We start from the raw sequence: 72,089 nt of genomic DNA on the forward strand, positions 1-72,089 counted from the left end.
GTTGGAGATTACATATATAAGGTGGTCATGTTCAAGTCTTACAAAGAAAGTAAATTGGAGATTCCAAACAGTGGATGAATGTGATTCCCTACATGTATAGGACTTGAAAATTCTGCTTTGGCAAACAATAATCTCGGTAACAAACATACATAGATGTTGCTGTATGATTTCTTAAATATATAATTTTGTTTTTGCTGCAAGCAACTTACTGATATATTTTCACAACTCATAACAGTTGTTTCATGACAGAACCAATGTCATCCAGCCTAGAGTTTTGACCACAGGAACTTCCTCCATTACTACAAGTTTTCGTATTTATAGAAAATTCTTCAGAAAATATAAAAAAATTGTATCAGTAATCCCTGGACGTTTGTATAAAATTGCATGGGTGTAGGTTTTTGTGGCTGAGCAATGACGATTGATACCACTGAAAACATTAGTAATTTGACCAGAGATTCTCACCCCATGTGAACTAAATTTAAAAGGGCGAGTAAGAAGACAGTGTATGAAGTGTTGTATGGAATTGATTATCTATATTATGATGTGAAAGGCACTTGATGAATTGTCAAGTAAGCTTGAAAGTTACATTTACTTTGACATTAAATTTATATATACATATATAATTGAAAATTAGATAGGAATTGTTATATATGAACTAAGTAGGATGGTCCACCCACTAAAGCTTATTTGGCGGGTGTGATTGAGATAATCTATGATCATGAAACATGTGGTGTCCCCTCACATAATTTTGAAATAATGTTTCTTAGTTGTTTTCCTTTTCACAAGGGCATACATTTTTGCATTTGAAGGATATATAAGAATATGTACGTAAGTAATAAAAGAAAATTTGTGAGTGCACTGTCGTGATGGGAACAAGAGAAGGAAGAAGAACCAATACAATATTCAATACAACTATTTTATATAAATAACTCTCATAAAATTGTGTGGAAGGCAACAAAACAGTCTAAGATCCTACTACCGATTTTGTCATCAAGAATTAAAAAAATAATTCAAGACAAAAAATTCCCTCTCAATATGGAATATTTAATTGCCCCACTTGTCCTCCCAAAACAAAACCATTTGCTCAATTAAACAAGATGAACTGTGATGCATGCAAATAAATCAGAGTAAAAATACCATAAGCAACTTCAACAAACATATCTGAAATATCTTGAGGATGCCATTACATAAGGCAAAAATTAAACATTTTATAAAAGAAAAATTATAAATACATCATTTTTAAGTTTAGAATTGAAAGTAATATCAAAAATTTTATTTGGATTGGATCCAATTTTCATTAATATTGAGTCTGTTTTAGTAACCTTTTTTTCGAAAGATCATATGATAATGATTTGAAACTATTTCACTCGTTTCAATATAAATGTTAACAACGTATACAATAAGAGTACTCTTTCATGTGTACTGATTTTTTAGACTAGTGTTGATTAATTTTTTTTAGTGAATGTAATATGTTTTTATAAATAAAAAAAACTGTTAAATAATGATAAATTTTAGTAACAAAAATAATTAATCATTATAATAATCAATTTAGATATTAATTTATAAACTAAAAATCATTAATAATTAAAATAATTTTAAAATTATAATTGTTCTTTAAATTGGTAACTAAAATAATTTTTATTATAAATTTGTTTTTAAATTAATCACTAACGTTAGATTTTGACTATTAAAAAATTAATTTCTAATTAGGAATTAATCTCTAAACATATCATTGATTACTATTTAAGAGTTTTATTATTACAAGTTTAGGGTATTGACTGAATAGTAAGAGAGGTGACGGTGATTGAACAAACAGTAAACAAAGTGATGAATATAAATCTGTAACAGTAACAGTTCGAGCTCATAGCAAGGATAATTCAATACACTATACTGGCTTTAGTTCGACTTTTTCTGTTTCCTTTTGAATAAGAAATCAATTTGCCAAGGATGGTTGAATTTTTAATATATAAAATACTCCTTCCAGAAAGGATATATGATAGTTTGTTTTTTTTTTTTTTTCAGAAAACTATTGCAGTAAAATGTTATTTACATTATATATATTTTTAAAATTAATTAAGTAAAAGAGAAGAATATATAATAATAAGGTACACACGGATTCTCATATCCTTAGGTAGATATCTTCTATATAAAACCCTCAAGCACAGCACATTGTTAGCCATAGTGGTTAACGATGTCTATAATCTAAATTTGATAAATCAATCACAAACTTAAAGATAACAAAGAATAGAGTTTCAATTAATAAGACACTTATATTCTTTATTTACGTACCTACATTTGAAAAAAGAACGCACAACTTTCCTTAATTAAGTGAAGAGTTCTTAGACAAAAGTATCAATGAAAATTTTATTTAATATAATTATTATTCTAATTGACTTTCCACACATAAAAAATAAAAAAATCATTAATTTTATCTTCTCTTTTTTATCATGATCAGAGCATGTCTGTAACAACTCAAATAATAAGTTTTGTTTGGAATAGTAGTTTTAATTTGTAAAATATCGTTCTTTTTAATTAAATAGTAGCTTATTTAATTAAACAATAAGCTATTTTCTTGAGTCGATAAATCTGTGGTTTATATTCGTAAAAACTTGTAGTCTGTGATAAAACTAGTATTATTACAAGTCCAATTATGAGTTGCTTTAAACCTCAACAACTATCACTTTTAGGATGTGACTTCATCGTGTAACTTCCACTTTTAAAGGTAAAGTATGTGTCCACGCTTAATTTTGTTCCGACAATTATAAATTATAATAATAAAAAATTAAAAAAGATAAAAAAAAATAAATATAAAATAAAAACAATAAGATCAGATCAAACATAAATGAGATATGTGGACACTCTTGAAAAATAATAGAAGAAAAAGAAGAAGGAAATCGGAGGATTTATTTAAAGAGAAAATAGTTTGTTTGGAATTGAAAATCATGAAAAGACAAAGTTGTATATTGAACTATAATTGTTTATTTAAGGTGTATTATATACCATTAAAATATTTGATAAAAAAATTCAGAACTCCTCTTTCTTATTTCAAAATCTAAAATAAACTTGTGTTGATATGAAATCAAAATTATTAAACCATGTCATTTGATCGTTATAGAAATATTTTTGTGTTTTAAATATCTTACAAAGATAATGGAGTAACTTAAACAACACTTATCTATTTGAAATGATTTTTACAATGTTCAAAATCTTCAAATAAAATTTAAAACTCATTCTTAGATTAAGAAAAAAAAGAAAATATATATACATATATATATATATATATATATAATAAATTGATTTTATCTCTAATATGAAATTTTTAATATTTTACCTAAAACATGCAAATTATAACTGTTTTTCAATATTTAAAAATTATTACTGCGTTTTCTATCCATTGATTAAGCTACAATCCATTTAATATGTTGTTAATACATATCCATTTTCTTATGGTAATCTCATCTTCTTTTTACGTAAAATGTCCCACATTGATAAGATAATCTCATAGATCCTCACCTTTCTTTGAAAAGAGGAGACTAAAAACATGCATAGAGGGGTAAATATAGGCCCCTGCGGTGAATCGCTGCACGAAAAATAGTGTAGTTTTATTTAATTTTATTTTAAAAGATACCTTTTGAGAAACATGAAAAGTTTTGACCTATTTGTTTGTGTCATGCTCACTAAAGCTTGTCTTTTAGAGGTAAACTTATCACTTTTTATTGTTTATTTTTAAACAAGTATATCTTATAAGGAATGCTAATAGTACTGACATTTGCTTCTTCTCATCTATTTAGTTATGGCTAACACTTAAAGCTTTAATAGTGTCATTTGATTTTTTTTTCTATGAAAACATTGCTAAATATGAATTTTTAAAAATACATTTAGCTATCTAAAAAAATCAACCTAGAAACATTTTTATTATATTGAACTAAATGGTAGACAAGAATGGCAATGTTTGTTTTTCTAAGAGTAATACATTTAGTTCAACTGATATTTAAAAGCTAACATTTGTTAAAATGTAAATTAACATAGTTTTATTTTTTCGAAGTAATAAGAAAATAAAATGAAAGTAGTTTGCATTTTTAGTTAAATAATAGTAATTTTAAAATAGCTTTCTTAAACTGTTTTATTAGGTTTTTATTAATTAAAAATTATAGTTTTTAAATACTGTTAAGGGTAAACGTATTTCTTAACCTGCTATTTTTATTTAGTTTCAAAGTTAGATTTTTTTTTTCGTTGCTTTATCTATTAATTTGGTTTTGTATAATAATTATGGATTAGTTGACATAATTTTGAGATTGTAGTTTGACCCACACAAATTTAGAAAAATTAGAACAAGGAATAATATAACTTTTTCTCATCCCACTTTTGAGTTTTAAGAACTAAGGATTTAATACAAGTATAAAAATTTAAAACAAACCTAAAGATTGATTGATGATTTAGTAAGTTCAACTAAATAAAAAGCATACTATAAAAAAATTAAGTTGAAATAAGAAATAAAATTTCACTAGTGTGGGAAGAGGTTTTGAGACCAGTTATTTCAGATATTAGATTTTAATTCCAAACCGAAACATATTCTAATGATATTTTAATTTTGATTATCAACTAAAGCATAAAGTCATCATTATATTTTAGTTTATTAAAATTAAACATGAAATCATAAATAAAAAATAAAAAAAAAATGTAGATTGAGTTTCAGTTTAAATAGTAATTGAAATCTAAACTCTTTTTGATTTGGTGTAGATTGCATCAAAACTTGTGCACAACATATATATGGTTTCAATTATTACAAAACCAAAGTTAAATCTTATCGCTCAAATAAAATAATAAAAAAGAGAGTGACAATTTTTATAAACCTTTCCATCTTTATTTTAAAAAAACCGAGACGAAATATATTTATGGCTTTGATTATTAAAAAATCAAAGTCAAATCCTCTTGTTTAAATAAAAAATTAAAAAAACAAAAGTGACAATTTTAAAATTCACATCTGGTTTCTTAAAAATCGAAGTAGAAAATATATATAATTTTAATTATTATACAAACGAAGTCAAACACTCTTGTTTAAATAAAATAATTAAAATAATAACAAAAAATTTTGTGTAGCTTTCTGTCTCATTCTTTAAAAATAAAAGGAGAACGTAATTATAGCTTCAGTTGTTCAATAACCAAAACCAAATCCCCTTACCTAAATAAAATAATTAAAAAGAATAATAAAATTTTTAAAAGTTTGGTATACCATTCTATCTTAATTGTTAAAGTATTGAAACAAAATATATATACATATATATATATAACTTCATTTCTTTTCCAATTGAAATTTATAAATTCGCAAGATTTTTAAAATTATCATTATGTCTTTATATATTTTGTTTTCTTAAAAATCGACAATTATATTATATACAATAAAATAGAAAAAAAAAAACTGATTCAAGTTTTGCAGAAGGATGAATATGTTGACACTTTAACATCTATGGGTGATAAACTTATGCTAGATGGATGCATGTTGACATATAAATAATACCAACTTGACATTTTATTCACTGTGAATCAAACCATAACCTATTTCCATTTTGTCATTCATCCTCAACTTCTACTATTACTAGTATGTATGATCAAACTTTATAATGATTGTGTCACTTGATAATAATTGTGACAGTGAATTTTTTGGTAATAAAAAATAATAGTTATGAAGAAGTAATGATAATAATAATAATAATAAATAATGAAAATAAAATTTAAGACAATAATAAAAATAATGTCATTTAAAGAAAACTATTTGGATGAATTAGAATTAATTATAAAAAAATAAAATATACAATGTAGAGCTATACAATATATTATCTAATAAATTTGTGTTACTGCAGTAACATTTTCAAAAGGTTTATATATATATATATATATATATATATATATATAATGTTTTTTATTTTTGTAAATTAAATCTATTTATAAAATCGTAAAACAAGTATGTTTAAGTTCATTAAAATAACAAATTAAATAAGCTAGATTATAAAATATTTTATGTCAGAATATTTTGTTTGAATTTTTCAAGCGAAACCCATCAAGGCCCATTTTGTAAGAGTGGTCTAAGTCTTACAGTTATAGGATGACTAACTAAATCTAGCATTTATTGAACCAACAAATACCATACGAGTAACCTTTTTCTTCTATATTTTTTCCAAAGTCCTTATTAGTTATTCAGACACTTGATCAATTAAGTTAAAATAAAATAAAATCTAAAACAACAAAAGGAAAATATGGAAATTGTTTTTATATTTTAAAGACACAAAAAATTACATTATTAATATATATATATATATATATATATATATATATATATATATTACCAGCAAAAATTTAATTAATTAATATAGTAGAACACTTGTGGAATATTTTAATTTTTTACAAAAAACCATGATAGCCTGTAAATAAGATATGCAAAAATATTAATATATATTGTTTGTCCAGCAACATAACATATAAGTTCATATTAACTCCCAACCTATAGAGATAGTCTTTCAGATACATTAACACACTTCATTTAATAAGAAATAGGCGTATGTTTGTGGATTAGAAAATAATAGCCATGCCACAATTTTAAATTTTGAATTTAATTGATTAAGATTTAAAATAATTATTTATATACAAAATCATGTGAAAATATTACTACTTATATGATTTTTTTAGAGAAAATTATCATACATATATGTATGTATGTGTATACTTTGAATTTAAAATATTTATAAGAATTAAAAAGAATGAGAAGACTACACATATTTATATGATTTGAAGGAATTCAATGAAGTTTTAATAAACACTCAAAATTAATAAGTTCGTTATGCTAAATAATGTATCAAAATTTGTATGTCTTTTATCATTATAAGATTTAACATTATATGATATATCCTTCTTACATAAACTTCTCACAAGAAATAATTTTCTTTTCAACGACTGTGATGCATATTAATTTTTACTTATGAAAACGTGATTGCATAGAAATAATTATTAAAAGTTTCAATTATTTTAATTTAAATATAAGCATGTGTATAATATAATAAGTACATGTTTTCTAATGTTCTTCACCCAGCTAACAACTAAAAGTTGGAATCTATTTTATTCTTGACATTAAAGTTATCTAAAATTAAGGGTGTTACATATGTCTAAATAAGAAAACAAAATAGAACCATTAAATACATTAAATCTTAAAATAAGTAATACATTTTGTTTTATTGTTAACTGGGACACATTTTTGCATAAATTACAAAAAAAAATGCAACCTAAGACATTATAGAAATGACTAAGTTGACTTACCACTATATTTTCTAAAACATTCTATAGATCGAGTTCTTATATTTATAATTTTGTAGTAACTGTATATAGTAAGTTGCTTAAGTGTTTCATCAAGTATATATGAAACTCAACCACCCTACAATATCCAATATTACTTTGTATATCAATGGATGAATCTTCAAAAATGTGATTTTTTTTTTACTTCATTAAACATTTCCTATGGTTAAGATTTATACCTCCAATAACATGTAAATCATATAAGAAAGATATTGTAAAAGTAGGAGTTAATTTTTTTTATAAAGAGAAATAGGATTTGTTTGATTGAGGTGTAAAATAAATAGAGAGTAAATTAAAAAGATTTATAATTTTATATAAAAGAAAGGATTTTGTGTTTAAAAATTGTAAGAAAATGAGGGTGAGAAGTGGACAAAGGTGGTGTCAGAAATTAAAGTATGATCTTTGTAGAGAGAAAGAAAAGGTTAAAAGGGGTAAACGGGTAGGGGTATTTAGGTAAATTGAGAAGGAACTGTCATTCAAGGCTACAGGGTCAAGAAACAGAATCATGTTATTCCCTAATTTTTACCCCTTCAAACTTTTTCCTGTCTCCATCCAAACCTACTGTCCAACCTTTCTTTCCTATTTCCTCCAAAGCCCTAATAACTCTCTTCTCCTTCATCATCTTCTTCATCATCTTCTTCTTTCTTTCTTTCTTTCTTTCTCTCTCTCTACCTAACACACAACACAAGAAAGAATATTAATAAAACCATTAACAAGAAACGATGAAAATTTGAGTTTGCTCCACCCTTTAAAGGAAAAAAACCCAATCCCTCAGCAATATCAGAAATCAAAGCTACTAAAAAAACCACAAACACCTACCCTTGTGACCTTTCTAGTATTGCTCAACACACACTAACAACAACGGGCCACTCACTCCCATCAATCTCATCACATTCTCAACATCAATAAATCTTCTTTTGCTTCACCATTTGCAGGTACATGTCTGTCACCTCTCTCTCTCTCTCTTCTCTTCTCTTTCTCACCCATCGAATAAAAAAATACAAAAAACCCCATCAAGTCTGTAACACCAATCAACAATTAATCAGACTTTGTTCCCTTTCCTTTTTTTTTTTTCTTTTCTTTTTTAATAATTTTCCCCTTTAAGGTTGTTGTTTTCATTTACAGTAACTTCTAAAAGGAAAAAAACATTAAAAAAGAAATTATTCAAACAAAAGGACATTTCCTCAACTGTTATCCAAACTATAAGTATAGTAATTGTTTATCTCAATTAACCTTCATCTCTCTCACACTCCTCACTCTGGTCACTGTCTTGGGAACCCTAGAACAGCAACCCAGATACACTATTCCCAGACACACACACAGAAAATCGAAACAATTAACCTTGGATCTGCAAAGCCAGCACCAGGGGCCATGGATTCAAATATTCAAGACTTTATAGACACATGTAACTCCGACAACACCTGCAACCTCATCACCAATACCACCACCACCAACTTAACCACAAGTGCTACCTCTTCCTCCGCTGCTTCCACCTCCATCGCCAGCAGCAGCCGCTACGAGAACCAGAAACGCCGTGACTGGAACACCTTCGGTCAATACCTCAAGAATCACCGACCCCCTCTCTCCCTCTCAAGGTGTAGCGGTGCACACGTCCTTGAATTCCTAAGGTACCCACATACAATACACACCCTTTTTAACTAGTTTTACACACCATGCACCTCTTCTTTCTCTTTTCTTTCTTTTTTCTGATATATGTATCTTCCCTGAGAATCAATCTTGCTAGAACCAGATAGCATAAGAGATTACCAACATGACAAAGTTCTTCATCTGATACATGGAAAGGATACTTTTGTCATTCGTGGTAATTTCATCTGAGTTATACCAAGATTGTTTTCCTTTCATTATACATGTGCCTGTTTGTTATGAATGCAAACTTTTTTTTTTTCGTTTTTTTTTGGTAATTACTGCTGTGAGTGTAGGTACCTGGATCAATTTGGGAAGACGAAAGTGCACACACCGATCTGCCCCTTTTACGGGCACCCGAACCCTCCAGCACCTTGTCCATGTCCTCTTAGGCAAGCTTGGGGGAGCCTTGACGCTCTGATTGGACGTTTGCGTGCAGCTTTTGAGGAAAATGGTGGAAAGCCCGAGGCAAACCCATTTGGAGCTCGAGCTGTGAGACTCTACCTTCGCGAGGTTCGTGATCTGCAATCCAAAGCAAGAGGAATTAGTTACGAGAAGAAGAAAAGGAAGCGTCCACCACCTCAGCAACAACCCATGCCACTGCCTCATCATTCTCTCCCTCCTCCAGGTGCAAGTGCAACTCATTAGAGGAATTCAATTCTCACTCCATGCCAAATTCTACTCTTTTTCTCCCTGTCAAAACTTCTTCCTCCTCAACTGGGGTCTCTTCTTTTCATCCAAATAAGCTTTTAGAGTTATGGTCTAATTTAGTATCACAACATTTAGGGTTTTTTTTTTTCTTTCTTCTTTGTCATTTTTTTTTTTTTGTGAAAGCTGCTATATCTGGTCTATATAGACTGTTTGTCTTTGGATCCTGTTTGTTCAGGGAGAAGAAAAAGTTTAAAATTAAATTCTGGGATATCATGCATCTCTGCTTAAAAAGCAGACAGTGCGGTACTGGTAGTAGACTGATAGTGCGTGGGAAGTACTGAAAAGTGGAAGTGAGACTGTGAGAGTGAATGGATATACATGGAAGCCATGATCCTTGTGATGAGAAACCAAAAGTATGGTATTATTATTCATAGTTCTACATATTTGTACTTTTCGATGTTGTCAAGCTTAGACTTGTTTATTAATTATGCGTCTTAATTTTATCATGCTTAGCTTTTGGGATAAATATTATTTCAATTTTCTATTTTCCAAGGATTCGATTCTCCTACATACAAAGTTGCTAACAATTTCATTCCACAAATAGATGATTGTTTTTGAACCAGAAAACTACAGGTAGGAAGTCACTTCCATACGTGGTGATGTTCGATAACATTTTTTTACATTTGGGACATTGATGATCATCATTTTCTCTTATCTATAAATGAGTGTTCTTTCTCAACCTCCTTTTTTCCTCACACTCGCCACTTATATATATGCTTTACTGTCTCCCCCAAACATATTTTTGTGTGAAAAAACAATGATAGTGCCTCTCTAAAACTTAATCATAGCAATAGCAACTTCTGTTTCAAACTGACAAGATTTATTCCCTCTCAATCCCTTCTAACGGCTGCTGTTAAATAGATCAAGTTGATTGATGATACTGATTCATATTATATGCTGTAGTGCTGTCATTTCGAATGAAGTGAAATTATAAAAGCCACGCAAAATTAATGGCAGACAATGTAACAAAAAACTTGTATATGCTTTCTTTTATACATATAGTACCTTATACCTTACATAATGCTTAAAGGATTCATATCATTAATTCACGTTTTCATTTGAATTTGGTTATGTCTGTCAAATGGCGAAGTGAGAGCTACATTGAAAAGAAATAACATTTTCTAAAAAGTCTTGAATTTGAATGGTGATACAAACTTATATTACCAGTTAAAAGACTACAAATAGGTCAGCAAAAGAAAAGGAGAAGAAATTTACTTTGGTAATTTATGTACTTTGAAAGGAACTGGTTTTATGGTTGACGAGACAGTATTTTTGGGAGAATATTTGAAAGATACATAAAGAGCCTACTGATTAGTGCATTCTGTATTCAATATGAAATTTGTTAAATCATTATATGTATAAATTATACTGCAAGTTGTTCAAAGGAAACGCAGAAATAGAATCAGTAAAAAAGAAAAAGAACTTGATGATAACGAATTTGGCCGACAAATCTGTGTAATTTTATTTTTTTTTTGTATTATGCAATTATTTGTTGAAAATGAAGAAATTTGCGCAATCCCTCTGATGACGAAGAGGCACCTATATTATAGCTCCATTTGCACAAGCAAATACCAATAAGACAGTGGGTATATGGTGGAAAGATAAGCTAAGCTTCTTATTTTCCTTTTTGAAGTGATTCTAGTGGGGCATATATGAGACTACCACTTCAGACATAGAGGATCTATTCTTTCATATAATGATTTAGGTATAAATTTCATAAGTACTTTTGCCTGTATATGAGGGCCATACAATTAAAGCAATTTTTACCTTTATCATGCAATTTTTTTCTTTCAATAACCACTGCATAATGCAGTTAACATCCTACTAAATTAACTAAACATTTCATGTTTTATTATTAGTTTTTTGAACTTCATAAAATATTTTATCATGTAATAATACTAAAGATTTGAAAAGCATTGTAAAAAATAAACTGCATTGTTTTCTTTTGTAGGAATGAGAGAAAAATAGTTCTGTTAGTTTTCTTCTCCAATTTGGTTAACTTTCTTTTGTCCGTTTAATTTAAGATCATAGGACTTTAAAAATTATTTTTAATCATTCATACCTTTTAAAAATATCGAAATTCTACTTAAAAGGAAAGATAACACAGATTAAACAAAGAGGTATAAGATGATGAGACAATTTTCAAATAACAATTATTTCAAACGGATCATCCTTTCTTTAAATAGTTCTTTTAAGCATATGAGAAGATAATACAAAAATTTAATTAGTAGTAAATTTCAGTTACTTATATTAGAAAACTAATTACAAAATTGACACTTCATATTGTTTTTTTTTTTAAATAACTTTTAATATATTTTATTACTTCTTTTTGTGTTGGCAATTAATATCCTAATATGATGAGTTGATGATATTAAATAATTAGAGGAAAATATAATGATAAAATATAAATAATACTGGAATGAATGAGACAATCCAAATTGTAGTAGCTAAAGTTGTTTTTTATTAAAGATAGAAAAGACAGGAGAAACGTCTAATTACAGTAATTAACCGATAGTAGCTTACGAACTTGAATGACTAGAGCTATAAAATCACAAGGTTTTCTTTCATCAATTCCCAAATGGAACAAACTTCATTATGATCAGAAGCCACAAGGTCCCAAGCAATTCCATCCACTACTTTTTGCCATGCAAATTTTGTCCTTTTTCATTTTATTTTCGGAACACAGCCCAAGATGTTGAAGATAATGCTCTAAATACTTGCAAGAAGAATTGCATAAATAATAATAACCTTATCAACCACAAAAGTCAAACCAAACATCTCTACAGTCCAGCAGCAAATCAGCAGAGAGTCTCAGTTTATCAAAACAGAAAAGCACAAGACTCATTATAATAAGATGATACATATCATAGTGCTTTTGAGTAAGTTCTGCTTAATCAGATTTGTGTTAATAAAGGAAAAGTTCCATGCATTTAATGTAGACTGATATTATGTGTTTTTATGATTGCATGTGAGTGCCTATCAGATTTTAGTGTTTGAAAAAAAAATGTATTAAAGAGTAATGAAATGCATGCATAACTAAGCATAGGTAATTTTTAATAGGCTCTTCTAATTCAAGTTTAAGCTATATTAGAATGATGATATTATTACTTACTTCCATTAAGTCTTCATTTGAAAAATTAAATTGGTTATGGACAGCATTATAATTTTTTGGTAGAAAAATTTCATGGAGTGCATCTAAAATTTCCCTTTGATATAATGAGAGTGAATAATTGCTATAACTATAATTATAAGACAATTTCTTCTCAATAAATTAAGCTCTTTCAACCTTTGTGAATGACACAAAAACTGGAATTTATTGTTATGAAATATGAACTTAACTTGAATTTTATTATTTATTAATAAAATTTATTTCACTAAGTTAGTGGAAAAAATGTTAAAAATTGAAATATGGTTTGAAAATTTTAACATTAAGCAAAACTAAAAAAAGTTTAATAATATATAAAAGAGAAATTTTACTTTTCAGCATAGTAAAAAGATACATCACTTTTCAGTCTTTGTTTGCTGTGTTGTTTTATTTGTGTGATCTTTTCTCTTAAAGGGATTTAGTATTTAAAAGTTTTATACTTAGATATCTTATATGTATTTATTGATTTTTTTTAATGGGAAAAAATATATTAATAAAAAAACACTCGAAGTGCTTTATATACAAAAATTTATTAATTCTAATCTAAATAGCCTTTTAAATTCACAAACAAACTTGATATAAGTATCAACAAATTGCTGGAAGCATGTTTATAAAGACTAATTATTTTTGAAATTAAAAAATGTTTTCAATCCCATTGTCCCTGTTTACATTTTTCAAACCAGCTTTCTTAATGTGTGACCTAGCTTCTCTATTGATATTTTTGTATAAGATCCCCTACACCTTATTCTTTTGTGTATTAGTTATTGCTAATAAAGAAAAATTACTCCCATGTAATGGTATCAAGTCTTACATTAACCAACATATAATCATTATGATATCACTTGTATTAAATCTTCATTTGAAAATTTAAATTGACACAGTAGAAAAATTCTCATGAACCAAAAGATAATTTAAGATTCATTTAAGGAAAGTGAATCATTGCTATAATTCTTATTATCCGAGGAAAAAAAATATATAGTGACTTACTTTTTTTACATGGAAAATTTAATCCTTTCAATTTTATCCAATGAGAGAATTGGAATTTGTTATTGTGAAGATAAAGTTAAGTTTTGTTATTCATTAATAAAATTCATTTCACATAGTTGGTGAAAGTTTTATTACTTAAATATTTAATATTAAATAAAAATAAAAATTTGGATGACAAATGAAAAAAATAAAACATATATACTTAATCTTAAGATTAAGTTGAAAGTGATTTAGTCACTTTTATATGATTTACTCTAATATTAGAGTGAAAGTAAGCACTTAGTGAACTATTTTCTCAAATAAATAATAATGGCTTAAGCTAAAAGTTATGAATAAAATAAAATAAAATAAAAAATTTAAATAAAGAGCATACAAGATAAACATATTACTTCTTTAAAATTTTTGTAACAACATTTTTATAAAACTATCATTATTTAGAATTTTAACATTTTTTGGGTAACTTTATTTTAAAATACAAAAAATAAAAACACTTTTCTAAATTTTTTTTGGAAGGAACTTGAAATTATTATAACGAGAAAGCCAGACATGGTACAAGAAAGAGAATTTATGGAAAACATGGATATGTGTAAAGAATTTTTATTGAATAAAATTATCCTACAAATTTCTTAAGGAGCACAACATTTGTTACTAAGGAATCTTCTTTTTTCTTTTAATTTATTTTATTTTATATTATAGTTAATGAGTATATATAATTTTCTGTTTAAATAGAAGTACTTTAAAAATAAATATTTTTTATCAAATAAGTTTTCTTAAATACTCATAACAAATAACAGCACAAACAAAAATATGAAGAAAGTAAATAATTATATAATCAAATATATATATATATATATATATATATATATATACACACACATATATATATATATAATTGATTATATTTTCACTATTAAATATAATTAAATAACAGTTTTGAATTTTGCATTCTTTTTATGTTATTTTTCTGTTTTTATGATTATTAGATGATAAATGTATTTTTTAAATAAAAATGTAGACAAAATTTTAGAATACTTTTCTGTCAAATTAATTTTATCATGCCTTAACTTTTCTAGAATATTTGTATTTATAATAACTATTGATCTTAAAATGATATTAAATTACTTGATAAATTTTATTTTGTCAAATGGCTACAATCCTTGAATTTTTTTCATTTGTATGCCTAAAACAAACAAATTATATTTTTTCTATTTTTTTTTCTAACTAGTTTTAATATCTTTGGGGTGTATGGCTCATTTAATTCCTAATTCTATTAGTTAATTGTCAACAAATTTCCATAATTATTATTGATTATTTAAAATATATGGATAACTAAAAAATATTTATAATTTGTCTCTAAGTATTTTTACTATTTATCTTATTACACATATTTTTAGAATGTAACATTCAGTTAACTGTTAATCAAACGTTAATATAAATAAAATATAATTAAATTATATTTTCAATAACTTATTACATAACAAATTTATTTTAATCTAATTATTAAATTTCATACTTTTATTTAGTACGATAAATTTTTTTATACTATTTTAAAAATTCGATTAATATTACAAAATTCAGAATTATTAAACATGCATCATGTAAAAAATAAGAATGGATAATCTTACTAACATCATCTGTCTCTTGATTTATTCCTTTGTCGTTTTGTCACATATATAACACTTTGGAAGTCCTTCGGTAATTGTGTATTCGATCTTTATAGCCAACCGAATACAAATACAGCTTTGTGTATTACCATTCTCTTTCATTCCTTATCATTTATTTTGAATTCTTCTTAACATCAAAATAGTTTTATATATAATATTGATTTTGGATTGTAATGTTTATTGATTAGATAATACATTATTTATATTTTTATTAGGTTGTGAGAATGTTATTTAGTAATTTCAATATAGGTAGTTAAATTTTATTTATCCAATTTGAGTTATGTTGGACATTTTAAAATTTTAACAAACGGATTAAGGTATGATTTTAGTATATGAATTTTGATACAAAATTAAGATTTTTTTTTTTATAGAAATTTGGATGTAATTTGATGTTTAAATTTTAAAAATGAGTTAGATATAGTTTTTTAATTTAATTATATCAATCTTTTTACGTGTCAAAATAAGAATGACAATAAGCAAAGTGAATTTGATTTTTTCATCTCTCTATAATGAAAATTCATTTTCATTTTTATTCTCCAATACACCGAATCTATAATTTTTATATCATTTTTATTGAGTAACAGGTATATTGATATATTTATATTCATATATATTTTTTATTATTCCAAATATTAATTAAATTATTTTTGTAAAAAAATCTCACTAAATAAATAATGATAATATCAAAATATTCAATATTAAAAAAGAACATATATTTTTCTTCAATAAATCAAATATAAAGAAAAATATTATAGTTTGAGGTACTTTTTATATTATTAAAAATTTATAATATATCACATGAACAAAATTGTACAAATAATAAAATTAAATTAATAATAATTTAAATTTTAACATAGATTCTTTATTAAGTTTGAAATAAAATTAATGATTTATGTAATAAAAATTGAAAGTCAAATATTCGTATAAAATTAAAATAAATAAATAAATATATTGTATAAAGAAAAAGATAATCAAATGTATAGCCTAGAAATAATTTGATGAAACTAAGAGTATTTATTTGGGCATACCACAGGAAAACTGTTAATTATCGAGGGGTTTTTATCGAGAGCTTTAAGGCCTTCGGTAATTCGAATTTACCGAAGACTTTTTCGACGATCATTTTAAATGTAGATTACCAATGACTTTTGTCCTTTGGTATTGGACAGCGAAATTATCGAAGGCTTTGAACAGTCGGTAAGCGTCACACTGATATATAAAATACCAATTGAGTTTTCCCTCTATCAAATTCACTTCTTCCAGCCAACTATCTTTTTTCGTTCCCCAATCCAGTTGAGTCCGAAAACATTGTTTGGAAAATAAGAGAACAAGAGTCATTAAAAAAAGAATAACAAATAAAAATATTATAAAAGAAATAAAAATAATCAAATGTAACTAAAAAATTATTCGATAAAATGAAATTGAGAGCATCTATTTAAACTTAACCACACATAAAGGAAAAATATGTGTCATAAAATTTTGATAACAAAAAAGAAAAGTACTTCAAAGATTTGATTAAACCTTGAAGACAAACTAAAAACAATTAAAAGAGTGTATTACCAAATAAATAAAAAAATTACAAAATTAAGAGCATATTTTGTAATATATATATATATATATATATATATATATATATATATATATATATATAATTACCTAATAAATTATAGGTATTAATTTAAACGGCTATGAGAATAGAGAAGGGATAGGTATTTTGACAAGTATGGAGATGGGATGGAGCAAATAGTACATACCCATTATCATACATTCTTGTATACAGTCAATGTTGGGATTCTCCGTCAAAACGAAAACGAGTTTGAATAATACCTACGAAAACAAGTTTATTTGCAAATCCTAGTGTCAAATACATTTTGTGTTAATATTTGAGTTGTTTACATTATTTTACAAGCTCTCGCTTCAATAGATGGGAAATACTTTTGAAACATAAAAAATTAATTTAATTGATTTAAAAGGGCTATATTAATTCATTTTAAAGTTTAGAAACTAAAATATATCAAAATTTCAAATAGAGAATGTTCTGATCCCAAGCCTATCGTGTGACATTATTAGGGTCAATCGTCCTGCATTCTAAGTATTGTCTGCTTTGAATTGTGGAACTTTGTCACGGTTCTGTTCTTAAAAAACATTTCAAAGGGTGGAAGGAAAAAGGAATATAAGGCCCTTAGTCGAGGTATAAGGGGAATGACTATGTTTCCACCAATGGAGGGCTTAAGGTGACCGATGGTTCGTCTTAAAACCTCGTTATCAGTCTCACAAGTGGGCGTCAATTTGTCAATCCCAAGTTCACCAAGTGACACCGTTAGAGTCAATCTCTCCTCATTCGAGATATTGTTCGTTTTAGATGATGGTGTTAGGAACAACACAATAAAATAGGGAAGAGAGAAAAACGATACAAGAATTTAACATGGTGTATTTTTCAAGCTTTATGAAGGGTTACTTATATAGCTAAATAGAGAATAACATCTCACTGTATTAAGCGATGTGGAACTAAATTAAGTTTCACAATATTAACGATTCTTCCACTTGGAGATTGATTTACATTATCATCCAGTGTAGTTGCTTCACCATCAATTACTCTTGAAGGTCAGTTGAGGCAATACAAAATCACAACTTATTTGTTGCGACAGTCTTGCATCTAAAATGAAGAACTGGATTTTTAATAAGATATATAGTACTTTGACTATCACTGAATAATGAAGGGTCATCTTGCTTTTTCCCTAATTCTTTAATAAGGTTCTTCAACCATATCATTTCCTGCGCTGCTTCTGAAATAACTACATACTCAACTTCTATGGTTGAGAGAGAAACTCTTCCTTGAAATGTAGACTTCCAACTGATAGTTGTACCACCTAACGTAAAAATGTAACTTATTGTGCTCTTTCTACCATCCAGATCTCCTCCAAAGTTTGCATCAGAGAATCACTGTAGAGAGAGATTGCTTCTTTCCATCTTTGAAGCGTCTTTCAGATATCTCAAAATCCACTTCACACCTTTTCGAAACTCCTTTATGGGATTTGATAGAAACTTACTCACAACTTCTACTACATGTGTTATGTCTTGTCTGATGCAAACCATAACATACATCAAGCTCCCTACTACAGATGCATATGACACTTTAGACATGTAAGATTCTTCTTCTTATTCCATCTGAGAAGATTGTCCTTTTGAAAACTTTAAGTGAGTTCCCAAAGGTGTATTTTTGGTTTTTGCATTTCCAACATTGAATCTGCTAAGCAATTTTTCTATATATTTCTCTTGAGCTATGTTCAAAATACCTTCAGATTTATCCCTAAAGATTCTCATACCAAGAATTTATTTGGTTGAGCCAAGACCCTTCACTTCAAAATTTTTTGACAATTGTTTCTTCAACTTTTTAATTTCTACAATATTAGCTCCTACAATCAACATGTTATCAATATACAAAATAAGAATGATATAGTTGCCAACATATGTTTTCATGTAAAAACTATTAACATCTTCACATATGTGAAAACTTGAGTTTATCATAAATTCATTAAACTTTTTGTATCATTATCTCAGTTCTTGTTTCAGTCCATATATAGGCTTTTATGAAGCTTGATACTAGATTATCTTTGCCTTCTGCTTTAAAACCTTCTTGTTGTGCCATAAAAATTTCCTCCTCAAGATCCCCACCTAAGAATGCAATTTTGACATCTAACTACTCTGGATGAACATTTTCTGCAGCTACTATACTCATAATAACTTTGATGGTAGTCATCTTGACAATAGGAGAGAAAATTTATGTGAAGTTAATTCCTTGGTTTTGTTGGAACCCTTTCACTATGAGTCGAGCCTTATATTTTCTATTACGGTATGGTTCTTCTTTTAACCTATAAACCCACATGTTTTGCAAAACCTTCTTTCCTTATGGTAGGTTGGTTAAAGACCATGTTTTATTCTTCTGAAGAGATTTTATCTCATCTTTCATTGCTAACTCCCACTTAACATATTCATCTCCCTGCACAACCTCAACAAAATGTTCTGGCTCACCAGCATCATTCAACAACAAGTAGTGTAATAAACGATAATACATTTGTGGTGCTATAATTGTTCTACGAGATCTTCTAATCATGAAATCATCCACGACTACACTAGGAAGTATATTTATAAGATGTATTTTTCTAAGTTTAAAAAGGGTTCTTATATAGCTAAGTAGAGAACAACATCTCACAATATTAAGCGATGTGAGACTAAATTAAGCTCTACAATAATAACATGTGAAAGGAGGGAAGAGTATTTAAAATGGTAGGAACATAAGTCTTTAGTCAAAGTCTAGGAAGAATGATTCATCATTTCCAATGAATGGTTTATGAAACTAATGATTTATCTTAAAACCTTATTATCGGTCTCACATGTGTGCGATGTATTTTTATCATGAATTTGATATGGTCTGTATGTTTTCATGTTTATTTATTTTAATAAAATTTTCAAATTATAACAATACTTAACATGAGGTTATGAAAAAAAATGAATAAACCATTTTTTTTCAAAATTAAAAACAAAATAGGTTGGATTGGATTAAAATTTCATCTATATTAAGGATGGTATTAAAGTCTCTTTTTAGGCTCGGTGGGTATGTAGACTTTCAAACTAAACATTTGTACATGTTAATAATTTTCTTTTATTTTTCCTTTTCAACATTATTTTGCTGTAATTAGACAATTTCTTTTTTTCATCAATCTCTCATATAGTTATGTTTCATTTTGTTTCCCTCTTTTTATTTATTTCCTTGCAATCAAAGGTTTAGTGCATAAAATAACCAATTAAATTTGTTTAGTACATAAAATAATGTTCTCTTTATATCGACTATACAAATTTTAGATTTTCAAAAGCTTGAACTCGATACCATTTCTTTATATTATTTATCAGTTTTTACTTTCATTCACGCTTTTAATTGTATGCTATGTTTTATTTCAAAAGAAAAGTCTATTTTACATTTTATCATATATAATTTTACCTTTTTTTAGTTATCATTTGGCCAATCTACAATAAAACAAGGTAGATTCACATTCTAAACTCCTTATTTTTTTTTTAAAAAAAAAGTCAACTTGTAATTTATATTAATGATGTTTGTAAACATTCCAATCATGCAAATGTTGCTTAAAGATTATAATTTGATCATATTTATCATCTTCGTAAGGCATAAGTTTTGTGTTTATCAAATAGACTCCATAAATTATCATAGAGGATCACAAAATTAAAAATTATCACTTATAATTTTAACAATCGAGTTATTTATTTCCAAAACTCAGCAGCCATTTAAAACTATTTTTATTTATATTATTCTTGCATGTTATCTAAGATTTTTAAATCCGATCGTTACCCTTTGTATGATCAAAGTGAATTATCTATGAGCTGATTTCATCTAAATCAATCCCATATTTCATTAAAATTTATATATTTTTTACTTTCTCTCTCATTCTATTTGTTATTATATATCCTAGCCTTTCATAGATGGATAATGATACTTAAACAATATTTTTTTAATATTTAAATAATCTACGTGTCATTATGTTATTGATCTATGGTGGTATTTTATGATTATTATTATTGATTGTGAAGTAATTTTTGGACTAATCACATAATGACATGTAGATGATGTTCAAATGTTATTAAAAAATGTTGTCTATGTATTATTATCCTTGATAAATTGTATCGTTTGGTAGGTGGTGTAACTTAAAGTAAGTAGAGAATTACATAATGAATTATGATATCTGAGTAATAATAATTAATTAGTGAATGCATGAGTTATTTTAGATTTTTTGAAAAGTAGAATATGAAAGTAAAAGGAGGGAAAGAGAAAAAGAAAAAGTTTTTACGTAATTGGTTGTTAGTTAAAGGAGAGAAGCATGCAGAGGGTAGAGAAGAGAAGAGATAAGAAATGTGGAGAAAAGGTGTCCAAAGTTTACCTTCCCCATAACTGCGTGATTTAAGCTAGTGACTGCTATTTCTGATGAACCAAACCAAAGACTTGCTCCAATCCAAGGGACTAGCCACTGAACCCTTCTGATCTCTGACCACCTCTCACGTTATCTACAGTATTTCACAGATCCAAGTGCATACTCTCTCTCTCTCTCTCTCTCTCTCTCTCTGCTCACACAATTATTGCCCCACAATTTCAACTCCTCTTCTCCATCATCGTCCAACCTCTGTATCTATACCAGGAAGCATTCTTATATTCAAAATATCACCAACCATATTCATATTAAACACTTATGTCTTTAAAACCACTCACTAATCAAACTTCCATCATCATTAATGTATCAGAATAAGTATCTAAGAAATTATTGTCTCACACAGAGGAATGACATTTTGGCCCCTCCAGGACCATCAAAATAAAGGGTAAGGATTTTCTGACCTTATTAATGGACTGCAATTTCCTTTAATATTTTTGCACACTATTTTATCACTTGGGTCCACACACACGCACTCTCTTTCATAATATTATTAATTACCTCCAATGAATGAATCACACAGACAGACTGCTGCTTTGCTTTTATTTCTTTGAGGATCCAACCGTATAAATCAATTTTAAGAGACACATACTAACTATGGATTTTGTGATGATTTTTTTTTTTTTTAAATTTTCATCCAGAGATGTATTATATTTTCTTGCATCTTTCACCTACTTTTGTCTATTTTACTTTTTACTTTTTCTATCCAACGTACTATTTCAGATATCTTATTTCATTTTTCTAAATCATTTTCTACCATGTGTATTGTCACACTGTAAATTCTTATTTGTTTTTCTAATGAAAAGCATATCTTTAGGACACCAAGATGTGATTCAAATTCAGTTTTTTTTAACTACATTAGAGATACAAATTGTTTACCATCGTATGAAACTAGTTTAAACAAGTATTCTATTTTATTCAATAATCATTTTTTTCTTGATGATATATTGTTAGAATTTATTATCATATTGAAATATACTGCCTTTTCTGAAATTTCATGATTCATAGTTTATCATAAGTAAACATATCTTTATATTAAGAAAATAATAGTGTATATAGATTATAATTTATTTTAATGAATATTTATTTATTTTTGTTGCACTAAACCAGATAAATTTAGGAGATTTAAGTGATCTAGACATTATTTGTCTTTATTACTTAGACATATGCAAATTGTACATGATTATGTTCTATCTTTCCTAATTGTCCTGACAGATAATGTCAGTAATTACCCTCACAAATTTGTGTCTTCCACAGACAGACAAAGCATTAAGTTCACTTTTAATAATTGATTATAATATTTTACTTCTATTGCAACGTCAATCTCCATAGATTAAAAAGAAAGCTGCTTTACATAATGATTTTATTAAGATTACAATGGAGCCATATAAATACAAATTTGATTATACTAGTTATTGTCTTTAAAATGAAAATCCATACTTCTTTTTTATTTCATTAATGTCAAGTATAAAATTTGTCTTCTAACTAAGTCAGTGGTAATATTCATATATGTTCTCTCACTATTTTAAGTATTAACTAAACATTATTTTTATCAAAATAAAAGTCATAATAAAGAAAATATGTATTACCAATTATTTAATACAAAAAATTTACATTTATTTTATTCAATATCAAATTTCCAGAAAAATATTTTACTTATGAAAATATTAAAATAGAGCGCCAAATAATAATGGTGTAAATGCCAAATAATTTGAAAACAATTACACATAATTAAAATTTTATTATAATTAGAATATCTTGTAACTGCTGGCAGATAAGAGTATTTTTTTTTAAGATTTAGGTGAATTTGGTGGATGTAAAATAAGTTGAATTATTGAGAGAGAATAAAAAATTACACAGGAAAAGAAAATTAATTAAAAACAAAACTAGGAATTAAAGAAAAAAGAGAAGATAGTTTCACTTGATAAATTAAATTAGGTTTTACGTGATTGAGCATTCAAAATTGATACTCAGGCATTCTTATAAAAATAAAAATAAAATAAAATATTAAAAAAGAATAAAAATAATAAAATATATATAAAACACTGAGATTTGTATTTTTGAAGTACAATACATTGGTTAAACAAATATATATATAGTTATGATGATATAAAAAATACCTTTAAGATTTTAGTTAATTTGATGAATATCAAATAACTAGAACAATTGAAAGAGGATGGAAAAACATAACATTAGTCTCTTCTTTGATCCTTTAATTGTTGATTACAATAATTTACTTTTACTGTAACACTAATCTTTTTGATGTTTTCTCAATCTTGCGAAAGATTTGTATATTGGCTTCTTTGAACACCAACACTAACTGCAATGAGAATGCCAACAAAGGAAGTATTGTAGCACACGAATTTTTGTATAAATGAAGGAATCATTTGTTTTTTTAATTGTAGGGACATGATAGTGAAATGACACGAAACGAGGCTAAAGAAAACAAAGACTCTAAAACTGTGTTGAGCAGTTCAAGAAATGTGCATTGTAAAGCTCAAAAAAGGGGTGTGACACTTGTTGATCACTGAGAGCTTTGCGATTTCAAGAAATGAAACTCCAATAATACAAAGTCAACGACTATTGAATACTAAAATAAAACCTATAATTTTTAGGAAATTTCACATTTACCTTATTTAGATGTGATTGTTTTGGAGTTGAAGGGCATAAGATTGATTTTTTGTATACTGCAAAAACAGATGCTACATGTAGATGATCCTTTTTGGAATGATATTTTAAGATCATCAATGTTTATATACTCGATCATTTCAAAGAAGAAAAGAAAACATTCTATGGAGGCTTTTTGCAAGATATTTTACTTGCAAGAACAATATAATCTAAAATGTTTATCAACACTGTCAAAGTGAGTCCTCCAGAATGTTGTAAAACTAAAAAGATGAAAATTATAAAGTTGAATCGGTTCATAGTAACTTATTTTTAATTATAGTCCCTCTTATAAAGAGAGATAATAAATAGTACATTCCAAAACTAACATATTATTCATTTGATAACTTATATATTAATTTGTGTAATCTATGTATGATTCCAATTACTAGATCTTCTAATGGTTTTTACTTATTTATAACTATCATCAATATTAATGTTAGGATTTCAAATAAACAATAATATAAGAAATAAGTAAATATTAAAAAACTATCTTAATTTATTTAAATTAAATAACTTTTCTTTTCATTTTTGTTTTTTTTTTTTTATTTATAGACCTCCATATGACTTCTAACCCAGACATCCAAATAAAACTTTGTCTCTTTAAAATGTGTATAAAAAAACTATTTGATGTTTTGAATGTAATAAATTTGCAGACATGTTTCACCTTATTCAAAAGGAAAAAAAAAAAAAAAAGATGCATTCACTAACATAAAATACTCTATCAGATATTTACACGCGTGACTTTATCACCAAAACGATAAAAAAGAAGTATTAGAACACGTGTTGAAGGCTGAACTAGGTGGTCAATTTTCTGAGAGTAACTGAACCGATTTTTTTTCTACATTTATTCTTATGACACAACTCGAGTTTGAAACACTTTAAAATAAACTCAACTGGTCACATTTGTTCCGACATGTTTGCCTGGTTACTGAACTGTCGTCTACTTCAAACACAGAAAATCCAGCTTCTTTTTTTCTGAACTTAAATGTCTTAAACAACAGTTGTTTTGGGCCTGGACATCCTCGATCAAAATCTAGTTTACAGACATAACATCATCGGACCCTTTGTCCAATGTTTTGCAAAATCAAAAACCTCATTTGATTTTCCTTTACAACATGAAAAATAAAAGTATTGAAATTAAAGTGTAAGTTATGAAAAATGCATAGTAGTAGAGGGGACCAAGCTAGAAGCCCTATTCCTACTTGGTAGTAATAGTTTCATTGTTTGAATAATGGAGTTTGAAAATGACGTTAGAGAATAAAGAAATGCCTGCAGATTGTTATTTTTGTTTTCGTACAAAAAAGGGTAACTTTTATCGAACGCGTGTGTTTTGGAGAAGACTTTTTCAATATCTCTTATATATATATATATATATATATATATATATATATATATATATATATATATATAAAGAAGAGCAGCCCCTACGACTTAAACTATTTGTCCTTGGCCAAAGTATTGAAGTATATGAAAAGTACATGGAAGTAACATGCAACTTGCACTTCAATTGTGTTTATTTCTATTAAATGTACATTATTTAATATTGAAACTGTAAAAAAAATCTTACTTCTAACTGTACAATGATGCATGCTCCTTTATTAATTATTAGTTTTGTTTTGGAGATTTTTTTTTTATCATAAAGCCCTTTTTGGTAGAAGTTGGACAAATTCAAAGCTTTTTGGTGACAAAATGTTTTTCTCTCTTGAGATGGCCCATTACTAAACTACTGTTTTATTTCAAGTTTTATTTAGTAAAAACTAAAATAGATAGAATGATATATAGAGGTAAGAAAGTATAATATGAAAAATAACATATGAATAAAGTAAATTTAAATATTGTTGATTTAAAAATACAAAAGAAAAATTAATATATTTTATTTTATTTTTTTTAAATAACAATTATTATTAGTTTTATTATTTATCATTATTAGTTATTATTATAAAAGATATAAAATAGGGTCAACATGTAATTTGGATTCCCATAATAGAATATGGACCAAATTATATATGAAATGAAATTCAAGCCAAAAATCATGGACTGTGTTATATCATATGATTATTGTATTTCTTTTTGGTAAATTGTTACATTTTTTGTGCACGTTGTTTTTGCTAATTCGTGCAGAATTTCTTAACTTTCAGATAATTTTAATATATTTTTTCACTGAAACACTTGTTTATAATCTAATAATAAAGAGGATAACATGTGTTGATAAATAATTTCTTATACATTTTGGATCTGGATTATTATTAGAACTTCTGAGATTATTAGATATTTTAGTTTTATAATTATTATTTCAGCAAGATATTTTTTTAAGTTAAACTATTTTCTTAATGTTTATAGAATTATGAGACCAAGTTGGAGAGTGGACCGATGAACGGGTTTCATGTAATCATGTAATGGATGAAATGTAATGGATGAAAGAAAATGAAAACAATTATGAGAATTTGAATAAGAAAAATACTTATAAAGGTAACATTAAAGTTATGAAACATATTATTTAAAAATATAAACAAAATTTTAAATTAATTTTTTAAAAATAAAAAATCATTTAGAATAAAGCCTAAAGGTATAAAACTATTTAAATAATGAATAAGTTCAAAATAAGAATTTCTTTAGATTTATGTTTTTTATTTTAAGATAATAGTAATGAAATGGGGATTCAGAACGAGATATAGTATATTAAAGGATAAGGTATATTTTCTTTTGTTTCTAAATAAACACCAATGCTAGATATTACTATTATAATAAAGATTTTATTAAAAAATAAAATAAAATAAAGGATCAAATCAAATTCATGTTATGGATAAAATTATTAATTATAAACACTTAAAGTAAATATAGATGGAAAAAATAAACCAATATTATATTAATAAAAAATTGATAACGATTTATTTTACATGTTTTTGTGTGTATATTTTAGTGAATAAATAAACTCTTTCATAGTTTTGATCTTGTTTTTTCTTCAAGTTTAGTATATTTTCATGTTTTCTTCTGTTGTACTTAGTATATGATTGTTTTACTTTTAATTTCTATTTGAGTGTGAAATTAGGAAACAATTCTGGTGGAGGAAAACAAGACGGAATTCAAGAAAGTATGATTGGACAACAAAAGATGAATTTTAAGTGAATACCCACACTAGGTGCTACAAGAATCATGTTTAGTGTTGTGAACACAATAGAAAACCAAATTATTTTGATGACATTGTTCACTATTTAATTGGAACTGTTCACGTGTTGACCGACACTGTTCATGCATTGACCAACACTCTTCATGGTTTGATCGACACTCTTCACTCGTAGGGCGGGTCTGTCAGACTAGAAACACCTAAAATGGGTATTTAGTCATGTTTTCGCGAAGGTTTTAGAGATTCTTCTCTTTCTACACTTCATTCTTCACCTAGAACAACTGAAGAGGCTCTTAAAGGCTTTTTGTGGTGCTAGGAAGCTCTCCCTTTTACTTTTTGAGTTTCAATTTTCATCAATAGTGATTTCAACCCTTTTGGGTTAAGGAAGAAGATGAGTCATGAATTGGAGATGCAAATGCAAAGAGGAAGAGTAATTGGAAAATGGAGCAGTTGCAAAGAACCTTGAGAAAGGTTGTGCATCTCTCTATGGTTTCAATTTTTTTCTTATCCATGGAGGACTTTTCCTATTTGTTCAGTGTAGTTGTAAAACATGGATTCTTATGTATTTTGTGATGTTAATGATCTATGATTTTCCAATTCATGTTAGTATTCAATTTATATGCTTAATGCTTGCTTTGGATTGGTCACCCACGCATGAATTGTGGTTCTTAGATGTATTGGAAAATATGATTTGAACCTAAACCTAAAATTGAACACCTAATAGATGAAATTGAAATGTTCTTGATGAGAATGAACTAGATGAATTTTAGTCTTAACAAATTATAAATACTTTATGTTAAATTTTTTGCATACCAACTGTTTGATAAAAATAAAAAAAAGAGTTTCTTGTATTTTTGTGCACTTTGATGTCTGATTGAGTTATGAAATGAAGAGTTGTTAAGTGTTGTACAAGTCCCACTGGTCCACTTGCTGACAGAAACTAAAACTTAATAATAAAATTTTTCATCATATTAAGTGATATAATCCGCAAAAGACTTATAAAACTCATTAATATTTATTAAAAATCCTTGCTTTGAAAGATTTGATATTAAATTTTGGTTAAAAACTATAATGAGGTGAATCTAAATTTTGTAAACTTCAAACTATCAACAATGGGAATGACATTCTTCAAAGAAGGTATATCTATTGGATCACACTTATATATTATTAATTGACCTGTGAGACTTCCAACACACCCCTTCACACTAGGATAAGCTTCCCCTTCACACTAGGATAAGCTTTGACCATGACTCTGATACCATATTAGAAAATGAGTTTTAATGCCTAACTCAACCCCACAAAACTGACTTGTAAAGGTGAAGTTTGCACCTCACTTGTATATTATAAATTGACCTTATCTCTAGTCGATGTGAGACTTCCAACACACAAGATCCACAACAGGATCAAACATAGACTCAACCTTAGGTCCATCACCACAACAAGCTCGAAAGTGGATTCCAAAACTTACTTCACAATAAGCTCCACATAAGTTAAAGGGCTTTAAAATCAAAGAAAGTTCTTAATCTCATCTTAAACACCAACTATCTTAAAATGATAAAGTTGTTGTATTTTTGTAATAATTGTTTTCTCCCCACTATAAACTACATGGGCATCTTATTATAAGTGTTTACAATTAGATAAATCATAACCAAATAATTTATATTTTAAATAAATTAAGATAATTTATCATACTCTAGGTTAGCTGCAAATTCTAACTTTTCTACCAAAATTTAATTACATCTATTAGACAATAAATCTACATAAAACATGTATAAAAAAACTTAAGACTTATTTTTAGTTTGAATATATATATATATATATATATATATATATATATATATATATATATTTAGGATTATTTAATTTTTCAGCTATATATTTAATCTAAATTGAAATGTTTTGAAGTTATGTTATCTGATAACTCGTTGATCTAATTTAATCTAATTAAATTGGATGATAAAAAAATGGATTGATTTTATTTCATATTAGATCAAATTTAATCTAATTTAAACTTATATAATTGTATACAGTTGAGTGATAATTTTATTATAAGTGATTTGAGATCCAGTACTTATGATTGTAAGACAAATTATGTTTTTATTTTTATTTTTTATTTTCACATCTTAAATTAGTTTATACAAACTTGTTATGGCATGACTTATTAATTTACTTAAAACCTTAAGTTAATTTTTGTAAATTAATTAAGTTAATATTTAAAACTTACAATTTTTAATAAATAAAGATTTAAAATCTAAATGGTTGGATTTGATTGAGTTTAACACAATGGAAAAGCATAACTCAACCCAACTCATTCCCATTTTTTTTAATGGATTGGATAATAGATTTTGCTAAATCTTATCTAATTCATCTGGCAAGACCAATTTAACTCGTTAATCATCCAATATTCAATTAAATTCTCAATATTTTTTTTTTTTGAGATTCATGTTAGTACACTAGATACTGTTGTAAGTGTTCTTATGCACCATCTTCTTCTTTTTTCTTTCTAACCTATATTGTATAAAGGAAATAAATAGTAAACTATATTACAAAAACAGTTTAAGTAGGCAAGTAAAATAGGAAAACCATTTTCTATTCATATAAAAGAATATTTTCGACAAGATAAAATAGCTATAACTATGAGTCGAAATTAAAAAATAATCCATTAATAATGCCTCAGTAATTAATTGCATAAACTATTGCAATATTATCATGTTCACCCATTATAATAAAAAGCATAATATTTAAATTAGAATAATTTAATTTAATACATATAATTTGATTCATTATTCAGTATACACGTAGAGTTTTATATATTATAGTCATGTTTGTTTTCTTTCAAAATAACAGTTATTATTTTTGAAAAAATGAAAAATTTCAATTACTTTAACTTAAAATACAAGCATCCTAATTTTAGTTAAAGATATTTATACAAACTTTTTACTTATGTGATATGGGATCCACCCGGAAGTGTCCTGTCAGTGTAGCAGACAAAGATGACAGGTGTGCACGTGGGGCTTCTGCTTTTGGACTGACTTTGAACGGTCCTATCCGATGTGGGCCTCTTCCTCTCTCTCTCTCTCTTTTCTTAACACTCTTTTCACACTCTTTTTCAAAACTTACGATGCAAGTACACAACAAAATTTGCACCTGGATTTCATTTTTTCTTTTGCTGCTGTCAAAATATAAATCCAGAACTTATATATATTTTAAAAAATAAATAACAAATATGATAAATATATAACAAAATTATCTTTTTTACTACCGGTAATGTTTGACAGAAAACACAAGCAATGTGTTAAACTGCACTGAGAAAATTAAGCATGGCAGATTTTTTCAAATATGTTGGACAACTTAGGGTTACTATTTTAGGGAGGTTGAGAATTTTATTAATTTTTCAGAATTTTTCTTAGAAAAAAGGAGAAATATTGAGAGTATAGAAATCTTACCATAACATAATCTTGTACATACTTTTAATGTGTGAGATGGGAAATTTAAAAAGTTACTTAGCCCAAAGAGAACGAATATGACTTTGTACCCTTTAAATAGAATAACTCATCATGCAAGTTGAACACTTTTGCCATATAGGCCTTTCTCCATTATCACTTGTTGTCCAAAAGTAGGAAATATTTTGACCAAAAAACACACTAAGGTCTATTTGGCTTCTACAAAAGAAAATTAAATACATTTCTTTTTCTAAATAACTCTTTTTTGAAGCAATGGTTTAGCTCTTCCAAACTTCAAAATATCTTATTTATGATTTATCTTTTCCAAAAGTATTTTTTAATTAATTAAAAATATTATTTCATTTTTCTTTCAATTGTTTATAGATTTCTTGCAAGTCTGCAATCTCTGTGATGATCTATAAGAAATTGTTAGAAACTCTTTCATTCCACACTTTTCTGATCAGTTTGTAAAAAATTCAAAACTTGGAAGTTTAGTAAAACTTGAAACGATAACGGAGAGATCATTTAGGAATATTTATTAAAAATAAAATAAAAAACAATATCTCCAAATTTATTAAGTGGGCCGCATGAAAAGTAGGCGGGCCTTGGGATATAAGATGGGCCTTATATTACATGGTCCATTTTTAAATAAAAATAATTTTAATTTTAATTTTAGTTTAACAGCACAACCAACGCTCGTTTTGTTACCGCGTAAATCAAAGGCATCAGCTTCCATCAATGCTCTTATATGAATCAGAGAAAAAGGGGAAGAGAAAAAAAAAACTGTTTTTTGTTTGATGTTCCTTTCTTGTGATCTGAAGGAAAAGCAATAGTCCTTCGTCACAAGATCGTCGCGATGGGTTCTCTTCCTTTGCCGGCATTCCCAGCCGCGGCGGCGAAACATAGCCTTGACGAGAGCAGCCACATTGACGAGAGCGCCCTCACGACGCTGTTCAAGTCCCAGCAGAGCCACCTCAACTTCTTCTTCGAACACATAGACCACTCCCAAACCCTAGCCTTCACGCGCGCTCTCCTTAACGCCGCAGGCACCGTCTTCTTCACTGGCGTCGGCAAGTCCGGCTTCGTCGCCCACAAGATCTCGCAGACGCTCGTATCGCTCGGCATCCGCTCCGCCTTTCTGTCGCCGGTCGACGCGCTCCACGGTGACATCGGGATCCTCACCGACCGTGACGTTCTCGTACTCCTCAGCAAGTCAGGCGCCACCGAGGAGCTCCTCCGCCTGGTGCCTTGCGCGAGGGCGAAGGGCGCACTCCTCATCGCGCTCACCTCCGTCGAAGGTAACGCGCTGGCTGCGGCGTGCGACATGGCCGTGCATTTGCCTCTTCAGAGAGAGCTCTGTCCGTTCAACCTTGCGCCGGTCACATCCACCGCCATTCAGATGGTTTTCGGGGACACTGTGGCCATCGCGCTCATGGAGGCAAGGAATCTCACCAAGGAGGAGTACGCTGCGAACCATCCCGCCGGCAAGATCGGGAAGAGTCTCATCTTCAAGGTCCTCCTCTTCGTTCCTTTGCATCTGCATTTGTTTTCCCCTAATTTGTTGTCTGACTCGAATTTGAATTGCAGGTAAAGGATGTGATGAGGAAACAGGACGACCTTCCGATTTGCAGAGAAACGGATTTGATTATGGATCAGCTTGTGGAACTGACGAGCAAAGGATGCGGATGCCTCCTTGTGATCGATGACCGGTACCGTCTGATCGGAACGTTCACCGACGGTGATCTTCGTCGCACTCTCCGAGCCAGCGGGGAAGCCATTTTCAAACTCACTGTGGGGAGGATGTGCAACAGGTAACAATCATCATCATATCAATACATGCGTACATACTACCTAGAAAACTCAGAATCAGAACAGAAGAAACTCTACTTTTGATCAGAGAATGGTGTCAATAATACATATTCTGCATTCAAGTTATGTTTGATGCTGGTTGAGGAGACGAGTATGTAACAGTGAGATTTTTTTTGTTGATGTCAGGAATCCAAGAATTATTGGCCCGGAGGCTATGGCGGTGGAGGCGATGAAGAAAATGGAAGCACCTCCGTCGCCTGTTCAGTTTTTGCCTGTGATAAACGATGAGAATATTTTAATTGGGATTGTGACCTTGCATGGATTGGTTTCTGCTGGGTTGTGAATTGTGGTGTTTTGTATTAATAGATATATAATTGCTTCATTCTTTTTAGTTTTTACTTCGATTTGCATTGAATCCCACTCAATTTCAAGTGGGTTTTCTTGTGTACTGTATCATCTCTAATAGGATATTCAGAACCATTTGTATTACCCTTTCTTTTTCTCCGTTAGGACTTTGATTATTTTTGGTATATCACACCTGCCGACATTGCGGGCATGTTTATATTACTTATTGATGTAACTAGTTTCACCTTTGATGTTTTTTATTTTCTTCTCAAAACAAATGGGCTGGTGGAGAGGGTAACAGACAAATTACGAAGTGACGGCATAATTGATGTTTACACATTTTTTTCCCCTGTTTCGGGCTTTTTAATTTGTACAGAAATAAACTAAGAGTGAAAGTTTAACCTGTTGTTGATTCGCTTCTGTCCGAGTGTCTAAGGGTCTTTGGTCCTTAGTTGAAAGTAACGTTACTCGAAGAAGAACGTGCAAAAAAAACACTGTAAGGAATGAACTCTTATTTGTCGCCAAACATAAAATAACCCTGTTGAAGGAGACTCAGACATTACAACTAATTCTGAGAAAATAAAAAACTACGAAGCATATATTTGACATTCTTGAGACATCGCAGCTCAATGTCTAGTTCTTAAGGATGCTATGAGGTAGTTTAAAGGACTTGAAAAAGAGCCCGTGGCCACTATATACATAATATACTAGTACTATCTATTATGTTGCCATTTCTGATGTCTGATGACTTTAAGATACTTAGTGCTTTGGGTTTTACTCATTAAGCACCCTTCAAGTAATGCAAAAATGGTTGTGCACAAATCCTGTTGAACAGAAACATATATAATTCTTACAAACAGAACAACAGCCGAATCAAGTTTAGCAATTTAAAAGTTATTCAACCATAGCCAATCTATAGAAGAAAAGCAGCTTCGGCTGAGGGTGCAGAAAAAAAGGAAGAAACACCAAATTTACGAGAAAGAGACAAGAATAATGTTACAAAAACTCAGGATACAAAATGAACCAATGGACCTGCCGTTCTGTTTACTAGCCAAATAGTGTTGGTTCTTGTCAACCGTTGAATATATTAGGTTACAAGCCAACCTTTTTGTAATTATATCTAAAGTACACTAAGATGGATGTCCCATCCAAATTCCTACAATGATAAATCTAGGAAGAACTACTTGATATCTTTTCCGGTTGTACAAGTTAGCCATTAGCTATTTATGCAACTTCAGAGTCCGATGAAGAGGTACTCGTACTATCAGATGAAACATCAAGTAACACATGTTCTTGTAGAAAAGACAAGTAACGTAAGTTTGTAACTGAAGAGACTTTCGATGCTTTTGGATCTCCTTTCTTTGAAATTGTTACCTTACTCCCATCCATCTCCGTATCTACTTTGGTGCCAACAGAACTCATTCCTTTCGTACCACTTGCACAGCTTGACTGAAGCAAATCTGTCTTCGTTTTTGAATGAGTGCCATATGATCTGTGAGTGTCACCAGAAGTCTGTGAGACCTGGGAAACCTCTTCATTTTGTTTTGTCTTTGATGCATTCAATATTTCCTGCAATTGAAGTGGTTTCTCTTTTGATTTATTTGCTGCTGTCTGGGATATAGATTTTTTCGTATGCAAGTCTTGGGCAGGGAAGGTTGAACCACCAACGTTTTCTGAGCGTGGTTTTGATCTCTTGGAGGCAGCAGAGTTCAGAGTTAATCCAAGATACTCTTTGGCCCATTTAAATACTGCACTTAATTTCCCGTCCAAAGCTTGACGAAGAACATTTAACTCACTGATTTCATAACGGTAGAAGAAAATTTTGTTGCTCCAAGTGCAAGAACAAAAATGTTTTGCATGATCAAGACATGCAAACTTGTCATTTGAACATGAACACCCAACAGCAGACAAGTGTAAATCACACAGGCAAATACTACATTCCCTCCTACAGGTGGCATAAAATTTTTCATCCATTCTTTGTGATACTAATGAACTGGTAAGAAATTTCCTCTTCAAAATTTCACTCTGAATGCGAGTCTACACAAAGGAAACAAATATAATAAGGTATGGATGCATCAACCTGAATGAAGCAAAATACGTAGCCTAATTTTAACAAGAAAACTAAAATGAAGGAAGGATGGATAGAAGACCTTCAGAATTCTCTAATATTATTAATACGAAAAATGTGTGCCTCTCCCGTCATTTCAGTTTATCAAGATAAGTGATCGAAGAATTGTTAATGATCAATGAGATTTGAAGTTGATAATAAACAACTTAGAAAAACTAGGATTTCGAGCTGAATGACTTACATTGAAAGCTTTTGTTAAGAACTCATTTTTTATATAGGCACCTTTATATGTTAAGCTGTCGGAGGATGTGCTCTTCATGCATAGACCAGTTTCCCACTGTGCCCTGACAGCTTCATTTGCAGCTCCTAATAAAAGCTTGTCATATGAAAATAATGTCTTCTTCCTCTGTTCACGATAAAGGTCTACAGCGTTCTGGCCATGAAGCAGCCACTCAAGAGGAGCAAAACTTACTGATTCAGAACAGTTGAAACCACAATAAAATCCTGAATGATATACCCTAGGGAAGACGAGAACAAATTCACGAGGATACTGAACACAACGATAGACAGGTATACCCTCTGCCTTCAATATGGAGCATGATAATTGCATCTCCTAGTAACAAAAATTAGCATAAAGACCCACCTCAGTTTCACATACAAAAAATGTGTTTCCTTTGGAAACAACAATATATACCTAATATTTGAGGTGACAGGAATTTATCCATGCTGAATAAAACTAGTTGAAGAATAAAATTTTACACTACTACTTTCTCTATCATAAATTGATAGCAACAATTAATAAAGTTTCAACAAAGCCAAAGAAATATTACTGCAAGCAGCAAAAACAAGTTTTGGCAACCTTGGAGCCTAGATGAGATTGGGCTTTCTTCTGAAAAAAAGGATTGTGAATGACAACAGTTTCAACAAAAGGTTGAGCTGCTGAGGTTGAACATTTAGCAGAAAGTGTTCTTCACATTTTTCAAGGTAAAAAGAAAACCCACAACTCAAGGACATTGCATAAAACATTTGGTATTCCAATACCATGTTGATTACAATAATGTAAGCTATACTTTAAGCAAGGGAAAACATAGATCCTATAAGTGAAGCCTTTGCTTTCTTCTCTAAGTGCCCGTTGGCCTATTGAATATCAGCTGACAACACAAATGAACATACAATTATTCTTCCTTGAAACCTAGGAATCAGCTACTACAAAAGACTGATACTTTGTATTGTCAATGAAACTTTTGACATTCACTAGATGATATAAAGAGAGGAAATATGACAATAAACATGTGGGAAGGAGAAACATGTTCATAAATGGTAATAGATGGGAAATATCGACAGGAAATGAGTGAAATTAGTATACAAATAATCCTGCAGAATCAAAATCCACCTGACCAGCAATATGATGCTTATCAGAAAAGCATGCATGGATTCATATTTGAAAGGGTTAACAGAAGTCACATGAGAAATAAAAGGATGTTAGGTGTGCATAGCAGTTACTTTTTAAAAAAACAAAATTGTTCATAACAAGCAATCATATTCTCACCATAGTATCATGCATATGATGCTTTCCTGCATGCAAATCTGGTAGATACTTTTTCCAAATTGTTTCAAAGTTAACAGCAAATCTTCCTGGGACACTATACCACACTTTTGGTTCACCCAGATGTATGTATGATAATGAGTATAAGTGGTGCTCTTCAACTTTCTGTTTATGTCAAGCGATTAGATAGAGAAGTAAAGAAAGAGGATTCATTAATCAAATTTGAAAATCAGTTTGGAAGTTTCCACCAGAAAACTACTAGAACAGAGATATTGAAAACAAAAATGTGATATGCATGCAAATATAAGGTAATAAAGCGATAGTATTACCCAGTTGACAGCAGAGAAGCACATTCCCACACTAACATTGGGGTCTAGGTTACATGAAACGTCAGGGCTTTCAAATGAAAGAAGGGAACCTGAAAGAATATTATTCAAGTTCCATCCAGATTTCAAATATTCAGGGTAAGCGTTTGCTGCCACAGGATCAGAAACTATAGGAAATCCACTGCTAAAAACTCCAGCCTCCAATTTATTACAACAAAGCACCTAGCATGTGATCAATTAGAATTTTTAGAACGTATAAAAAACTGAAGATGGAAAAGGCAATGCATATTGAATTTATTCATCAATATACCTCAATTTCTTCAGATGGATTTTGAACAATTCGACCATACTCACCCTCAATATTCTCCACAGATGGTTCCGACTGCTCAGGTATAGCTAATTTTATATTGGAACCTATGAATTTCTTCTTATCATTGTAATTAAAGTACTGGTTCTTAAACACATCTGCATATTCCTTAAATGTTTTGAGACTGAATTTAGGACCTGGTTCAGACTCACAATCACATTCTTCAACATTATGGTTATTTGGGGTGCTAGTGTTTCTTTTACAAAGCTGAGAGCCCAAAGCTACTTCTACATCTCTTTTTCTCTTGTTTTTTGTATTTTCACAAGCACTGGCCATAATTTCTTGGTGTCCATCAATTCGCCGAACTTGGTGTCCATCAATTCGCTGAATCTGAGCAACAAATTCAGACTTTTCCCATACGTGTTCTCTCTGAAGAAAGCATGGTGGTTTCCAGCAAGTAGGAGGAACAATTCGGCAAATTCCATAAGTTTCTGCTTTGGAACGTAGACTTGCAATATATGTAAGTGTGTCTTTGAATTCCTTCATAACATACACAATTACACAGATATTTTATTCAAGAATCCACATTTGACAACATAAATCAAGATGTACACAAGGTGACACAACGAAAGCATACAACTAGACCTAGGTGGTTGGTACCTCTTCTGTTGGGTGGAAGATAGGAGCTTCTTCCAAATCTTCTCTTATTGCGTCCTTAGGATGCCACCTTGCTGTTACCTGATTCAAGACTTTGATAAGCAAACAAAAATAAAGTATCAATGTGGATAGGTAAAGTGAGGATACATACCTTCACACAATTAATGCAACTAGGACACCCACGCATGGTCCCCTTTGGACGACTAGGATTTATAGGTAGGTTCTAAAAATGAAAAAAGGAAAACAAATATCATTAAATTTCTTTATGGTTAGAAAATAGAAGAGAAACCAGTCACAGCAAATGAAAAATTATCAAGTCCTGCAATCCAGAGCCAAACCAACACAAACATTACACAAGAACTTAGACGTTTAAATACACTACCTGTCTCTAAATGAATCCTAATAACTATGTAGAACTCAAAGAAGATAAAATCAGAAAGATGATGTTCAGGTTACCCACCACCTAAGGACATATGAGGTATCTTGATTCTAGTATTCATTGTTAAACAATTTGAATCATACCATTCAATCATTAAATGAATCTTAAATGAATTTGAATTTCCCAATCGATGGATAAACTTCATTTTGTATCATTGATGTGAATCACTTAAAAAACAAATATTTTTGCATTTACTTTTCTTTCACCAATTTTCACAAAAGAAAATGAAAAATCATAGAAGTTTAAATTTTTAAATCAAAAGAACTTGAAAGAAGGCTTCTAAACTTATCCTATTTGATTATTTCATTACTTCATTTGTCACTCACTCAGCCAATGCATGCACTCTATTTTATTGTTTCCTTGATTCATTTCCATTCTTTTAAAATAGAGACTTCAGAAACTTATATAAAACTAGTAATTTGTTCTCAGACTTATTACATTAAACACTTAAACTAACTATACATCATGTCGATATATTTAAAGTTACTTTTTCATTAACTTAAAATATTACAATTGAAAACAAACTATGATTACAATTCCAAAATCAGCTTAGTAGTTCCCAATTTGAATCTCAGTTTAATAACCTAGTCTAGGACTATGCCTATCTGGTTTGATTTTATTAGCAATCTAACCACTAACCAAAAAAATGCAAGATTCCCAACTTAACCATAGGAAGATGCTTTGTGTGAGATTCCTTAGGCTTGTGGTTGTCGCTCAGGTCCATGTTTATCCATGGCCGACGTATAAGACCCTGCCTATAAGCATCAATGTCATTCGTCTCAAGTTCAGTCTTCATACAGTTTGGCTCTTGTTCAGATGCAACTGGAAAGGCTGTAGATTTATCATTTTTCTTAACATTTCCACCCTTTCTCAAAATGAAAGATGTGAGGGATACAAAACCAGGGGGGACTGCAAGATTTTCGTTCTCCTGAAATTTGGGGCAATCATAACCTGCTTCTTCCATTATCACTGCAGAAAAAAGCCAAACAATATTTTCTAGAAAACCATTCTTGCACCAATAATTCTTTGAATAGAAAATGAAATATTAGGATAATATGCATTGCAAACAATTTGCTATCCCGATAGAATTTTTTATCATTTAACAGACTGAACTTCAAACCAGTACAACGGCTCTTTAAAACACCCAACCTTACAGTAAGTAGGATAAGAAAAGAATTCCAGAGAATAGCAAGGTGTCAAACTCAGGATGTTACTCAAGACTCTGGAAGGGGAAACAGAGAACAAAAAATTATGGAATCATATCCTTCAAGATTCATAAAATTCCTATATTTGCATATAACACAAATCAGATACTTAATTAATTTTAAATTCATAATCATAGATTCCCAAGTTTAAGAATGTTCATAAATAAAGTCATAAATGACAGACATGAAAATATGAACACAACCTGACAACCTAACTAGACAAACAGAAGCAAACAAATTGCTCATGGACAAAGCAAAACAGAACCAGACATACAGAGTTGCATAAGAACAGAACAGAACTGGCTTAAACAGAGACGGACTCAAATTTGTGGCTGAGAAGAACTCCGAATGTGACAGAAGCTCTGGTCACGATGGATTTTCATCCAACAATGTGGGAAAAGGCTTGAGAGGTTGGACATGCAATCACAACGAATAGAAGTGCTTTTCTATTTTCTCTTAGTGTAAGAGTTACAATTGGAAGGGTTTGGAAATCACTTGCTTGGAAAAAAGGAAAGTGCGGAACCAACTGATAGTGCAAGCCCACTCATTCTCACTCAGGCTAACAAATTTACACCACTTCTTTATAGTGTGAATGAAATTGAGCTGAGAATTAGGGAGGGGTTATTCTAATTATGAATTTCCTAAGGTGATGTTCAACCCTACCAAGTAAGAAGAAAGTATAATGATTTCCAATCCTCTCCATATTTTACTGTCTCAATGAATATCCAAGATGAGAAAGTCAAAACCCATCGTTTTCAGCTCCTCTCCACCTTTTCTAATTCTATCCTCTATGACATACAAATAAAGAATTAGAGTCATTTGTTTTTGACCTACTTCCAATGATCCTTACATAAAGCGTCATGAACATGGATTTCAAAGAGAACCCTCAATGGTGATAAATAGCGTAAAACACGGGCGTAGAAACACAGAATGAAAAACACGAAAAACTGAAGTAAAAGCTTACAACTAAGAAGCATTCAAACAATGTACAAAAGAGAAAGATGCAACTTTTTACATACCCAGAATGTCGAAATGCAGAGATTGCCCCAATACCAGATTCCTGCAACAAAACTGAAGAGACTGAAGTAGCATGCAACCAGAAAAAAAAAAAAAAAACACGAATTGAGAAAGGCGAAGTTACCAAGAGAAATTGCTCGAATGATTAATGATTTGTGAACTAGAGAATGAAAATTAAAAATTGATAGGAAATGGAGTCTTTTCTCCCCATCTTGCCCGAATCCTAATTATCAAACCCTAAAAGTAAACATTAAAATGTTTGTTTCAAATGAATGCAGTAAGTTGTTAACAGTCAGTAACAGACATTGTCCATGGTTTCGTGTGACCTACCCAAAGGAATTATTAAATAGTATGGTCATTATTATGGCAGGTAACACAAGAAGAACTGATTCTAAAATTAACTTAGAAGTAATTAGTATGAATTAATGCACTGATGTGAGCATGGTGAAGAAGAGTATCCAAGTTTTTGAGTAATTTTTCTCCATTTTTTGGACCCACAATTTTCTACAATTAATTATTATGTTCCAATAAATTCCTATAATATTTAATTATTATTATTATTATTATTATTATTATGATTATTATTATTATTATTATTATTATTATTATTATTATATTAGCCTTGAAAACAAGTTACCAAGTGGTTTGAGTTTCAAAAAACTATTTTCACATAATAAAGCAGATAAACCAACTCTTGTTATTAATTTTTTAATCGATTTGATTAACTTTTACCTTCATTTAACAGAAAAGATTAAGCAACTAAAATAGACTGTTAAACACTCCCTTTGTTTAAAAGTAGGTTAGTAGCTTATTGACTAAAGAAGATTTACAACGGAATGTGATTATAATAAATTTATAAACAAAACAACTTGTAATATTAATTTTTACGATGATGATCAGTTATTTTATATTAATAAAATTAACTTTCTCTTTAATTTTAACTTAATTGGTCTCTTTTTAAATATTTATACAATTGGCTCATCCTAGTGTGATGAAATTTATGGAATTGTTTATATTTATTTATGTATTTCTATTCGATGGTAGTATTTTGTGTTCATGTTTAATATTTTTTATAATTTGATTATCCATAAGTTTATATTTAATTTATTAAGGATTGGAAAATATTTTTTATGATTTAGAATTCAAATAAAATATTAATGAAGGTTATATCTAATAATAGAATTTGACTTATTGATTATCATAAACTTTTGTTGTGAAAGAGTTTGTTGTGTTTAAGGAATTAACTTTTAGTATGGAAAGTTATGTATTCATTGTAATAAAGAATTATGATTTAAGAAAAATTTTGGGTTATCTTTAATATTAAATTAGAAAGAAGTTCAATAAGTATATACATAAGATTAATGTTTAAAATATTATTAATTAATTTGAACTCGTGTGTAAATCTGATTTATGCAACCTCTTACAATAAGAGAATTTCATGTATATCTTATTGAGTATATATAATTATTCACCTTAATTAAATATAAAACCTGTTTATGTTGTTACTTCCAACACCTCATGAAGATGCAGAAAGAAAACATGAGGGTGCAAAAAGTGATTGACCATGAACTTTATTAACAGACTGTTACTGGCCTGTGTCCATGCACATTTTTCAAATCTGATATAGCTTATTTGGTAACATTTTTATATTTATATTTATATTTTTATTTTGTCTTAATTAAGTTATATTATTTTTCAAAATGACATAATTTTATCCATTTTCAAATGGAAACTAAATATATAATTTAATACAAATATTTTTATTAAAATTGATATTTTTATTAAATTTTAAATATTTTTAACAAAATTAAGTTTATTTATATTTATATTTTACATTAAAATTTATTTAATTTTTTTAAATTTTAAATGTATTTTTTTTTAATTTTTATAAATTTTTTTAAAATTATTTTAAAATTTTACATTTGAATTTATAAAATTTGTTATTTTTAAACCAACTCAAACATTTTAATAGAAATTATTGGATTTTAAACATTTTAAAAATATACAATTATTTAAAAGAATTAAAAAGGTTAATAAATTTATTTTATTTTATGAAATACAATTGATAAACAACTATTAATGTTATTTTCTATTAACGACTTTAAAATAATTTTAATAAAATTTAATATACAATTTAAAAATTAAATTTGATTTTTATTTGAAGAGAGACTAAATTGTTTAATTTAAAAAATGGAATTAAATTAAGACAATAAAATTATAGTGATCAAATTGAGACTATAAGATAATAATACCTTACATGTGGCATTGTCACAACTACATCATATTTTTAATGTCATGTGATATGATGTTAGCTTAACACTTAACAATTTTTTTTAAATAAATAAAAATTTAAAAGATTCACAAACTCATACATTATATCTCTTTAATGTTGATAGTATAATATTAACCAAAATGTCTAATTACATCAAAATTTTCAAAATAAAGAAATTAAAAAACATAAAAGGAAGCTGATTGATTTTAGACTTTTCTACCAAAATAGGAACAAATGCATAATTTAATTAAAAATTAACTAAAAATGATTTATACACCGTTAAATATTTAAATTTTTGAAAATTTAATACGAAAATAGCATTTAGAAATTAAATTTTACACAAACTAATTTTAATTTAAAATGAAATTAAAATGATTTTTCTTTATATTTATGATTTTTTAAACATGTTAAAATCTATAGATAAACTTATCAAATTTTGTGTCATTCATGTACTTATAAACTTCTCGTTTAGTGTATATTACATCTCTCAAATTCTATTTTGTTTAACCACGGTAACTTAGTGATAGGTTTTCCAAGAAAGATTCATGGAGAAAATATAATACTAATAAAATGTAATAAAAAATTCATAAGAGAATGATACAATCTCTAATCCAAATGAATTATAGTTTTTTTTATCTCTTTTATTTTTTTTCTAATTTGAAACTTATATTCATATTTGGGATTTTTTAAACTCAGTAAATGAATTTCTTAAGTTTATATTGAAACACTAACATGACAAAAAGAAAACAAAATCATTGGCAACTAGACAAACTAATCACGAAAAATTGAATTAGTGAAAACATACTCATTTCTGTGATTTTGTCCTATTATATATATATATATATATATATATATATATATATATATATATTCATCACTGCTATGTGGACTATCTCCTATATATTTATAGCATTACACATGATTGCAATATAATTTAATTTCACATAGGTGATAGGGTTGAGTAGAGATCTACACACATATCTAGAATATTTTAAGACAACAAAAGAGGATGCTGAGGATATTCAAAGTCGATAAATTCATTGTAATTATTTGGCATGCTCAAGTTATGCTAATTGCAGCAAGAACCAACATCTTGTATGTATTGCTACTATTATAAGTGTCGTATAATTTCTTGTTCTCCTTAGTTTAGTGTTACCTAATGGACCAATCTAACTCATCACTTGCATAACTTCTCGATCTCAACGGATTTTTTTTTTTCCAAAAGTTAATTTCTTTGAAGAGATTATCTTAGAAATTATTAAAAAAAGATCTTATTATATTCATATCATCTCTCAATTATGGAACTCATAACCTCAATTATTTAAGTTTCATTGGCTATTTGATTAGTCTTTATCATATGAAAGCATGGTACGTGGATTGAGCAGTCTCAATATGTAACATTCAAGAAATGAAAGGCTTAGGAACACAGATGAAGTGAAAAACATAAAAAGGAAAACAAAGCAAACCATATCTGCGATGTTGAGTGAAAGAATCTTGTTTTATCTGAGCCTATGGTAATAGGCTTATAGCCAGACATTTCAATGTCAATCAATTATAGTACCGACAAATAACTAACACACAGTGAAATACGTTAGAAATAATGAAAGAATCATATGACTAATCCTTCACTCATTAATGTTGAAGTGACTAATTACAGAAATAAAGTGAAATGGGAGAGACAAAGTAAGATCTGAACTGAAGCTGTGTGTGTGCCTTGATCTCTGCCCCTTTATTTTACTTTAATAATGTCGTCCAAAAGTTATGTATGTTTGCATCAACCACGTGCACTTTTTTCTTAGTGTTTTGATTTGTCATGATGTAGTGTGTTGTCCCTGCACTTTCATTAGATGTTGATCACATATATTAATAGAATTAGCATAGAGAAAGGTCTAATTAGGTGTCCAATTTACGTCTTTAAACATGAAAAGATGGAAGATTCCGTTTCATTCGTCAAGCTTTTCTCACACGGTTAAAACATAAATCAAATGTACTTCTTTTCAAAGTTGTTTGACGAAAACATTTCTCCTTCCTATGATCGATTTACACGTTATGTGTTCTGCATCGTTGTTTATGGCAAGTTAATTAGAATCCTAATATTCTATCTTATCCACGACTGTGATATTTTTATTGTGAGATATTGGAGAAATTGGTGATTTAAGGTTGAGAGGTTTATGATGATTTTATGTAGGAAGGATGGTGTGATTGGAATTCTAAATTGAAATATCTTGAACATTATTTATAATTAGTGTATGATTTAAATAACTCAAATTAGAATAAGATGTGAGATTACATTATGATCTTACTTAGTGATATGAGACTAATGTACTATGTGCTTTCAGGAGTTGGAAGGGACATAATGTGCATAACAATGACAATGTTGGAGGGTACTGGAAAAACAGTAGTGGTATGATAGGAGGCATGCCCTAAGAAGGGGAGTCCAACCTTTAGGATTCCAACAAACAAACTAAGGTGGTTGTCATGATGGAGAAAGAGTTACAACAGGACAAACAAATGAAATAAATCAATCATTTGAGTAGGATTCACTACGCTGATTATATCCATTAGGAAAACCCTGATTGTTATGATTATAGTCGAATCCAAAATGATTGTATTATAATCTCTTAATGTAATACAAGAGAAAAATTTCAAGTAAATAGATATAGTGTTCCTTGAAGCAAGAAGCGAAAGCGCCAAACATGAATCAAAATTCGGATTTTAATCGCTAAATTTGAAGTGTTAAAAAAACCCTAAAGTGGTGACATAAAGAGAAAGAGTGTGTGTGTGAAATAAAAGGAAGACCAACAAAATTAGGGTTAACCAAAACGAGACAGGTTAACGATACCATGACAGTGTGGGACTTGTTAGCACAAAGGCTCGACAGTGCTAGTCATAGACTATGAGAGGAGTAAACTATGAAAGAGTTTGATTGCGAAAGGGTTGGACAACATGAGACCTTCATGGCACGAGAGCTCCATAATGAGCAGTCCAACGAGATCTCAAGGGTTTGGCTACAATTAAGATATTTTTTTAATAATAAATTTAATCTTATAAGAAATATTTTACAAAAAAAAAAATTATTTATCAATGTAATAATCATGGAAAATATTCTATGTAAAATAATCAATTTTCCTACATTTCATGAAAAATTATCTATTTAAGCATAAGAATCAATGTTAATTTTTCATATTTGGATTGGTATCAATGTCTAGTTCAATGCTTAAATATTTTGTAAAAGGGACTAATATCTTGGCTCTTGTTAGCCAACAAAGCATTTGGGATAATTATGAGTATTGGTTTAAGATTTGTAGGGGTAAATTACAATAAGTTTGAGGCCACACTAGAGTCTTATTTTTTTCTAGAAAACAAGAGTATTGGTTATGCAGGGAAGGAAGCATGGTTTGGGAGCTGCTACAACTATAACAACAAAACATAAGGACCAACACATAATAACACATTTCCACTCCATTGTATTGGGAAAAAAAAATCAAAGTAGAAAAATTAACACAACTACACCGCAAGGAGTTTAATGTTCTTGTATCTGTGTTTTTTTTTTTTTTTTTAAATTACACAATCTTTTACTAAAGAACGCTAGTTGAATTTGAATAAAATAATGTTGATAAGTAAATTAGTAACCTTAGAAAGTCACTTGACGTGTAAGACAATTTTGAAAGTTCATACATGTTTTAGGTTTAATACTTATTTTGATCTCTCAGTTTGTTAGATATGTTCAAAGTGGTCTTACTTTTTTTTAGATGTTCATATGCGTCTCATATTTTGTAAAAATGGATCAAGTTGGTCCTTTTTGCTTACGGCGTTAAAAATGGTGTAATTGTCCCCTGGCCAAAACTGAATGACCTATGCAATTATTGATTACATGGCACGCTCAGGTCAATTGAGGTGTAAATATTAAAAATAAAAGTTAATGACATGGAAAAATTATTCTTAATAGATTCTCATCTTCTTCTTTCTAAACCCCAAACCAAGCCACCACTAGAAACCCCAAACCAAGCCACCACTAGAAATCCCAAACCAAACCACCATCGAAAAATCACAAACCGCAACCATTAAATGAAAAAAAAAAAATCAAAATTCCAAATCAAAACCCTAGTCCCAAATTAAGAGTTCAAAACATGTAGAAAAGAATAAAGAACAAAAGTTTCAAATAACATAACTCAAATTAAACACTAGTTCCAAATCACGATATCAAAATCTGTAGAGAAGAATCAAGAACAAAACCCCCAAAATAACATAATTCAAATCAAAACCCTAATCCCAAATAACAGAATTCAAATCAAAACCCTAACCCCAAATCGCGAGATCAAAACCTATAGAAAAGAATTAAGAATAGAAACCCCAAATAACAGAACACAAATCAAAACCTTAACTCCAAATTGCGGGATCAAAACTTGAAGACAAGAATCAATAACAGAAACCCAAATAACAGAACCCAAATTCAACCCAGTTAATCATGTTCCCTAACTAGAAAAGGAGAAGATGACCCCTAACCAAGACAAAGGAGAAGAAGAAACTCCTAAAAAACCCGTAGGGACACCACAAGGTTGGGTGTGTCTGAGAGAGAACCTGAAAACAGAGAGGAAAAGAAGTTTCTTTAGGTTTTCATGATAATTGGAGTTTAATTAAGGTAAAGTAAATTTAATTTTAATAGCGAGAATTTAATTAAAGTCAAAGACTTTTAGCATTGCCACGTCAATTAAATTGATCTTGTTACTGTCCTTAAATATCAACTTGAACGATTTTTACAAAATATGAGCAACTGTGAACATCTAAAAAAAAGTATAACTACTTTTAACATACCTATCAAACTAAAGGATTATGTATTGAATCCATGTTTTATGACGTAAACAATGTTTGTACGTGAAAAGGATTTGGACATCCCAAATGTTCTATTAAATATATTCTATTATTTACTGATAAAACAAAAAAGTATCATCAAAGATCAAGATTTAGTTAGATATTAAAAGATAATACTATAATTTCATTTATGAAGGATAAGACAAAGTGAATAATTTAGTTTGATTTTACATCAATTTAATCTAGGACTAAATTGTTTAGAACTTTTTAATTTTTTAGAATGAAAATAATAGGTACTGATTTGGCTTTATTCAAATCTTTCTAGATTCAATATAGTTTTTTCATGCCAGACAAAAGAATAATTTTTATCACCTAAAGATATTAATTTATGGTAGGGAAAAATCAATCACTTTACATCATGCTTCCTCATACTATTCAATGTATAGTATCTGATATTTATAATGCAAACCACATAAAATTCGTTATCATTAATTGAATCTCACTATATATAACTTATTAGGAACAATGTCGAATATAAACTGTAAAAGTATGTAGTATTATTGTTATTTTTCACTCATCTAATTCAATCTGACATTTCTTTTCAATTCACAAAAAGATATGTGTTAAGTACGATAAATGAATCAGATTTGGATGGTTTTTTGAAACATGAACTTTCAGTCACAACGATAAAAGAAATTATAATTAAAAGAAGGTAAAAAATATATATATAACCAATTCTAATTACATTACAAGCTGTATACATATCATTAATAGTTCCTAAAGTAATAAAAGTAAAGGATAATAATTAGGAAAAGAACCTAATGGACCACAGTATTATACCCTACTATACGTACTTGAACAATATACCACAAACCTTGTTGTAACAACTAATCCCACCCAATCTATCATGTGACTTGTTCCTCAGATCGAAACACCATAAATACATCACAAATAAACGAATCTTGACAGTTTCCGACACATGAACCACATATATGTACACACGATATGACTCATCCTTAACTATAGGAATACCATATTATTTTCACTGTTATTATTGTTATCAACCTCGAAGGTTATTGCATCCAAGTTTGAAGCCACGGCATCCTGTAAGCTATTTTCTTCCAAATCCATGTCCCATAGGAAACCATATCCATCATCACCTTTGGAAGTAATTTGAGTAACGATGGTGTTGTTGGTGTTGGTGTCTCGAGAGAAGTGAAGAAGGTCCATGAAAGAAGAGTTTTGGTTTGTGTTGAAATGGTGATGATGGTGGTGGTTGCTTGGCAATGGCATGGAGGAAGGGAAAGAGGTGGAAAACCTGTTCATGGTGGGAGATGACGACGCCATGGTTGTATCATAATCGTACATGAGTTTCGAACTGTTGTTATCTTCTTTGCTTTTGTGGAAGACTCTACACAGCACCCAGTCCTCCTGAAACAAATGTTTTTAATTTTATTTACTGGACTTTATTATATATTCTCTCAGGTTAAGACATAATTTAAAAAATGCAACAACTATAAATATCAACTGAATAAGTAAACCTTGAGACTTAGGTTAGGACCTTACAAAGCTTGACCTACCTTAACTTATTATACTCTTTATATGTATTGTGTGTTATATCAAATAAAAATATACTTTTATATGAGACTGAAAGGAAAATATTAACTTTTATTTTCTTTTACCATAAATGATTACGGCAGTGTGTGACATATCAAATAAGATGGCCTCTTGTGTGAGAAAAAAAAAACAGACTCTCAAATTTTTTATGAATGATCAAGGTTAAAACATTCTACTATTTAATAGTGTGATTTTTTCTAAGTGTTAAAAATTGATATTGACTATTCATGTATATATAGATATTCAATCAAAATTATTTATTTCTCTTTTTCATATAAACACAAATTTTTCATTAAATACAATTATATATATAGACACACAAAACTAGTGCTTTAAAACTTTTGATTATCTTTTTCTGAATCCATTGATGTAATTTTAATTTTCATTTTCATAAAATGTAAAATGTTGAGTAAAATCGTGATCTTTTCACCCATTTTTGTATGTTTAAAGTTTTGATAGCTTTAAATAAAGTTATCGATATCAAACACATCTTATTCAATGCCCAGTTAAGGCTTATAAAAGTTCTGTGCACGAATAATAATATTTTAGCTATAAAAGTGTAAAATTTTCATATTACATCAACATCCTATATCATAAACCTTTACAACCAGTGATCAAATATTAAAACACATAATTCACATTTTCAAATGAGTATATGATACTATTTTTTTTAATCATAATACTTATAGTTGTAGGACTAAGATTTATTCTCAATACGTTAATTAAAAAAATTCCGACTATCTTATGACATTATCTAGTAGTAAAATAGTAAAGTTCATCTTAATCTTATTAGTGTTAAATATTTTTTTTTGTGAGAAACCTCATAGTTACATAGCATGTAATCATGTATTCTCAAATATCTCATATCATAGCAAAACCGCTTTGGAAATATACACCCTAATAAAGCAACCAACGACAAAAAATCTTTTCCTAGCTTTAGCCAGAAATCACCTCCTAGATTTGACCTTAATTAATTACATCAATCAGTCCAAGCACAACACAGAAGAAACAATTTATGTCCAAAAGTTATATTAATAAAGATCATTCCAACAAGAAAAAGTTTTTTACTAAAGGACAACTTTCATGGGAGGAAGCAATATTAAGAGAAGTGAAATAATTGGTAAAGAACATCTTTTACTTTTAAAGAATACCTTAAAATAGTAGTTATATTTTTTTTAATAACATAAACATGTTTATACAAATTGAAGTTTCTGAAAATTAAAGTTATAGTGAATAGTTAAAAACGAAAGAAAGATGCACCTGAGACGAGCAAAAGCCATGATGAGTAGAAAGTAGAGAAAACGAACCTTTGGAGGCATGTGTGGGGTCTCCAAGCGGAACTCATGCATGATCCACCCAGTTTTGATGCCATTTGGAGCTCTGTTCCTGTAGAACACCAACGTTTTCCTCATCCCTACAACCTCTTGCGTGGTCGGATCCACCACCGTTCGATCCTTTCCTGTTGCTTTCCAATACCCAGAAGTGGTTGCTCGGTTTGTTCGAAACCCCGTCGCGTATTTGCGGTCCCGGAAGCTGAAGAAGTACCACTCGTTCGCATTCAGCTTCGCCACCTCTGTGACCATTCATATCAACACATGCATATGACTCATCAATTTCTTGTATCGACAACCAGACAACACATGACTAAGCTAAGGTTAAATTAGGTGCAATCAATTGTGTCCCCGAATAATAAATAATTAGGTGTAGTGTAGAATCACCATCACATGTCGGCTAGTTCATTAATGACACCAAGTTTTCAAGTTTCCAGTCCTACCAGACAAACATGACAGCAATTTGATGACACTAATTGCCACTTAGAAGTTTCAATGTATTTGTCTGTTTGCTATAAATGTAATTTCGTGGTCTGGTTTTTTACTCCCTCTTTTCATAATATTGTGCATGAAAAGAGGACTCTATAATCTAATCAAGAAAGATCATGCATGTCCTTTCATGCATAAAAAAATAGCTTTTCGTGTATTTCACTAAGGAAAATATAGTTAATAATTGCTAACGAGTAAAAATCATAGAGCTAGATCGATAGCGAGTCATGTCCAATAAAGGTAATGAATGGAGGTGTATATATGAACACGTATGTGTTGTGTGCGTCAGTGTATATTAACATCATCAGTGTTTCTTGCTTGGTGAAAAAGTATTGCTTTTTCAACTTTGTTATAATAAAAAATAGTTACTATCCCATAAAGCGTGAAATTAAAGGGACATTGTGACCTAAGAAATCATAAATAAAATTAAAGGACTCCAGATTTATATTTTTGGCCACCCTCTAAATTACTGTGTTAGGGGTTGCCTCCTCTATTTCATAAAGAGGAAAACTCATGGTCACTCCCAGACAAATCCAGCTATGTAAAATGCATGTTCTTAGAAAAAATATATGATGATACCTCTTGAATTTGTATGTGTGGAGTCTATATTTGAAATAAGAAATAAGCAGGAACATTGGAAGGGAATGGATTTAATAAATGAAAAACAGATAAAAGAATATGTTACTAGTTCGATATTTATTTTTAAAGAGTAAATAGAGAATAAGAATGTAAAATAAATTCTGAAAAGAAGAAGAAGTGTATAAATTGATTTTTAATTAGATGTTAAACTCAGTTTCTTTCAATTTCTTGCCTAGAAAAAACAGAGAGAAGGAAACTATCATCTAGTTCTTTGGACTAATATTTGGTTCACGAGAAGTTCAAAAAAATTAAGTATCTGATTCATAATTTACATGTATGAAAGTTTTACTAATTTTCAGTTGAAGAAAATATAGAATAGAGCTTGTAAAGAAATTAAAAGCTACTAAATTAGTTCCAAGTTTTTTAAAGTATCTAATTAATTTATTTCCTTATTCTAAGTACGTACTATTGGGAATTTTATTCTATAAGTAGCAAATAAACCATAGTCATAAAATATACAGACCATAGGAAAAAAAAAAGTTTGGTAAGTGCCAACATGGAACGAAACGAAAATTAAATGATCCAAAAAGATATGCAAAAGACAAAAATCCTTACAAAGGAAAATATATCAAGTGGAAGGTACGTTAATTATATAAAGAAATAAAATAATATTATATAGAAATACTGGATGTTGTTTTATTTAATTTATTGACAGAAGCACACTATTAAAGTATTGATGAACAAGTTGGCATTGCGTTAATGATTGAAGAACTGAATGCACTGTCGTGTCTGCGAATGGGATAACATCATAATATCAGAACCCTCTCCTCCTACCTTAACCCTTTCAGTTTCGTGCATTCTCGTCTCTCTTTTTCTCTCTCTAGTCTCTTCAGTAATCAAACAAGCGTGTTTGTCGCTTCTCATATTAATTTGACAACATATGCTGGACATGTACTTTGTATAAGCAGGTTTATGAACACAAAAGCAACAGAGACACAGGTTTATGAGCAGAAAAGGACTAGTGAATGTGAAGTAATTAATTTCTGTTTTCGCAAAACAAAAACACGGACAGAAAGGCAAACACAACAAATGGGAAACCGTGTACGGAAGATATATAAACATAGGTTTTTGAGAAATTTTGGAAACGAATGGAATGATTATGTACCTGGAAGTTGCCATGGTTCACATATATGGAGGTCGATTTCGACCAAGGTACCCTTGAGAACTTCCTCATTTGCGATCTTTTTGTAGAGGTAATGGCAGACCAATTCCTCGTCACTGGGATAAAAGCGAAACCCAGGAGGCAGTGAAGCACCAATGTCTCTGAGACCCATTTCTGAAGGAGATCTAAGAAGTGACACAGTTATGTAGAGGAAGAGAGAGGGAAATCTAACGACTATTCAGTGGATATGGATAAAGCTAGGAATGTGGATAATGTATATAATTGAAAGATTGGAGAGATTACTTCCTCTGAGTATTTCAAATATTAAGGTATAGAGGCACAAAGGTTGGTGTCGCCTATATATATATATATATAGTTAGAAAGATATCATGCTTTGCCGTTTAATCAGAATTTCTTTATTCATATTCCATAGCAGGGGCATGCTTGTGTAAGTGGTTAGTTATAGTAGGAAGTTTCAAGAAAAACCAAAGTTACAAGAAACCTTGACAAATAAGGGTAGAACAATAATACGAGTAATAGACACCATCCAAAAAGCCTTTTTTCTTTTTTCTTTTTTAATTGATATTCTTGAAAATTTTGTGTTCTCCTTTATCTTTCCTTAATTCCAGGAAAAACTATTACTCTATAGTAATAACTAACTAAGAGTAACTTTTGGACGACAATTGCGTTTCGTATAGAAAATCCTGTTAACTTTCTTACCCTACATCGGGTTAGTAATTTATTTTGTATATCTTTTTTATATGTGAAATTAAATTAATCTTAAAATTTAATTTTTAATATAATATCAGAATCATTATTATTAGAATTTATTTTATTTAGTCTCAAAAAGTCTACTTTTTTTTAACCTTTATTCTTAACATTATCCTTCTTGGCTGTACAGTTTTGTTTTTTAAGATTTTGTTGCTGTGAAAAGCTGTACTTTGCTATACGTCTAAAGTTTTCATGATCTATATCTATCCAATACTTTTTCAATAACTTTCTCCCTTCTTTAACGAGGTTCTTTAATCTCAACATTTGTTTGTTTGTAGTTGGATAGACTTTAAGTTTAAGTTTTGAGGTGTTTTTTTTTGGAAAATCTCAAGCTGGTTGGAACTAGTCCAACAGTTTGATGACTTTGGCTTTTAGATGAGGCATGGGCATCTTAACCAATGAAATAGTAGAGTTTTTAAGGTAGATACAATGAATCTAGGTTATTTCTTGTAGATGGTCCTAACATGACGTTTTTGGTGTTTTTTTCCAATTTCATGCACTCTTTTTATGCCTATGCCAAGTCCTTCTCTGTGATGCACTTTTTGATTTTACTCGTGTTTGTTCCCCATGGTAGGTTAGGAAACAAATGAAAAGCTTCACAGTAGTGGCAATGAGAGACCTGGGAGGTAGTTTATTAATTTAGAATTATCCACATATGAGATTGCTTTGCATTAAATTAATGGAAGTCCGAAGATTGAAGTTGGGAGCACACGTGAGCATTTGATAAATTTCTGAGTGCAGTTTAAAATGGACAACTCTATATATAAAACAGAGGAAATAATTGATGTAGCTGGATGTAGAAATTAATGCCAATGATGAAGTTTTAAGTCCCACCTGTTCTGTTTTGGATCACAGAATGATAGTTTGGAATGATGGGGTGTGTGTGGTGTAACCTCATTAATTGTCTTTTAGCTGGGGTCCCCTACCCTTGTCAAGGAGGACCCTATTGTTAATTATAATTAAGCCTTGTTACGTTACTGTGCTTTCTACACATATCTCAAATGGATTTCATAGGTTTCGGTTTTCAACCAAAATTTATGTGACAAAAAGTTAAAACAGTTTAAATACAAAAATGGAACCGAGCTTCAAATAATGGAATGCATAATAAGTAATTCCTAAACAGTCCAAAGAGAAAGTATGAATGTGTGTCTCTTCATTTTGAACAAACATTAAAACAAAGCAAAATAAATGCCAGAAACGAACCTCCAAGTGAAATGGTAAAGTTAGGAGAACAAGATGTTTTACGAGGAGAAAGACTTCGTATGGAAAGGAGATCCGCAGTAGAGAAAAGAGAGTATGAATTTTCTCAGTTGTAATGGAGACTACAACATCATAATGTTGTGATCAGAAAGTAATTTTTTCTTAAAATTTAATCCTATTACTTGTATAAAAACAATGTATAACATCACATGCGTTCAATGTCTAATCTCAGAACAGCTAATGTTAAAAAATATCATTACATTTTGAAAGACTTCATTTTTCTTGAAACTAAAGTTGATTAGACGATAGTAAATGATTTTTTTTTTTTTACTAGTGTAATAATTATGCTATTTGTAATTTTGTTGTTAAATTCCTTAAACAATCTCTTTGTAAAGAAAGTGATTGTATTTTTGTATTTATGGAAAGAAGTAATATTGAAAAAGAAATTATCCCTTGTTCTTATTATTAGAAGTGATGCTCTAAAGAAATAATTTACATCAGACTATAGTAGCATAAATATGTTATTGCATTTTACTTATAATTTGTCAAATCTACTCAATTTGCAAATAAGTTTGTTTGTATTAATTTGTGTAAGAGTAACTCGTGCTACAAAATATATTTTTAAATAATTTTTTTTTATTAATTTGGATCAACAGAAGTCGTAAGATACTTTACTTTAATTTTTTTTTTGTATTAGGGGTGACTTAATTATTTGTGTCCTATGTTTTGGAAATGAGATACAATATTTAAAGATTTCATATTTAAATCTATTGATATTTTTGTACATAAATTGAAACATCCTAATGACTTATTCTTTTTTTTAATATAAATTATTGTAGATATGCATGAATTTGTATAAGTATTTCCTCACAAATTTTAATGAGTATCTACTAATAAATATAATTAGAATATTTAATTAAAAAATAAGTATATTATATAATTAATATAAGAATAATTATGTTCTTCACTTGCATATGGGTCAAGGACTCAAGGTTATTTTAACTGTTTTTAGTGTTATGTTTGGATGTATTATTTTTTTTTAAAAGATATGTTTAGGTTAAAAAATGAAATTTTAATTGTTGTCAAGTAAAAGTGAATCTTTTATTAAAATAAGATATCAACTCTAAATACAATATATGATTAAAAAATTGTATTACTGTGTATAAATTAACAATTGAAGAATGTATACCAATAAAAAAATTACTCACATGCTGAATTTAATCATAATCATATACCATAACATTTCTGCAGTAACTAAACAAATGTGTGTATATGTTTTACATGTTAGAATACAAAAATAAGTATATTAAATAGTAAAAGTATATTTTTGTGTAAAAATTGTGAAAGATTAGGGCAAATCAATAAATATAACATAAATAAATAATTACCTTCTACTATCGAAAAGTGATGATTTTATATATATATATATATATATATATATATATATATATATATATATATATTTTAAAACGTTTGTTTTTTATATTAGTTATAATGATGATAATAATGTAGATGAGGACAAAATGGATGTTTGTCAAAAACATGTATCATCTGAATTATATAATAATTAGAAGCGTATGTGACAGATGATGAAGATGACATAATCGAGATTCCTCTGATCTTTCTTCCACTATTTGACCACACACAACAATTATGAGTATCACTGTTCATATTTACGTATTCCATTTAATCACACCAAACCCTTTTATTTACACATTTTGTTTATATATAAAGAGGTCAAAGTTTTAGAATATGTGCAGGCCTTTGTCTTTTTTTTCATTTTTGAAATATGTATGTATCGATGTCATTATTTATGTAAGCTAAATGCAAGAAAAAGTTTGTGTTGATGAGTGTGACAAAAGTGGTGAAAAAGGACTTAGAATCTTACATTAATGTCTAACCGAGGAAGAGTATGTATATCAGAATTACTTGTAGATGAGGGGCCTCTTTCGCCATTGCAAGAAAGGGAGAACTGATCAGTGTGGTCGCGTTGTGAAGTTATATATATGTGGCAAGGACGATGAGACAGTTTTTGATGAAATAAGAACTTGGTCATTATTCGTTTATATGACCCTGTCGGAGAAACAGTGATATTCTTGTAAGTGGGACTGGCCACTGGGGCCATCAAATAATTGTTATGGCTAATGCATAATTAATATAATTAATATGGTAATTAAAGAAAACTAAGGAAGGTCTATAAATGTTACTATATACTCCATAGGCAGCAACAAGGAACAGTGGATTAATCTATAAAGCTTGGCTAAATGAAGATTTTTTTTGTCTCACTGGATCCTTGTGTGCAATGCAAAGTGAAAATGACTGATGAAAGGGAGAGGTTTTGTTTGAAATGGAAACCCTAAATCAACGGGTTTTGGAGACAGATGTAATAAGAATGTAAACGTGATTTTGGGAGGGCGTGATGAAGATTATTGTTTATAGAATAAAATTAAGAGTATCTCTGCCAAAGGAAAAGATGATACGAATGATTGTGAGGGTTAGGGATTTGTGATGGAACATTTGTTGGGTTAAGGATGATGATGTTGGAGAATGAGTGACGGCTTAATATTCCTCCTTCTCCTCTCTTTAGAACCAATAATTTCATCCATGGTGTGTGTTTTAAGTCTTTTTGGCATAACAAGCTAACTAATATAGTTAATTTCACTTCCATAAGCTACATTACATTAGGGTTATATATCTACCTACCTAGCTAATTACTCTTTAAACAAACCTTACAATCTAACTACCTAGCCCTTCTATTAACTCCACTAAATCATCTTTCATTTTCTAATAATTTGCATTATTTCTAGATCATTCACTCAATCCAATTTCAGGTGGGGTATGAATGATTATTATTATTATTATTATTATTATCATTAGTATTAGTATTATTGTTAAGTTTAGGGTTTTTTTTTTTTTTTCTAACTCACAAACAATAATCAATCCATTCATGCCAAGTAAGCATGAACCCACGTGGCGTTCTTCCATTTTCAATGCCCTACTATTTTCTTTCATGTGGGATATCGTTTTCATGGTCACTTCTTAAACAGTGTTATGTTTTTTTGCAGCCTATTTTAACATCTAAATTACTTTTTCCAAAGATTCGTGTGATAAAACAAAAATAATGTTGCTTTATTACTGTTTCATCTTTTCTTAGTTTCTTGTATGATTAATAAAAGGTTAATGGCGGCATAGCTCAAAAATCGTCTACTGTTTCCTCTCTCTACGATTCTCTTCTACTTTTTTTTTTTTTTTTTATTTCTCAAAATCGTCTTCAAATAATGGAAATCAACATTATATAGATCGAATATTCTGTTGAAGCTATATTTTTACACTGAATGATTCTCAGATCAGATTCATATTATTAGAAGAAAGATCCCAATTGAGAAAGAGATTTTTTTTTGGCAACTAAATCCGAAATTGGAGCATATCATATATATACATATAAAAGTGGAGTTTATACATAGTAAGTTTTAGAATGAAGAATGGGAGAAGGGATAAGGAAATGAATGTGAACAGTTGGAATCTAGCTAGCTCTCTCTCTCTAGAAAAAAAATTTCAATGATAGACAATGACAAAAAAACTAGATATGCTTGTGTTTGTATGAATTTTCGTGCCATCGTTAACACTATTTGTCTTTATATTATTAGAATAAATTTGGAGATTAAATAATTTAGAAATTTAAATATGAAGCAAGAACTTATCTATGGATGAGTTAGAGTTGAATGCGTGCATTAAAGAGATAGCCTAGAACGACAACTTTAAGCATAAAAATGGGGTTTTTGGCACTCCAATTCCAAAACCCACTTTTAAAAAGAGAAATATGTTGGTGTTCACTTTTTGAAAATCTTGGTATTTTTCCTGATTTGATCGAGAATTCATGACTCGCCATTACTTTTACCTTACTTTATCTTCAGAAAGTAATAACGTGCTTTCTTTTAGAAGAAAACTATCCATGAAAAATAGCAATTTCATCAATCGGAAACAAAATTTCTCTTCATTTAAGCTAATTCTAGAAAGTGTGTTAAACTATCTTTTATAAGTTAAATCTTTAAAACATATGAATTTAATGATTGTGATGATGGTGTGATCTACAAAGGGTGAGAATCTGTAGGTATTCTTCTTTGTCAACAAAGGTAATCTAGCGTGTCGTTTTATTAGTTTTTTAACAAGATTTTTAGGAAATTTATCATTTTCATGTGAAATTCACGAATGCGCCTACAAAACAAAAACCGATTATTTGAGCATGGGATATTGATGGCTCTCTGAAATGGATAAATGATTCGTGTCCCACTTTTTAAGACTTTATGTCATTTTCTGTTTAATAATTTGGAATATGATAAAAAATAATTATAGAAGGAAAAATAAAATAAAATAAAAGGAAAGCCCATCGAAAGATTCTTGTGATAGCTTGAAAACGTAGGAAATTGATTTCTACAAGCATAAGCATCGTCAATCACGTACGACCATAAGTATAATTAACAAACACCACAGCCATCATATTTCTGGAAGGAAACTGTATAATCGTACAAATGTTATTATACAATAATAACAATTTACCTTTGTATTAAACACAGCTCATCTTAATTAATCAATTAATTTTTTGGAACCACGGGAAAAGGCTAAGGATGTTAATCATTTGCTAAGCAACTAGTTTGACAACCAGAACGAAGACGCCACCTTATTCAAAACTAACCATAGTTCCAAAAACAAAACACAGTCCCATAATAATATTTCTTTAAAATTAGTTTTATATACAATTTTATTCAAAACATTTTACTTTTTTTTAAACTAAACAGATAAACTCAAACTTCTCTCACCTTCTATTTCAACTTTACCATGCTAACTTCATATTTCCATAAAAAAAAAAAAAACTATATATTCTCTCATCAATAAAGAAAACTTTAAAGAAGTATATTACTGAATAACAATCCTCACTATATATATATCATAGTTAATTTTAAATTCATTGCAAAAACACTTATTCATATAGCAAATATTAACGACTGCCTTGTGATCAAGATATGACAGGAAAAATATATTATAAGAATGGAATAAAAATGTAATTAAATAAAATTAAGATAAAAGTAATCGTACAAAATGTCTCATGTTCATGATAAAAACTAATAATGATAGTGATAATGCACGGTAATAATAATAATAAAATAATAATAATAATGATGATGATGATGATGGTTGTAGAAATGGAAAATATATCATATTATTGACTCACAAATTAGTTCATTGAATTAAATAGAATTAAATATTTTTTTAGTTTCTAAACTAAACCTTAATGTAAAATTAGGATTTATTCATATGGTAATTAGCATTGATTTTTATTATGTATATTTTTAATTAGTATTTTTATTAATATTTTTTAGATAATTAATATTTTATTAAATAATTTTGAAAAATATAAATATTTGAAATTTTTTTATGAAATATTTTGTAAATAAGTAGAAATCTTATAAGATTCAAAAATATATAAAGATATGGAATTGTAGAAGAGTGAAGAATATACCAATTAAAATTCATTCCAGTACAAATTTTAAATCCAATTAGTTCATATGTCTGACAAGTTTGTTTAACTCACCCAACAAGAGAGGTTAAGTCGTCCAACTACTATAGTTTGTCTAAAAAGTGTGTGTTGCGGGAATTGTTAAATAGATGTTTCACAAATCAAAAAAGGAGGATCTTCTTTGATCTTCACTACTAGAAATTGCCAAGGTGTTGGAGAGAAGTTCTTGGAAGTTGTTTGAGTTGTTGGGAAGATCTCCTTTTTTTCTCCTTGGATCTTCATCTTCATCGAGGAAATTTTGTTCCTTTTTAGATTGAGGATGAGGATGAGTTACAAAATTGGAGGTGGAGATGTGAATGGGAGATGTCATTAGAGCATGGAACAACTACTAAGAACCTTGGAAAGGCTTTAATTATGATTTACGGTTTCAAATTTATTCTTCAATTTTGTAAACCATAGGTTCTCCACTATGGAAAACTAAACCTATTTGTTGATATTATATTTAATAAATTGATTAATTATGCATTTTGTGAGGTTAATATAATTTTTTTCCTTTTAAATATTAGTATTTGATTTTTATGCTTAATGTTTGTTATGCCTTGAACACACATTACTTGATTGTGGTTCTTGTAGTGTTGGAAAATATCTCTTTAATCTAGAAATGAAATTAAGTTCCTAATGGAAATTCTATCTAGGAATAGAACTTTCTTCCTTGCTAATCTTAAAACTCTTAAACTTAATGTATAATTTCACTTGTTGATGATCCAAGTGATTGTACTTTATGGGTTGACTTTGATGAGTTATCATAGGCTCGAAATCTCTAGGGATATGATTTGAGTATATTTGTGAATTGATTTTAACACGAAATTGGAATTTGGGATGTTTATAAGTGCATGAGAATGAAGTGAATGAAACATAGTCTTGACAATTGTAAGTACTTTATGCTAAATTTTTGTTGCGCACCAATTGTTTGATAAAATTGAAAAAATAGTTTTTTTGTGCTTTTGTGAATTGTGTTATCTAATTTAGTTGTGAATAGTTGAGAGTTGTCCAGTGTTGCATAAGTATCTTGGAAAGACAATATTTTCACTTTCTACTTTATTATTTGTGCGATTTGATATACTTGTGCGATTTGGTGTCCTAAACTTTGATACATTTGGTCTTCAAAATTTAAAAATGAATAAGCATAGTATTTTTAACTAACTTTTGTTAAATGTTTTTGACATGTCAAATGTGTTTTCCAAATACCCATTAGCTTCTAACTTATTGCTGTTAGCTTTTGACTTACTGCAATTAACCATGGATCATTAAGATTAAGTGTCTTATATAGTATTGTGATGATAGAAATGAGCCAAGTATATGTTAAATAGTAATCTGACATATTTAGTTAGGAATAGATTCTATACCAGTATGGTCGAGAAGTACTCAGTCATATACAATACATTTTTCAAAGTAAATTAAACAAAGTGTATTTTAAGTATAAATTCCTAATTAATAATATTTATTGAATCAAAAAATTACTTTTTTACCTCTATTTAATATTTATTTCTTATTTCATTATATCAATTTAATTACATAACATTTTTTTTTTCTATTTCTTCAATTGTATTTTATGTGAAACTAAAAAAATACGAAGTATAAAAAAATTACATTAGGTAAAATACACTAAAGTTGTACTAAACACTCACGACTTCAACAACACTGAAGTCATCACAATATCATACGATTTTAGTACATTAGTAAAACACAGAAGTTGTCACATATTTCTATGATTTCAATATCATAATGTTGAAGTCATCACAACATTATACAATTTTTACATTATGTAAAACACAAAAGTTGTTCCAACTTTTCACGACTTAAGTATATTTCATAAAGGAACTAATGTCATGCCAATATGACAAGACATTGCTTTTGGTTCATAAAAATGTTATTAAGTTTAAAAAAAATTGTTTCAAACTTTGATAACTTTAATTTTTATTTTATGAAAATGATCTTAACTTAACAAAATTTCATTTCACTTAAAGTAAAATCGTTTCAGTGTAACACCATTTTTTTCCTTATAAAATCATGTCAACTTAACACAATTTATCCAACCTTAATTATTTTTTTAAAAGTTATCTCATTTTGATAATTTCATAATAAAATTATACTAGTGGATAAAAAAATGAAATATGATTGGTTAAAAATTAAAGGATCCACGAACAATTAAAAGAACCAAATTAAATATTTTTAAAAGATAAAGAAAAAGTAAATTTGATGTTTTAAAAACTAAAAATTAAATTAGAAAAAAATCAATAACTAAGAATTTTTTTTTAAATTGGAATAAATGAAATAAAAAAATTAATTAATGGATGATACAAAATTCCTAAAGCAATGTGCTGGAAAGATCATTGATGTGACCTTTGTCTTCCCATAGAGGACAAAATTTAGGTGTAGCGATCGGTGGCATGAACGTATATATGGGTAATAGTTGTAAGACTTTATTTTGTTGTTGAGGCTATAACACCTATTTAAGCCATCTTAACTTACTTCTACTGTTAATTTTGTTGGTGAGCCTCTAACACCTATTTCAATCACTAGGTGTACACAATTTTATATAGGTTTAATATCTTCATTGGTCCTTATATTTGTGTGAAAATCTCAGTTCGGTCCTCAAGTTTTTAACTGTCCCAATTTGGTCATAATTTTTGTAAAAATGCACACATTTTACCCCAACCGTTAACTGATTTCAAACGGCGTTAAGTTTAGCTGACGTGGTATGCTGATGTGTTGGCTTAATCCCTTCTTGGTCCTCGCATTTGTGTGAAAATCTCAGTTCGGTCCTCAAGTTTTGAACTGTCTCAATGGGGTCATAATTTTTGTAAAAATGCACACATTTTACCCCANTCGCTAACTGATCTCACTGTGCAACAATTATCTTTTGCTATCAGTGGAATAAATAGCTTAAAGGCTGGTAATGAACTTATAGGTTACCAAGTTGGTTCATTTGTAGAAAAGGCTGTGAGACTGATTGCACTGGTTACGCGAGTTTTCCGATGACTTTATTTTTTGAGCCAACGAGATAATCTGTGTAAAATCCCTGATTCTCAGAGATGAATAAAATCCCTAATTCAAATAAACTAAATAATAAGCATTGTGCCACGTGAAACACTGCTTATTTTAAAAAATAATTCATATAATTAAATAATACACGTCAGCATGTTCTCTTGCTATCACGTCAGCTAAACTTAACGCCGTTTGAGATCAGTTAACGATTGGGGTAAAATGTGTGCATTTTTACAAAAATTATGACCCAATTGAGACAGTTCAAAACTTGAGGACCGAACTGAGATTTTCACACAAATACGAGGACCAAGAAGGGATTAAGCCAACACGTCAGCATGCCACGTCAGCTAAACTTAACGCCGTTTGAGATCAGTTAACGGTTGGGGTAAAATGTGTGCATTTTTACAAAAATTATGACCCAATTGAGACAGTTCAAAACTAGAGGACCGAACTGAGATTTTCACACAAATACGAGGACCAACAGAGGTATTAAGCCTTTTATATATTTTCATTACTATAAATAACTTCATTTTTAGTCATATTCTTTGTTGCAATTTTTTTTATCATAAGAGATGATAGAAAAATATTTTTATTATGTAGGTATTTACTTCTTAAATTTTTAAATACATATAATTCTGGAAATACATTTAAGACAATCAATGTAAAATTAAATTGCACTAGTTAAATTTATATATACATTTTTACTTATAAGCATTGGTTCTGTAACCGAGTAATATATACAGGCGAGGTAAAAAAGGATAGACTTTATGTCTCGGTCACGAACTGGTTTAAAATAAGAAAGGTTTGTATCTCGGTTTTTAGATAACCGAGGCAATAGCATTTTTTTTTCAGGTTTTGAAACCTCGGCTGTATCATTCAGACTTTCATCATTATCAGTTATTTTCATTTAACTCCTTAGGGTTTTCTTCTTCAGGCTTCTTTCCCATGATTCTATCAAAGTCATCATTTTCCTATTAATCCACCTTCATGTAACCTTTCCCTCATAAAAAAATTTTCGGCAAAGGCACCCTCCAAACAGGCTTTGCAGAAGTTGTGACCAGTAATGGGGTACTGCATCACCTTGCGGCATATTTCGACACGCCTATGCTCACAAGAGCCTCTGTCGCCAAAGTCGACACGCCTCCGTGCATCACCTTGAAGGGCTTCACCATGTGCAAAATTAAACCATAAAGTTCCCATCTTTACTAAAGACAAACAAAAACCATAACAGTGGGCGAGAGAAACAGGCAGAGGCACGACAAGGGAGAAGGAGAAGAAATGGAGGCAGGGTGAGAACGACGACGACCGCGAAGGGGGAGGGTCGGCGAGGGAGTCGCTAGAAGTGGGCGGTGATGGAGGAAGAACAATGGCAAGGGAGGAGAGGAAGAAGAAGACCACGGTGCGAGGAGAGGAAAGCGCCAAACCAGCTGTGCAACGGAGCAGGGAAGAACAGTGCAACAGTTGGTGTGGAGCAGGGAGGGCAGTGTAGAGGGGCGGTGCAGCAACGATGGTTCAACGACAGTGCAGCAGACCGAGGCAATTATGTGGACTTCTCAATCAAGGAAGCAACGATGGTTCAACAATGGTGGTTCAATGACAATGGTTGGAGGTAGCGATGAAAGGGAGCGACGAAGCAGAAGAAAACGGAGGGCAGAAGAAAGAGAGTGTGCAATGAAGTGGAGAAATGAACGTGTAGGGAAAAAAATTTGAATAAGTTAAGAGCTATTACATTGGTCCTCTAGTTAACCGATGCCATATACATGTATATGCCTCGGTTGTTGGTTTGTCCAATGCATATGCTGAGCTTTTCCACACCGGTTCTCTGCCACCCGAAGCATAAAAGCTTTTCCACACCGGTTTTGCAGCAACCGATGTCGTAGGATGTGTCACAGTCTTCACAGGCAACTTAGATGACAGCAAGAAAGGTGATGTTGACCGCCTATATGCTTCGGTTACACCTTTAACCGAGGTAATAACGGCTATATGCTCCGGTTCTGCAGTGAACCGAGTCAGTAAAGCTAGTGACAGACAAAAATCAACTTTTCAGAGAGTATTATGCATCTGTTTCTTCTTGGCTCGAGATAATAAGTCTATATGCATCGATTTTAGCTAACCCGATGTCTATTGTCCGAGGTTAAAACCTTTTTTACTAGTGTCACCTACTTTTAAAATTTGCATCTTTTATATTAAAATAAAAAATCAACATTGATTTTATACTTTGGAATCTGTTTAAATAATATACCGACAAAAGCAAATGAATTGATTTAATATGTATTAAAAATAAAAATTAAAAGAATTTATTTCTTAATAATTGAACCAGTGAGAAGATCATCATCCTATTTGTATTTCTTTATTAGATTATACTATGCTGTATTCCAGCAACGCCAATTCCTTTTGTTGGAGTTCAAAACAAATGAAAAGCTTCAGCATTAACTTTTGCAAGTTTTATGAGGCCAATAAAATAAAATATTAATAAGGAAAATTAATATTAAAAAACATTTTAAATTGAACATATTTTAAAATAAAATAATTGAATTATTTTGATTCGAAATTTAGTTAACTAATCGATTAATTCATTATTTTATATAAAAAAGGTAATTACATAATCTAATTTTATGATTTATTTTTAATATATTATGAATTTTTTAATATTGATCTCATTTTTTAATAAAATAATTTACTTTGAACATTAAATTAAAATAGTATAATCGTATGTACTTAAAATTTAACTTTAATATATATTACTTTTGTTCGAAAATAATAAGATAAAGTATATGAATTTTAATATCTTAAAATTTATATATGAATTTATATCAAAATTTTATTCTTAAATTATGCAATTTTCAGCTGTGTTCAAGCCAATTTGTAAATATTTTAACTAATTCGCTTTCTCCCTTGAGTCGAAGATGGATAATAATGTCTCACCTGTACTATTATATAATTTTTTTTTTCAATATTATCCTTTAGCTAACTTTTTCTTCTTAAATTTAATCATTTTTCTATTTAATATTTTTTATGAATTTAATCATTTTTTTAAAATTATTTATATTTATTTTTATAATTGCAATTTTATTTATTTTTTTATCATGAACATATATGTTTTTCCTAGTTTTAACTAAAGAGACTTTTATATATATATATATATATATATATATATATATATATATATATATATATATATATATATATATATATATATATAAAAGTGTAAATTTCCATGCATGCAGCATGGTGTGTGATTGAGCAGCAGAGTTTTAGAAATAAATATATCCATGAGATGTATACGAAATAGGGTTTTGTTTTAATTGAGTATCTATCAAATAATTGTGGAGGGTTCATAATATTAAGATCGAAAAGAGGTGATTAATTGATTGATAGTGATGATTATTGACTATAAGGTGTTTGTGAAAAAGTGTTGATAGCCAATGAGAAACGGATACGAGTCAATGTGCAGCACCACATAGCAACACTGTTATGCAATCCCACTGGTTGGTAAGCTGATGTTGTCTTCCTTCCCAACACCATCTTGCTTTCTCATTGCACGCCTATGTCTCTTTCTCCCTCAACTCTAGTTAATTTTCATACTTCCTACTTCAACCATAATTCAATGTCTATTTTCCTACAACAAACTTTAAAATGTGTTAATAACAATAATTCTTAGTTTTTTTAATTTATCAAGATAAAATTATAAAACTCTCAAACTATTATTTAAAACAAAGACTTCAATTATAATTCACAAGCAATCAATTGACAGCCAAAGTTTTCATAATTAATATTTAGAATTTAATTTAAAAATTAATTATAATTTTTTTTAAATAGAGATATATCTACATATAAAAGGATTTTCTTTTTTTTTCACATTTGTTTTTCAATTTTATTCTTTGATTATTTTTTTTTTGATTGAAATAATTATTTTATCAATATTTTATCTTTTTAAGGGACTATTTATTTAAATTTAATCATTTCTTTATTAATTTGACCATTTTTTAATTTTAATTATTATTTTTTATAATCATAAAAAAACTATTTTGGTATTACTTTATGATAAAAACTATTTTAGATACTAATATTTTTAATTTATAAATGAATATCTAAATTTTTTATTATAGTGACTAAATATTTTTATATTTAAAATTAATTACTATTTAAAAAAACATTACAGTCAAAATAATTTCACTGATAATAAAAATTCGTCCATGTATATAACATGAGAAGTTTGTCTACAAAAGGTCATTACCAACAAATTGCTATATATCAGGATATTCACGAACTTTTGTATGTTACTAGGAATAATTTTAACCGAAATTTCCCTATATGTAATAATTTGTCGGTAATATTTAAATAAAAAATTCCACAATGGTAGCCAATTAAGAACTAATTGCAAAATTTGAGTGCATAAAATCTCATTAGATAAATTATGAATGTTGATCAATAAAGTAAAAGTTAAAGAAATAAGAGTCTTTGAATTTTTTTTAGTATTTAGTATGAAAATTTTCGATATAGTAGTGGAATATGCTATAATTATTGTTGGTAATTTGAATTCTTTTTCAATTTATGAATAAAATGTTCATTTAAGATAGTCAATTCTGTAGAATATCTTAACAAATGTTGTCTATTAAAAAAACATTATCCATTCACTTTTTGTATAATAATAATAATGAGTAAAGCATTATTCAACTTCTTTTTAATGTAATTATTTTCATTTGATTGTCTTATACCAACGCATCTCCTATTCCAAATAATTCAAAAACAAATCACCAATGAGACCCATAATTGTAAACTTAAAAGAATTGCTTAATCACAAAACTTATAAAATCAACATCGGTATTAATTTCTGTACCATATAGACCGATGGAATAAATATAAACGTTCGGTAAATCGATAAATAGTGGAGTCATCTCAACACACAAGGATCGAACGTGTCAGACGGATTCATTGACACCAAAGATGGCAGAAGACTCCATGCAAAAGGCAACAATATTTCCAATAAGGGTTTTCACGAATATTTGCATTGCCGCTATTAGGGTTTCCAAGTTCGTAAGGATTTCCACGGGAGCAATGCGGCCGGATTCGTTCGGATTGACCGACCGGTCCACCCGAGCGGTCAGTCCTCGCTTTATAGTTACCACGGATCACAGATAGAACGAAAGGATGATTAAAATCTGATTAAGGTAAAACGTGTTTAGTAACATTGGACCAATGATTGGGCCGTAATTAAGATCTCACTAATCACAAGCCCATGACGAAAACTATAAATATAGGTCCAAGGTGAAAGGTAGTTGGTTACATTAAATGCACATTTACTTTCCATATCTACTTTCTCTCTCTATCTCTACCATTTGACCACGTGTTAACTTGAGCATCGGAATACCTTTAACAGGTACTGGCTGGACGTGATCGACGGAGGTTCAAGACCAGACAGAAGGAAACGACTAAGAAGAAGAAACATGATTGGCCGGACAACCGAAGAAAATTGTGTAAGTGAACTCGACGACAATAGTATAACCGAAACAATTTCAATTTATAATGAATAAGGAACAACAAATCCTAGCTATTAGGACTGCTGTTTTCCATCAGTATTCCTTTTTGAAATAGAATTATTAAGATACAACAATTACATTCGACAAAATTTACCTATGCGTAACACAATAGTTATTTCATTATATTAGTATAATTATTTTTCACAAAATTATCAAAATGAATAAAACTTAAAAATTTATTCATAAAGGTAACATGTGCTTGATATCATACGATTTCAAAGTATAGTCATATTAAGTCTACATGACTATTGCGTAAGAGGAGAAGTCGTGTGAGTTAACTACAGCTTTAAATACGTTTAATTTGGTGTGTATTTTTTTATTTATTTGAACTGAAGTTATGTATGGCTGATACAACTTTAGTTTAAATTTAAAAAATAAAGTAAAAGAACCATGTTAAGCATAGTTCGTTACAAGAATTTTAAAGAATAGTGTCGACCAAAAAATAAGACGTAAGAAAGTAAAAATGAACACTAATTGAAACTTAGTGTTGGTTTAATGTTGAAACAAGAGTTGGTGAAAAGACCCTAAAAACTACTCATGGTAACATCGACCACAACATGACGCTAATATATATAAAAAAAGTATAAATAAATATAGAAATCCAACTGTATCAGTTGACAATTTCATTTTTTTTTTACAATTCTTGATAAATGTCTAATAATTTAATTTTGAAATGAATTTGACACTTATCTTTCTTTTATTAGATTAAGTTTCTATTAAATTCACCATAGTTTAGTTTGATTTGGAGTATTTAGTATCGATAGAGTAAAAGTGAAAAAAGACAATAAAACTTGATAAATTTTAAGCAACTCTAGATGAAACTGTGATTAGTGTAGTTGAGTGATAGAATTGAGGCTTGGGTCATAAAAGCAAATGTATTAGAAAAGAAAACCTTAAGCACTAAACTTGAGACTAATTCATGAAGACTATTTTCCAAAGAAGTGATCTCAATAGTTGAAACATCAGAATATAAGGCTTAGGCCATAAAAGAAAACCTAACTAGGAAGGAAATCTTTGCAGTTGAAGCCATAAGTGCACTATTGAGCACCATCCTAGACAGTTTATAAAAGCAAAGTTTCACCCTTGTTCAGACAACTTTTGGAGAGTTATTTTAGATTGTGGTTAGAGCTTCTTAGAAACACTTTATCTTTACTTAATACATACCTTTAGAGAGGAAGAAAATGCATGGTATGAACTACATTTCAAAGTTTGTATCCATTATAAGGAGATGAGTCTCTTATGTTGAAGAAAAGATGTAACCTTTTAGAACTCTCTTGTATTGGTACTGTTATATTTATCAAAGTATGTTTTTATTATATGTTTGTGAATTAATTTATGCTTGTTGTTGAATGAACTTATCACTCGTCTTATTTCACTGGCTTGAGATTTAGGGGGAACTAGTTCCAAGTTGTGGTCCAACTAGTTCTTCTTCTGTTTTTAGATGCTAGAAATACATCTAACGCTCTAGTTGGTTATAGAGTCCTGATCTTAATGTAAGTAATTCATTCAAGAAGTCATACTTAAGCTTGTTGATCTTAAGTTTTAGGCGTCAGGAATGGACTTAGAGTTAAATTTAAAGAGAACTCCCACGACATCAATAATTGCATCTTTGTAAATAATGATTGAATCAGTGCAAGAGAGGGACAAAGTGGTGAAATCTAGTTTCAACATGTCTTTATCACATTGAAGTCAACCTTTTACTCAAAACTATTTTAGCATATCTTTATTGTCTTAAAATCAACACTTTGTAGATATCAAATTTGGTTTCATACTTCACGTACAATCTAAACATTGTTTTATTCGAATCAAACTAGTTTATGCTTTCTATGTTCTACCATAATTTTTCCCTCTTGCGGTTGAAAATGGAACTAGGCAAGAACCCAAGTTCAGTTTTGGGTTGAAATGTCATTAGAAATTCAAAAGACACAAGCTTTTTTTAGGGGAAACTAGCAAAGACAAAGTGTGCTACTAGGCTATCCAAAGACAGGAACAAAACTGCACTAAAACACAACGATTATGTTAGACACGGTTAATGCATACATCGACATCTATAGTGACATTAGATGGCGGTTAGTGACATGTTCGAAGTCTTTATAGTGCACTTAGACGTCGGTTAATGCTTACTCTGACGTCTATATAGTGCCCTTAGGCGTCCATGTAGGCATATACTAACGTTTATTGACATCGGACATGACATTAACTGACATCTGTATAGACGTCTGTTATGTGCATGTTCAACATCCCATTAACGTTACCCATAATGACGTTGGTTATGAAAAAAATTAAAAACCTAAAATAACATACGTTTAAAACCCTTCCTGCACCGATGCTTTTAACTTTTCTTTCAAACATTAAAGTAAAAGAAAAAAAAAAAGTTTAATATCTGCTCCTAAATATACTTTTGTAGGTATGATATTATAGCAGTTTAAGAAAGTTTTGATATTATAGCAGTTTAAGAAAGTTTTGACACTGCATTGCATGCATGTCCGTGAAAGTGGAGCAGTTGTAATTCCTAACTTAGGGATCACGTATATTCTAATCAGTATCAGTCTGTATCATAGCAGCCCTAGCTCTTTCATCTATCTACATTATTGCCACATGAATTGAAAGAGAGGAACATTTTAATACAATAATATATATACCTCCAAAGACCATAGTCAAATCACTCATTAATGATGAAGCTCTATTAATTAACCTACAAAAATTCCCAACTTCATTACTAATTCATATATACTTTTCTTAAGCTCTTCAAATCCATTTATGTCGGTAGTTGGTCATCAAGAACAACCACCATCAAATATCTCTGCAAATCACTTAATAAGATTAACTGAAATATATAACTAATTAGTCCAATCACAATTTCTTATTCCTACAAGTTTTCATATCAAATGCATCAACAACGTACTTCACCATAATTTTCCTACCGATATCATTCTCGATCAAACGTGTTTCTTAAAACTTACAAACAATCACTTCATATATATATATATATATATATATATATATATATANNNNATATATATATATATATATATATATATATATATAAAATACATAATTAAAAATTTTACATAAATTAAAAAAAATAAATTTTTCATTTATAAATAGATTTAAATATAATTTTATAAACCATTTTAGTAAAAATTCAATTATATTTAAAGTTTAATTTTTAAGATGATACTAAAATTATTTAAAATTTATATTAACGAGATTTGTTATTTATTAAATTTATTTAATTAAATAAAAATTTTATTTTATAAACTAATTTTATAAAATTAAATTAAACATAAAATTCTTTTTTTAAAATAATAT

General features: G+C 29.1%; 4 protein-coding genes across 8 annotated transcripts; 2 read left to right on the forward strand and 2 right to left on the reverse strand.

Annotated features, from left to right (window-relative positions):
- Positions 1-8,011: 8,011 nt before the first annotated feature.
- LOC106757072 (protein LIGHT-DEPENDENT SHORT HYPOCOTYLS 4) lies at positions 8,012-10,239 on the forward strand. The gene is made up of 3 exons (XM_014639657.2): positions 8,012-8,279; positions 8,628-8,972; positions 9,285-10,239. The coding sequence occupies exons 2-3, from the start codon at positions 8,716-8,718 to the stop codon at positions 9,634-9,636; spliced, it is 609 nt and encodes a 202-aa protein (XP_014495143.1). The 5' UTR covers positions 8,012-8,279; positions 8,628-8,715; the 3' UTR covers positions 9,637-10,239.
- Positions 10,240-31,409: 21,170 nt separating this feature from the next.
- LOC106757088 (probable arabinose 5-phosphate isomerase) lies at positions 31,410-33,131 on the forward strand. Its single transcript, XM_014639675.2, has 3 exons — positions 31,410-32,235; positions 32,310-32,533; positions 32,718-33,131. The coding sequence occupies exons 1-3, from the start codon at positions 31,579-31,581 to the stop codon at positions 32,872-32,874; spliced, it is 1,038 nt and encodes a 345-aa protein (XP_014495161.1). The 5' UTR covers positions 31,410-31,578; the 3' UTR covers positions 32,875-33,131.
- Positions 33,132-33,701: 570 nt separating this feature from the next.
- Positions 33,702-40,801, reverse strand: LOC106757791 (putative lysine-specific demethylase JMJ16). 5 transcript variants are annotated; one of them, XM_014640583.2, is made up of 10 exons: positions 40,566-40,795; positions 40,444-40,484; positions 38,887-39,188; positions 37,932-38,003; positions 37,784-37,861; positions 37,127-37,663; positions 36,820-37,038; positions 36,494-36,655; positions 35,186-35,557; positions 33,702-34,913 (listed from the first exon to the last, which is right to left on the reverse strand). In XM_014640583.2, exons 3-10 carry the CDS (start codon positions 39,181-39,183, stop codon positions 34,101-34,103), a joined length of 2,550 nt encoding a protein of 849 aa, XP_014496069.1. In that variant the 5' UTR covers positions 39,184-39,188; positions 40,444-40,484; positions 40,566-40,795; the 3' UTR covers positions 33,702-34,100. The 5 variants fall into 5 exon arrangements, with proteins under 5 accessions (XP_014496069.1, XP_014496070.1, XP_014496071.1 ...); XM_014640584.2 differs by having other exon boundaries at positions 40,444-40,495; XM_022779113.1 differs by having other exon boundaries at positions 34,764-34,913; positions 35,227-35,557; positions 40,566-40,801.
- Positions 40,802-48,227: 7,426 nt separating this feature from the next.
- On the reverse strand, positions 48,228-53,091 carry LOC106757101 (protein CUP-SHAPED COTYLEDON 3). The gene is made up of 3 exons (XM_014639687.2): positions 52,707-53,091; positions 50,450-50,715; positions 48,228-48,956 (listed from the first exon to the last, which is right to left on the reverse strand). Exons 1-3 carry the CDS (start codon positions 52,873-52,875, stop codon positions 48,546-48,548), a joined length of 846 nt encoding a protein of 281 aa, XP_014495173.1. The 5' UTR covers positions 52,876-53,091; the 3' UTR covers positions 48,228-48,545.
- Between the last annotated feature and the right edge of the window lie 18,998 nt (positions 53,092-72,089).

The sequence above is a fragment of the Vigna radiata genome, chromosome 3 (assembly GCF_000741045.1).
Source record: "Vigna radiata var. radiata cultivar VC1973A chromosome 3, Vradiata_ver6, whole genome shotgun sequence".
Classification (NCBI taxonomy): Eukaryota; Viridiplantae; Streptophyta; class Magnoliopsida; order Fabales; family Fabaceae; genus Vigna; species Vigna radiata.

Bases quoted from the DNA above. Each gene is read 5' to 3' on its own strand.
- LOC106757088 (XM_014639675.2), top strand. From the start codon at position 31,579: ATGGGTTCTCTTCCTTTGCCGGCATTCCCAGCCGCGGCGGCGAAACAT. The intron at 32,236-32,309 runs GTCCTCCTCTTC...TTTGAATTGCAG, and splicing joins GGAAGAGTCTCATCTTCAAG to GTAAAGGATGTGATGAGGAA. The intron at 32,534-32,717 runs GTAACAATCATC...TGTTGATGTCAG, and splicing joins GTGGGGAGGATGTGCAACAG to GAATCCAAGAATTATTGGCC.
- LOC106757101 (XM_014639687.2), bottom strand. From the start codon at position 52,875: ATGGGTCTCAGAGACATTGGTGCTTCACTGCCTCCTGGGTTTCGCTTT. The intron at 50,716-52,706 runs GTACATAATCAT...GAATGGTCACAG, and splicing joins TGAACCATGGCAACTTCCAG to AGGTGGCGAAGCTGAATGCG. The intron at 48,957-50,449 runs GTTCGTTTTCTC...CATTTGTTTCAG, and splicing joins CCCCACACATGCCTCCAAAG to GAGGACTGGGTGCTGTGTAG.
- LOC106757072 (XM_014639657.2), top strand. From the start codon at position 8,716: ATGGATTCAAATATTCAAGACTTTATAGACACATGTAACTCCGACAAC. The intron at 8,973-9,284 runs GTACCCACATAC...CTGTGAGTGTAG, and splicing joins CACGTCCTTGAATTCCTAAG to GTACCTGGATCAATTTGGGA.
- LOC106757791 (XM_014640583.2), bottom strand. From the start codon at position 39,183: ATGGAAGAAGCAGGTTATGATTGCCCCAAATTTCAGGAGAACGAAAAT. The intron at 37,862-37,931 runs GTATGTATCCTC...GTCTTGAATCAG, and splicing joins GTTGCATTAATTGTGTGAAG to GTAACAGCAAGGTGGCATCC. The intron at 35,558-36,493 runs GTGAGAATATGA...TTTTGTTACTAG, and splicing joins ATCATATGCATGATACTATG to GAGATGCAATTATCATGCTC.